Source organism: Cervus canadensis, chromosome 2, assembly GCF_019320065.1.
Source record: "Cervus canadensis isolate Bull #8, Minnesota chromosome 2, ASM1932006v1, whole genome shotgun sequence".
NCBI classification, from domain to species: Eukaryota; Metazoa; Chordata; class Mammalia; order Artiodactyla; family Cervidae; genus Cervus; species Cervus canadensis.
The window spans coordinates 111958223-112011966 of record NC_057387.1 but is presented as its reverse complement, the minus strand read 5'-3'; the positions used below and the strand labels follow the sequence as shown (position 1 = coordinate 112011966).

The following is a 53744-nucleotide window of genomic DNA, read 5'->3' as shown; positions in this document are numbered from 1 at the left end:
GCAGGGGCCTGGCCAGCTGCAGCACAGAGGGAGAATCGGGGCGGGGAGGATGTTCTGGGGACAAGAGGAACACTGGAGTTCGGACTTTGGCCGCCTGGTTCCCAGGCTCTGCAGTGCAGGCAGGGAGGGGATGGGATCGTTTTGCAAAGTTCGTCTCTCCCCCAGGACACAAGACACAACTCTGCAGGATTCCTTAGCATGTCCTGACATCGAGGGAGTCTTTGTAAAGGGACCCTGTAGCTCTGGACACACGCCCCTCAGAGATGAGAAGAGTGTGTCCACAGGGCACCGCACGCGGTGAGCACATGCGAGGTCACAGCTGGTTGGTGGGGCGGGAGGCGTCCTGGGGTCCAGGCCCGCCGTGGAGGGGGCCCCACCTCAGCCTCCTGAAGGACCACACACCCTGCAGGGAGGGCCCTTCTTGGCCCCCAAAGCGCGCAGGGCTCCCATTCCAGACACTGCCCTGGGATAGGCATGTTTGGGGGGCGGAGTGCCAGCTTCAGCACCAACCCCGGCAATGCTGGCTGAGCCCGCCTAGGGACACACACCTGACAGCGTGTGTCAGGGCAAGAGACTCTGTCCCAGGGGCCCCGGTCCAGTCCACGGCCCCGAACACCAGCTGGAGGGCATGCCAACCAAGGAGAGACCCTCTGTCCTGCGAAGAAAGGGGCACCTTGGATATGGGGGGGTCACTGCACACATGGGAGCCTTGTGGGCAAGCTGTCTTTCTAGGGCCTTTCCAGGACAGTTAGGGGTACCAGTGGTCCAGAAACTCTGTGAAGGGGGCTCAAGCTTCCAGACACCAGAAAACCTGACCCATACATCAGCCTTCAGAGTCTCGAGGCAAAAGTCTGACAGGCAAACTCAGCCTCCCCACTGCCAGCTCCCTCCTCCTCACCTAGAGCACAACTTTCATCTCAGTTAAACCCTCGGGTTACCTTTAACGACCTCATGACCAGGAAGCTGGAAGTTTTCATCCTTTTTCACGTGACATGATAGCAAACAGTTTTTTGGCTTCTGTTAAGACCATGCCTTTTATTTGTGAAACGGATAATAAGAGAATTTGATTAGGTACACGTTTAACCATCGGGTTCCTCTAGCAAAAAGAAGAAACTGACAACATGAAAAAGGTGGAGTCTTGGGCACTAAGTTTTTTTTATTCGTTTAGGTTTTTTGTTTTAGGACACAATAATGAAGCAAGCAGGTCTATACGGAGTGCTGTATGGTAGAGACAAAGTTATGGTGGTTTAAATTATCTGCAGATCCGCAAAAATAGATTAATTTGGGGGAGACATTTTAAAATAATAATAATTATCATGGGTTAAATGTCATTGTGTCAATGTATGATTTTAAAACACTCTCAGAGAAAATCCCATGGTAGTCCACGGTTAGGACTCCACTCTTCTACGGCTGGGGGCCGTGGTTCAAGTCCTAGTTGAGGAACCAAGGTCTGTGTAGCATGGCCAACAAGGGAAAAGAAAACTCTCAGCAAACTATTAATATAATAATAGAGAACAATATTTACATTAAAGTAGAATAGTACTAATAGATAATAATTTCAGTCATCTCCAACTCTTTGCAACCCTATAGACTATAGCCCACCAGGCTCCTGTGTCTATGGGACTCTCCAGGCAAGAATACTGGAGTAGGTAGCCATTCCCTTCTCCAGGGGATCTTCACAACCCAGGGATCAAACCCAGGTCTCCTGCATTGCAGGCAGATTCTTTACCGTCTGAGTCACCAGGGAAGCCCAATAATTATATTAATGACAATACAATAGAAGGACAGTTTCTCTATATGACAAAAGACATCTACAGAAAACTAAACAACTGAGGCTCACATCATAATTCATGGAGAAATATTAAGCACTTTTTGTGCAGCTGGGAACTGGGCAAGTATGCCCACCATCACCACCTTTGTTCTACTTTGTACAGAGGGCCTAACCTGTACCATCAGGAGTGTGACACTGAGGATGTCACTTGCAAAGGGACAATGTAGACGAGGAGGCCAGCACTCCAGGCCAGGCAGCGCTGTGCAGACACTTTCAGTCCTTTTCAGAGTCTCTTCTCAGGGTGAGGTGAAGAAAGATGGAGGCTGCATCTGCAGTCTGCGACTTCCTGGGGAGGACTGTGAACACACACATACACACACACGTGTGTCATGCACACACAGCATAAACAAACGTGTCCGCAAAACAAAGGACGACCTTCCTTGCATCTGTATTTAGTTTAAAAACCAAAAGCCCTTCTCAGTAGGTGGCCAGCACAGTATAGACACCTCTCCCCGGCTCCCAGACCACCGTGCAGCCAGAGAGAAGTGCCAGCCCACTGGTCACTGTCCGGTTCGGGAAGCTTCCCAACCATAGGGGCAGGTGGGCCTTGCCTCACTTGTGTCTTCAGACCCTGGACATAGCTGCCCATGAGCTTGGGTTCCACTTTGGAAGCTGGCTAAGGGTCTCCAGGACAGGAGCTGCCGCGGTGCCCAGTGGCCGGCACGGGGGAAGCTGGAGAGGGAGGTTCAGGGTCCGAGTTCCCATCTCCAGGGTCCCTAAACCCAGGAAGGGGCTCTGCGAAGCCAGACAGGCTGACAGGGTCCCCTCCATCTGCTTAGAGAGGACATGAGGGCCCCCTCCCCACGCACAGACCTCATCATTCTCCTCCCAGCTCGTGCCTTAGCTCACCGGCTCCCAAAGCACAGGATCCAGGACCAGAGGAGCGATGGCCAGTGCAGTGCTCGTCACGCGGTAATTGCCCAGTAAACAGCTGGCCGACTGAGTGCAGGAGTGAGTGAGCAAGCCCGCAAGTGTCCTGGCAGGGACACCAAGGCCCAGAGGCCCGGGTGCAGAGGGGCCCTCCAGGCAGGGCCCAGGTTGAGTGGGCAGGGGTGCAGGGCCGAGCAGCTGGGAGGCAGGGAGAGGGCTGAGACGCGAGGCCAGCTCTTTCCACAGACAGCATTCCTCACGCAGCTGGGACCCTGGCCGCCACCCCCAAACCCAGGTTTCCTTCTTGCTAGCTGCCTTCCCCAGGGCCAAGAGTCCTGTGCTAGAGGTGATGGCTAATCCAAGCACATTTCCGGGTCAGGATAGACTGACCAGGAGAGGATATCTTCTCCCCTCCTCCTCCAACCTGAAAGCACTAATGTGTGCACCTGAATGCACACACACGCATTCATGCACACACACACACATGCTCACCCATCACCTTGGCTCTGGAAGTTACCACCCGCAGCTGGCACTGGGGTGGACGCTTCCACCAGACCTATGCTGTTCTCCTGGAACTCACAACCCATCTTATTTGAAATTGTCCCCAGACCTCCTTCATCACCCCTCCTATGTTGCAAACTCCTTATAAGCAGAGGCTCCAATGAGATGCATCTTTGCACACCACCAATACTCAGGTGTCACCAAGAATTAGTAGAGTGAATGAACATTTCCAACAACAAGAATGAAGACAGGAGTCATGAGACACTGAACATAGATTCAGTTCCAAAGAGTTGTCAAGGTTCATAGTGTTTGATAGTGGATTTCACTTTTTACCAGATTTATGGGTGGAAACTAAAATCATGGCATCCAGTCCCATCACTTCATGGCAATAGATGGGGAAACAATGGAAACAGTGACAGACTTTATATTCTTGGGCTCCAAAATCACTGCAGATGGTGACTGACAGGATGAAATTAAAAGACGCTTGCTCCTTGGAAGAAAAGCTATGACCAACCTAGACAGCATATTAAAAAAGCAGAGACGTTACTTTGTCGAAGAAAGTCCGTCTAGTCAAAGCTAATGGTTTTTCCATTAGTCATATATGCATGTGAGAGTTGAACTATAAAGAAAGCTGAGCGCCAAAGAATTGATCCTTTTGAACTGTGGTATTGGAGAAGACTCTTCAGAGTCCCTTGGACTGCAAGGAGATCCAGCCAGTCCATCCTATAGGAAATCCGTCCTAAATATTCATTGGAAGGACTGATGCTGAAGGTGAAACTCCAACACTTTGGCCACCTGAAGTGAAGAACTGATTCATTTTTTAAAAGACCCTGATGCTGGGAAAGATTGAAGGCAGGAGGAGAAGGGGACGACAGAGGATGAGATGGTTGGATGGCATCACCGACTCAATGGACATGAGTTTGAGCAAGCTCTGGGAGTTGGTGAGGGACAAGGAGGCCTGGCGTGCTGCAGTCCATGGGGTCACAGAGAGTCGGACACGGCTGAGTGACTGAACAGACTGATGGGTGAAAATAGAAAAGGCTAAATTTAGATAGGAAATGTGACATTAGGCTGAAGCCTGGATATGGAACAAGACCAAAGAAAAGTTGAGCAGGAGGAGAATCTCTGTGTGATGTGAATGAGCTGTCTGTTTTCTCTCACTTCCAGAACAAAGGAGCTTATCCTTGACGTCAATGTAGGTGAAGAAACAAAAGGCTCTGGGTGTGTGCAAGGTGCAGCTGGGCCTGGATTTGCTTGGCATTTGTGTAGGTTTATTCAGGAGAGGGCAGGGAGTCATAGTGGAGGTGTCAATATCAGACAAACAGAAGGAGGGGCCATTCTCAGCAAGGAGCATGCAGCGCGCAGCTGGCCTGCCAGGACTTATGTGGGAAGGACTGTCCTGATGAACTTGGCGTTGCCCGGCTTTGCATCTGTGTCTGAGGAAGTGGCACACACCCTTTGCCAAGGGCAGGGAAAATCCTCAATGTGCGTTTGGCTTCTGGAACTAGCAGCTTAGTCTGCTTCAGGCCACCAGATCATGACTCTTCCTTCCTTCCCATCCCTGATCTACCAGGAGTGCCCAGGAAGAAGAATATACAAGTGGAGAGAGATTCCACAGGCCCCCTCTGCCCTTCCAAGCCCAACCAACCTTGCTTCCCATGTCGGACCCTGAAATTTCAGAGCAGGGTGCGGCTGAGTTGCCTTGAAGCCTGCCTGTGTTTTGAGTCCCACCAGAAAGCCTTGGCTCTCTACCTTGTCTGAGAGGAAGTTCTACTCTCCTGACACTTAAAAAAAATTTTTTTTTTTGGCTGTGCCATGAAGCATGTGGGATCTTAGTCCCTGACCAGGCATAGAACTTGAGCCCCATGCATTGGAAGCCGGGAGTCCTAATCACCAGACCGCCAGGTAAGTCCCTCTCCTGACACTTTATAGACAGAAGGCTGGAGGCTTCTTCACAAACCCCAAACAGTGCTTATTGAAGAGTAAATGGCTGCAGCCAAGGTGCTAAGAATACAGAGCTCTCTCCCAGAGCCTGCTATGCCGGGCTCATGTCTTTGTGACTTCTGCCGTCGGAAAACCCTCCTTTTCCAAACACCACTCAAGTGCTGCCTCCTCCACGGAACCTCTGCGTGTAACTCTTGTCCCGGTTAATTTCTGATCCACACTGCCCAGTTTAGTATTTGATTAAGTTCCCTTTTCATGAGATGGTCCTTTCTCCCAAATGACGCGATTGGGGGCAGGGACAACATCGTTTATTTCTTTTGTTGTACATCCCCTTAGTAACAAGGACCCTATTTGCTGAACCAAAACTTGCGACGCATAATCTGAAAAGTAAGAAAAGGCCCCCTGGAAGCTACGTGTCCTGACAGATCTGGGCTAGTGTCGACCTCGGTCGCCTGGGTGGGCGTGCACCCGAAGCTCCAGCAGAGCCGCCCAGTCTGCAGCTAGCTATGAATGGATACAGAGTAAATGAATGAAAGGGAGTGAATGAAGAGGTTTGCGGGGGGTGGGGGGACGTCTCTGGCCGTGGCTCAAGGTGACGGTCTCCCGGAGTGGGCTTCAGCGAGGATTCGGCTGCCCGGGGTGGGCCTGGCAGGAGTGCCCCGGAGCCCTTCCCCGACCAGCGCCCAGCCCGCCCCTCGCCCCGCAGTGGTACGCGCCACTCCGGGCTCCCCGGGCCCGCGGATGCCTTTCGTCTTGAATGGAAGGCGCCGAGGCCGGAAGTGGAAGGGACCACTCCAGAGGACGAGGCGGGGGGGGGCACGGGTCCGCTGCGTCTTCATTGAGGAACAGAATCGGGGAACATGGAGTTCCATGTGCGTCTTATGTAAAGAGAGCGACGGACGCCGCGGCCAATGGACGCACGGCGCTCGCAGGCCCCGCCCCCACGGTATGCAGATGAGGCGGCACTGCGACCAATGGCGGGCGCCGGGGGCGGGCGCCGGGGGCGGGCGCGGAGAGCGGTCACGTTTTCCACTATGTGACAGCGGCGAGTCAGCGGCGGCGGCGGCGGCGGAGGGCTGCCCTGCCGGCTACGCGCTCCTTTCGGCGGCGGCGGCGGGGTCGGCGGGCCGCGCGCGGACAGTCCAGTGGACCGGTTAGGACGCGGCTCCGGTGAGTGCGCGCGGCGCGGCGGGCGTGGCGGGCCGGCCTGGGCGCAGACCGGCGTCTGGCCGCCTGGCTCTCTGGTTACGTAACCGCCGGCGGGACGGCCCCGGCCCCTGCCTCGGGGGGCGGGTGGTGGCCTGGGGTCTCGGCGGGCCGGTTCCGGGCGACGGCAGAGGATCCTCTAGTCCACAGAGATGCGATCGGAGGGTCTGTTGGGCCGTTTCACTCATCCTGAAACTGACCTGGGAGTTGGGGGGGGGACCGTTATTCCCATTTTGCAGATCAAGAAACTGAGATCCAGAGAGGTCAGGCCCATGTCTGAGGTCACAGAGCTACTGAGGGGCTGTACAGCAAGCTGTCCTTCTCTAGACGATTTTCTTTTAGGAACCCCTCCTCTTCTCCCTGTCTTGCCCCCATCCCCCAACGGGGGAAGGCTGAGGAAGGCCAAGGCGACCAAGGGGCAGTGCCACAGACTCTGGGAAGATGGAGGGCCCCTTGGGGAGCTGGCTTCCTGCTCTTGAGGACACAGAGCCAAGTCTCCAGCTGGGAAAAGGCCACTGGTGGGCACTGGTCTAGGAGCCCTAGCTGGACAGCCCATGGGTCTGTCTCACCCACCCCCGAGTGGGTGAGCAGAAGGACAAGACAGATGCTGGACCTGAGCACAGATGCTCATCCCCTTTGCCCACGCCAGACTCTGTGTTTATTCCCTCTCCTGGGTCCCGCAGAAGAAGGGGGAGGGTCCTGCTTTGTGATACAGCCATCACATTATCCTTCTGGGCTGGACTTTGGCTGCCAAGTCCTGGACAGGAACCAGTGTGTGGGGGGAGGGCGGCGGGGGGGGGGGTGGCCTGCTTACCCCTTCAGGAAGGCCAGGGTAAGGGATGACAGCTCGGTTGCCAGGGTTTCTGTAACCTACACAGAAGAAACCAGTTGGGAAAGCTGATTCATACTCACAGAGAAACAGAGCCAGAAGGTACCCTGGAAATCATCCAGGGTAACCCCTTAGTTTGACAGATGAGGAAACTGAGGTCCAGCTGTCTGCTGGGCACAAAGCATGACCGGGCCAAGCCCAGGCTCAGGGTGCCTGCAGGGTTTTTCCATCGTCCTGAGGGTCTTCATCTGGGTCAGGATGAACTTCAGAAGTTCTTCGAAGGCCTGGGATTGGGTGTTGCTGAATCTTGAGTGAGCTGGAATTTGGAGGGGGACGGCCCTCAGGTCTCCCAAACATTAAGAACCCCAGCTCCATGGCAGAAGCCCCTCCACAAATACCTCTCATCGCCCACATCCAATACAGCAGGGCCACTGACCTCCTCTCTTGCTGCAAAAGGGAGTTGCCCGGCCCCTACCCTCAGCCAGGGTTTCTGGTCCTAGGCTGGTGTGGCTAAGGAGGGAACAAAGCTCTGAACCTGAAGGCTTTCCTTCAAAACTGAGTTTTAAATTCAAGGCTAATCACTTTTTGTCACAAAGAAAGTGATTTTTTTTCATGACGAAAAGTGATTAGTGGGTCAAGAAGATCCCCTGGAGAAGGAAAAGGCAACCCACTCCAGTATTATTGCCTGGGAAATCCCACGGATAAAGGAGCATGGAAGGCTACAGTCCATCAGATCACAAAAGAGTCCGACACGACTCAGCGACTTAACAACAAACAATCACTTTTTGTAAGGCATCTGAGTAAAATGAGGAAAGGGACTCCTGTTTCTTAAGTAGAAGCAACGTGATATGCCAACAGGGATGGTGCCGTGGGTGTTGGCAGTTACCTGTCGCTGTCGTCTCCCTGTGATTCACCGGCGCAGAACTGACACAACCCGGGCTTTCTCTGGGGGCTGGGAATTGGGGGGGAGCTGGGGACTGTCACCTGCCAGGCCCTGGGCTGCTGCTGGGTGACTCAGCAACCCCCCCACACCCCTGCCTCCAGGGCTCGTCTGTGCAGCAGGGCTCAGGGTGGGTGATCTCATGTTTGTTTCCACCTCTAGCTTTTTTTTTTCCATTCTTATTGGAGTATAGTTGCTTGGCAATGTGTTCATTTCTGCCCTACAGCAGAGTGGATCAGCTGTTGTTGCTGTGTACTCATGGAGTCGTGTCTGACGCTGCGTATACATATATGCCCCCTTTCTCAAATTTCCATCCCCTCTAAGTCACCACAGAACATTTTAGTAGCTTTCCCTGAGCTGTGCAGTAGGTTCTCTGTAGTTATCTAGAGGCAACTCTATGTAGTGGCGTATGTACATCAGTCCCTCATCCCTAGCCTTTTGGGTTCTGTCCCTCTGCAGACGATTTCCACAGGAGACACAGGAGACACAAGTTCCTGACTTCAGGGCACATGGTGTTATCTGTGAGGCTTAGAAGGAAGCAGGGCAGTTCCTCTCATTTGTACTATTTCTCACCCACACTGAACTTTCAGAAAAATAACTGGTGGGCACGCCTCTGTTTTTAAATGATGATGTAATAACCTCACGGGGCCTCAACAAATCACAGGCTCTGGCAGGTCCCTGAGTTGCTGGCGGGGCCACTCAGCGTTCTGTCCAGAGAAAGAGCGCCACTGAGAACTACCTTATTCGGCAAAACTAGGTAGAAGTGCACACCGATGACAGCTCTGCAGACACCCTGCAGAAGGCAGGCCCACCTGCCAACCCACAGACACCCGGAGAGGGGGCCCGGCCCCGACCTCTGAGCTCTCCGTAGGCACCTCTGCAACAAGTTGGTTACTGTATTTGCAAGTCTAGAGCGGATCAGAAGCAGTCAGTGAGCAGGCGAGCAGTGCAGGTCACGGGCAGGGCCAAGGCCCCTGTGTTATCAGAAGCGGGCAGTTCCGAAGATGGAGGTGGCTCTGGGCTGAGTGCTGGACCTTCCCCAGCTCCTGAAGGCCTTGAGAGTCCTCGCCCCCTTCCTGAGAAGAATCGGAACAGCTGGGCAGGTCCTGGGCACCCAGACGCTGAAGCCAGCGTTAAGCAAAAAAAGCAAGAGGCTTTTGCGTCGTTGTTTTAAATCTTGTGCTTCTTAAAGGCAGCAGAGCTAAGAGTACCTGAGGGGTCTCCACGAGGGGGCCACGCCTCTCCGCAGCCACCTTCTCTTCCATATTTGGACGGCTGCAGTCACATTTTCCTCGGTTACCAGCGGTTTCCATGGAGAGTGCCAGTGTTTATTCAGCAGGACAAACATTTTCTCCAGATTACAGCAGCCTGGCCTCGGGGAATTGGCTCCTGCCAGGAAGTAGCAACCGGGTTATAATATTTGGGGTTGTAAAATACGAGGGCTTTCAGAAACGAAGAACAGGCTGTGAGGTCCTTGCTATGTAAAGTTCAGAAACAGGGGGAATGACCAGGCTGTGAGAACTCAGGCCTGAGGGGCCTGGGGTGGACGTGGGGAGCAGGGGTGGGGATGGGGACCACCAGGGGCCCCTGGGGGCTGGCGGCGTCCTGCCTCTGGGGCTGGGGGCTCGGTTTGTGGACACGCAGCAAGGCGTCACCATCTGCAAGTGTCTTATCTCCCCTTTCAGCTCACGACGGTCTTCAGTGAGTGAGCCTGCCCTGATTTCTGGTCTCTACTTTCCGCAGAGAAGGGCACGTCCCACTCAGAGCAGGGGTGGTGAGCGCAGGCAGCGTTTACCGTCCTGGCGGTGCTAGTAGAGGGCGGCACTGGGGCTCAGGCTCTGTTTTCGTTCCCCGTTTCTACTGTTTATTGTGGAAACTGTGAGTGTGTGTGCAAGCAGAGAGGACGGGGAATGAAGGCCCTAGCCAGCGTTGGCGGGTTTCTGCTCTCCTCCGCCTCCCTGCTGGCTTCCTCCCTGTCCCAAGTGCCGCAAAGCCAGCCCAGACGGTGATCTCACCGTGGACGGCACTTTCTAAGCGTTCCTCTGTCCCGGCTGGGCAGCCCCGGCTACTGAAGATGTGGTCAGGGGCCCGGGTCAAGGGTATGAGCTCAGCTCCTTTCCTTCCGTCTGGCTGTTCCCTGGGGCAGCTCCCACGTGTGGACGTCTCAGAAGTGGCCGTGGCAGGTTTCTCACAGAGGGCGCCACCCTGCCTTCCCCTCAGACCCTCTGCAGCCAGACAGTCCCTTCCTCCCCCGGGCCCTTGGGCTCATGAGGGCCACCCCCCCCCCGGCCACCACTGCTGCCCTGGTGGAAACACAGGCTTCCTGGGGCTTCCACGAAGCCCTGGCATGCTGGCGAGGGCGGGCGCTCCGTGGACGTTTGTGGAAAGCAGGAGGCAAAGTCTGCTTTGACAGGCACGTTGGTTTTGCCAACTTGGCAAAATGAGGTCAGTCAGTTAGAGCTGTCAGTGCTGAGCGACGCGTTTTCTGGAATAATGAAGCTGGTCTGTTGTCTCCAGTTTCTGCCATGCTGGCCCTATGCTCTCAGGGGCTGGGACCCGTGAAAACCAGGGCTTCTCCGAGAAGCTGGGCGACAAGCCCCGGGCACATGGAAGCACAGTGTGCCGGGCCTCCTCCACGGGGCGGCCAGAGGCAGCACTCTTGACAATGAACTCTCTCCTTTTTAAAAAGAAAAAAATTGTTAAACAATTTCCTCTAGTTATTGGCTGTGCTGTGCTGTGCGTAGTCGCTCAGTCGTGTTTGACTCTTCGTGACCCCAGGGACCGTAGCCCACTAGGCTCCTCTGTCCATGGGATTCTCCAGGGAAGAACACTGGAGTGGGTTGCCATGCCCTCCTCCAGGGGATCTTCCCGACCCACAGATCAAACCCACGTCTCCCGCACTGCAGGCAGACTCTTTACCGACAGAGCCACCAGGGAAGCCCCTAGCGGTTGGCAGGGACCGTAAAAGCCAGCCCTTGCTGGAGGCTCGCTGCATCCCATACACAGAATCACTGTCCTTGAAGCCTCCAAGCAACCAGTGGGTGTTGGGTGCTGCTGTGGCCCACCTTACAGGTGGGGAAGCAGGACCCCAGGACGTGCGGGAACTTGCCCAGGATCGCAGTCAGGAAGTGGAGGAGCTGCCGAAGGCCCCACTGTCCAGGGTCTGCTCACTTAGACCTCAGCTGCCATCCCTTCTCCTTCAGAATCTGCTCAGCAGAAAGGCCCCGCCCCACTGCTATCTGGGGAGGGCTGTGGGGGAGACGGATAGTGTCCAGGGAGCCCTGGGAAGCAAGCAAAGTGCGAAGGAGCCCTAACAGGTGTCCCAGCCCCCACCTCGCTCTGCCCTGTAACCCTGCTGACACCTGAGTCAGACCTTGTTGCACAGAACCCTCCAGCACTTTCCATCTCACTCAGAAAGCAGCCACGACCTGGCTCTGACCTCATATCAGCCACCTGCCTTCCACCTGGCCCTGTACCCCAGATTCATCCACGCTCAGATACGCCAGCCTCAGGACCTTTGAACTTGCCATCCCCCCAACCCATCCTCTCAGTCTCTTCAGTCTGTCTTAGTTTCAGTTCAGTTCAGTCGCTCAATCGTGTCCAACACTTTGCAAACCCATGGACTGCAGCACGCCAGGCTTCCTTGTCCTTCACCAACTCCTGGAGCTTAGTCAATCTCATGTCCGTTGAGTCGGTGATGCCATCCAACCATCTCGTCCTCTGTCGTCCTCTTCTCCTCCTGCCTCAATCTTCCCCAGCATCAGGGTCTTTTCAGATGAGTCAGTTCTTCACGTCAGGTGGCCAAAGTAGTGGAGCTTCAGCTTCAGCATCAGTCCTTCCAATGAACACCCAGGACTGATCTCCTTTAGGATGGACTGGTTGTATCTCCTTGCAGTCCAAGGGACTCTCAAGAGTCTTTTCCAATACCACAGTTCAAAAGCATCAATTTTTCGGTGCTCAGCTTTCTTTATAGTCCAGCTCTCACATCTATACATGACTACTGTCTCAGTTCGGGTTCTCTTAATGGGAGCATGCGGGCTGAGTCTTAAATGCTGGTCCTTTACTGGGAGGTGTAATCCCAGGGCAGCTGAGGTGAGGGAGTGGGGAGTGCAGAAGAGACGACTGTCACACACACACACGTGCATATACACACAGGATAACACTCTGCTTCACAGACCCCCAGCTGGCCACTCAGCCCCTTAGGGTCTCATTGAAAATACTATCCAAAAAAAGATGAAGGAAGGACGCAGAGAAGAGGACAGTCTGTTTGAGGGAGGGATGGAGAGGCAGCACCGCCTCGGGGGCTGTGGTCCCAGCTCACCCAGGGGTGTACGCCGCCTCAGATCCAGCTGCCTCACCCGGCCCTTCGGCTGCAGCAGTGGGGGAAGCCGGGGCCCACCTCGTGGTGACCTTGGCACTTCATCCAAGGTCACACGTGTCCAGCAGAGACTCCTCGGGTGTGGGCCCCGCAGTGACCAGGGAGAAGCGAGGCCTGCAGACTTGGGGGAGTGCGGCCACGGGGCTCTGAGTGAGCACGACCCCGGGGCTCAAGAGCAAGGTCGCACGTCTCCTGTGTGTGGGCCTTTCCTGGTCCCCTTCCTGACTCGTGCCCAGCCGCTCCCACGCCTGGAGCCCTGCCCTGCTTCTGTCTCAGCTTCCCTCCTCTGCCCTGCACGCCGTTCCCTCACTCACGGCCTGTTTTCCGCACTAGAAAGTGAGTTCCACGGGGCAAGAAAGTTGTCTGTCCCATTCTCTGCGCTCGCCGGCCCCAGCGCTATAGGCAGAGACGGGCCGGGATCAGCCCTGCAGCGCGCCACCTGTCCTTACAGTGGCTCCTGTTGTTCTGTGGCCGTCCGTTTATGCCCCGGGGTCTTCCCACAGCAGCGCGCCTGGCTTCCGTCTTTTTACTGGGGGACACAGTATCCCCACACCGTGTGCCAGGCCCTGGGCTACAGCTGGGAGGGACGCGAAGCTCCCATGCCCTGGCGATCTCAGTGACCTTGGGGGGACAGGCCAGGCAGGGGACGCTGAGCCGAAGGGGCCGGGAGAAGGCGGAGCTACTGGTGCGGGCCATCGGGCCAGCTGCCGGCCGAGTGCTGCAGCAGGCGCCAGGCCCCCGAGGTGGGAGCCCAGCCTGGCCCGGGGTGGAGGAGGGCGGGTGGCTGCAGGGAGGTCCCGGGAGGCAGCCGAGGTCCTGCCGCGCTGGCGACCCCCATGCAGAGCAGGGCCATGCTCCACGCCCCGGGCAGAGAGGAGCTCAGCTGCCCTGCATGGACCGCAGCAGGGCCAGCTGAGGCTGGGCCTGTCAGGTGGGCCGAGTGGACAGGATGCCAGTGGCTTCCTTGCCAGTGGTCCTTTCCGGGTCTTTCTTCCTACATACCCCACACTCACACCTCTGTGTGTGGATGGAGCAGCTTCCCAGGTGTGAGGAGGCGCCAGGCTGTCAGCACAGCTGGACGTGCCCAGAGCCCCCGCTCCAGGAAGATGTTGGTCCTACGCAGGAGCCCCCCATTGGCCAGTCCAGGATGCTGCCGGCCTTGCCGCCCCTTGGGAGCCTCGTCCTTGGCGTGTTTCCTCGCGTCTCACGAGGCTTAGCGTCTTCCCAGGCCAGTAGCTCTTGCCTGGTGCTTCTCTGTGTGGAAACAGCCTGTTCTTAGTCTTCAGTCTCTCCCCAGATGTTAGCACCTTTCGTTCTTTATCACGTTAGCTAGAACTTCCCTGAATGTTGAAGACCGAGCGGTAGACGTGCTTATTTGTTCCTGACTTTCGCAGCAGAGAGCTGGCGATTGAGGTTCTCATGATTCGGGGCCAGTAAACAGCAGCTGTCTAAAACTACAGTGAGACGCTCTAACAGTCTTCCTCTGTGGCCCTGGTGTCTCCTCTCGGCATGTAAACTTTCTCTTCTGAAGATCTGATATTACAGCAGAGAGGTCCAAGACTAGCGTGACTTAGCGTCCTTCGCAGGAAACTGTTTGCTTTTTCCGTGGGTAGAATTTTCTTTTTCCTTGAAAACATCGTTTCATCAAGGCGCAGCTGGGCTCGACTCCTCACGTGATTTTGCTGGGTGCTCAGGGAGCCAGGCACATACAGATCTGTCTTCAGGATGGTTTCCTTCCACGTGTCTCTCTCTGTAGTTTCTGTCTCATCGTTATGGTGTCTTCTGCAGAAACAGCTGTTATCTGCAGGTAAAAAAAGGTGACTTTAACATCAGCCCTTTCCCTGGGCATGTTTAGAACGTTTCTCACTCTCATCCTTCCCGCTGCTGAGTCAAAACTTTATCTTTCTGATTCTCTGTTCTAATGTGACCCATTCACCGCAGGTTGCAGCTTTAGCTCATCTGTTGTTACGTGTTTCATCGAATCCATCATTTCTTGATTTTGTCTGTGATACAGAACCGGCACTGTCCTAAGCTTCCTTGCTTCCTTGTGCCCTGGAGGTTGTATTTCTGTGGTCTTCATTGCACTTCTTTTCCAAAGCCGCACGTTGGCTCCTTTCTGCTGATTGGTTCGGGAACCAGGCAGGGTCTGATCAGACCTGCTGTTTTTGTTTTACAAAGAGTGCTGTGGTTGGATTCTGCGTGGGCCCCATCCTTGGGGAGGAGGGGGCCCTGAATCCAGCGCTGTCTCTTGCTGTGTGTGTGGCCCTGGGCAAGTCACTGCCTGTTTTCCCTGCAACGGGATCCTGGTGCACTGTGGACAGTAACCATGGGGGTTACCCGAGCCAGCGCGTGCTACGCCCCCCACACTGTCTGCAGAGCCACCATCCGCCAGAGTCCTCTCCCTGTGGCCTCTAGTCCAGGCTCCCGAGCACGGGAAAGCTGAGGGGGCACATTCTGCCCTCCAGGGACACCCCCCCCCCCCCGAAGGCACCGCTGCCCGGGCCCTCCAGCTCTCCTGCCACTGCTTGGGGCCAAGGCTGGTCTCTGGGGCCCACGTCTGTGTATCCCCCCACCTTCTGGCTTCCTGACCTCCAAGGTCAGGAGGAGAGTGGAGCCTGGGTTTATGCCCTGACCCCCAGGCTGCAGGCTGCCTGGTGCCCCTGCTTCAGTGGCCCCGCTGGCCCCTCCAGGCCCAGCGGGGAGGACAGCCCCCCCACACACACACACTTGGTCTCCCCAGAGCTGCGCATCGTTTGCAGTTTCCTTAACCCTGACCACATCCTCTCGTGCCGGGCCTCCATCCAGCTCTCTACGGGTCTGCAGGAGGGTCTGTGTCCTGCCGGGACCCTGGGGAGGCACCCTCGGGGTCCTGCTTTCACCCTGTGACCTCTTGGTCCCCCGTCCTTAGGCTTCCCATGCAGCCTTCCTGCCCTGGGTCCTCGCTGTCTGTACTCACCCCAGCCTACAACCGGTCAGTCTCTCTCTCCAGCCCCTCTCCTCCCACCTACCCGCCCAGAGCCCCGAAGCAAAACTTTCTGTCCAAATTAACAAACGCAGTTCCCAGAGTCTGCTGCTTCCGACGCATCCGTGGCTCTGCATGGACCCCGCAAGGTGTGGGCCCCACGCTGGCCTCTTATGGACGCCCCCCGCCACCGTGAGGGCTCCCACCACCACCACCCCCAGCCTCATTTTCCCCTGAAGCCTTCCCGCCCGCAGCCTGGCTCTGGGTCTCCCCTAACGTGTGATGGCTGAGATTTCTGAGCTCCACTGCACCCCCATCCCCGGAGGGCCATCAGCAAGGAGGTGTCCGGGGCTGTGGCCGCCCTCACAGTTCAGGGCAGTTGGGGGCCCAGGGCACAGGAGCCACACCGCTGACCCCGCGTCCTCCAGCGAACCTGGAGGAGGCTTCCGACAGGGTGTCCCTCCTGGCGGGCCGCCTGCCCTCGCGTGCCTGACTACCGTCTCTGCTCTGCCAGCTCTGCTCCGGAGCCAGCATGAACGGATGTGCTGACTACACGCCCAGCCCCAGCAATCCCTCCGAGGAGCCCGCGGAGCCCCGGACCAGCCAAGCCGCCCTCCAGGAGGACATGGACATGGGCAGTGGCTCGAGTGGGAACGAGACCAATGAGAACGGCTCAACGGGGCGGGACTCGCAGGGCAGCGACTGTGACGACAGCGGCCGGGACCTGGGGCTGCTGGTTGGGCCGCGGGCCCATGGGTGGGTGTGGCTTGTTTTCTCAGAGTCTCACTCGGTGGTAATGGGAGTGCTTTTGCAGTCTTTAAGTCATGATGACCAAGTGTCTCAAGACTTTTGAAAATATTATTAACTCAGTTCAGTTTAGTTCAGTTGCTCAGCTGTGTGCAACTCTTTGCGACCCCATGGACTGCAGCACACCAGGCCTCCCTGTCCATCACCAGCTCCTGGGGCTTGCTCAAACCCATGTCCATTGAGTCAGTGATGCCATCCAACCATCTCATCCTGTCTTATTAACGCAGAACAACTAAATTCTCCTGAGGTCTGTCCTTCCTTATAACGGTGACATGGGTGTAGGATTGTGGTAGATGCATAATCTACCCGACAAGATCTCGGGAGGCAGAAGAGTCAGGTAACCCTGCATGATGCTGAGTGGTTTACAGACCATGAACTTGCTACTCTAGCCTAGGGTTTGTACCGCCCAGCACTTCCTTATCTGATATCCAGAGGTTTTCCGTTCGTTTTCTCTTTACCTCATGTTGTTCCTAATTGACTTGGGCGGTGTGGTCCAGCCTGTCATCCCTGGGTGGATGGGGAGGACGGAGATGGACACGCTCCTCTGAGTTTTGCATTTATTTTTGTTCTTTTAGTCCAGAAACCTTTGGCCTGATGATGGCGAAGTCTGAACACCACCTGTCCAGCAGCGGCTGCAGGTAAGGCCAGTTACCACTCCCTCCATTCAGAGCCTTCAGAGAGGTCGAAAGGTTTGTCGTGAGATGAGGTTTTGGGGGTGAAGTGACTGTTTTTGAGCTTCTCTTGGAGCCCGTCAGTCTGAGCAGCGATGCCCTCTGTGAATCCAGCCTCCTCCTTTCAGACGACTGACCCCTCGGTCTACTCCAAGCCCCTGACTGTGCCCCAGGCCTGCAGCTCCTCTGGGTCTGACTTGGCAGGCCTTATCTGCACCTCAGACACGTACCTGGAACATTCCTGACCTCTTTTTTAGGTGTTTGTGACAAACATGTCCTTAATTTCATATTGACAGATGATTTCCCATCACCACTGGGGCAAAATTCAGACCTTAGTCCCAAGCCTGGGGGCGCTATGCCATCACCCCCGAGGCCCAATCCCATCACTCTCTGGATCCTCTGTCTAAACAGCCTGTCTCCCTCTGTCTCTGTATCCTTGGATTTGAAGATCCTCCTTGTAAACTGCGTCTCCTCTCCTCTCCTCTCTTCTCACTGTTCACATCCTGTCCCAGGACGCCACCGTTCTGTACCCTGGGGTCTCCCTCACTCACTCCTTCTCTGTCTGAGACCAGAAGGAGGACAGCTCAGCAGTGGGGTGGGCTGGTCGGGCGGTGGGTGGACCACTAGGCCTTGCTGGTAGAGAAGAGCCAGCAGGAAGGATGCCGTCCAGCGTTCACCTGGTTAGAGCACTGCTGCTCCCAGGACGGCCCCTCTCCCTGCGAGCACACAGGCGTGTCTGCAGACAGTGCTGGTTTCACAGCTGGCAGGGCGCCCGTGCAGCTTGCATGCCCACGAAGAACGCGCAGACCACAGGGTCCTCGCGGCCAGAGGCACGGTGAAGGCAGCACTCAGGGTGCTCACGTCCTTCTTCAACTCCACAGCAGCCAGCAGTCCACCAAAGCCGATGCCCACAAAGAGCTCATCAAAACACTGAAGGAGCTGAAGGTCCACCTCCCCGCGGACAGGAAGGCCAAGGGGAAGGCCAGCACCTTGGCGACCCTCAAGTATGCCCTGAGGAGCGTGAAGCAGGTGAAAGGTAGGTGTTTGTTCCAACCTGTAGCAGTAAGTCTCAGATCTCCCCAGATCAGAGCTTAGACTGGATTGATTTTCTGAAATTCAGTCCTGAAATAGCATAAGGAAATCACAGAAGTCTGATGAAATAGCAGTTCGTTGAAAACCTCGGTTCATCAGAAGTTTTCTATTATACGTGACTTTTAGAGGAAAGAAAAAAAAATCAGGTAGAAAACCAGCCAGTAAAGAAACCTGTTTATTAATGCAACATGGAGCTTTTGTACCCTGGTCTGGGGTCCTGTCACGTTCCGGAGTGTCCAGCGCCTTCCTGGCTCTGGCCAGAGAGTTCTGATGTGCGTGTGGGCTGAGGCTGTGAGCACCTCCCACACCCAACCCAGCCTGCCACTGAGGGCTTACCTTTAAAAAGTCATGTGAGAAGATACAAAGAGGGTATTGCCTCATTTTTCTAAGCGTGTTGAGTTTCTCCTGTGGTGGTCTTCCTGCCAGAAAGGCGGGAGGGCAGGCCCTGTGCCCCTTTCCATCCCAGACAGTAACAGCCTGCGTGATCCACATGCCACTTCCCTCTGTGGGTCTGTTCGGATTTTATCATTAGATGGAAGAACACGGCAGAGCTTTCAGAACCGTCAGCAGAAGCGAAGGGTTTCCCTGGTGGCTCAGCGGTAAACAATCCACTTGCAATGCAGGAGATGCGAGGTCGATTCCTGGGTCATGGGAGGGCATGTCCTGGGAGGGCATGGCACCCCCCTCCAGTATTCTTGCCTGGAGAATCCCATGAACAGAGGAGCCTGGCAGGCTATAATCCTCAGGATCACAAAGAATCTGGACACGACTGAAGTGACTGAGCATGCACACAGCAAAATCGGCTGAGGCCTTTACCTGAGCTGGCACGTGCTGGACTCTCCACAGAGGTGGTGTGGGAATTTACTGCAAACACTGCAGGCTCCAGCATGCTTGTGTCCGCAAGCTCAGATGCCTTACATTTCAGTAAATTCCACATCCCATAAATAGCTCCCAGTGAGCTTAGTCTTCCTTCAGCAGCTCTGTGACCTGGCCTTCCACCGAGCCGGTGCCCCTGCCCTGGGTCTCAGGTAACCACAGGTGCCCCTGTTTCCGGGCAGGTAAGGAAAGCGTGACCTGCAAGAGCCGCCAGCGTTCCTAGTGCACTGTTCCTCCTGAAGCCCACCCCCGGGAGTCCAGGCCCAGGACACCGCGCCTGGGGTCACCTCTAGATGGTTTAGCTGCGGAAGTTGGTCAGCCTGGGCTCCGCTCACCTGGGGCCCCTCTGGCAGAGTGGCTTTGTCAGCCTGTACGGGTCCCAGGATGAGTGGTCAGCATCTTCGGTTCTCTTGTGAATACTTTGTTCCCTGGGTTATTTCCATGCCAGTTGTGTTTCTAAGAGTCGAGTCTGTCCAGATGGGAGCGTCCGGTCGCCGGGGGGGTGGGAACAGGGGGCTGTCACATTGTCCTGCCTGGAAACAGCGGTGTGTGATAGCATCACGAAGACAGGCCTGTGGGGGACACAAGCTCAGGTGGGCTGTGTGGTCATGTTTCTGAGAAGTTCCTGAGAATGATTTAAAAGATTCGGTGATCAAAGGCCTTCTGATTTTTCAGGGGAAAAAAACCTGGATTTCTGTTTGTTCAGCCTTTACTCTTTGTGTTCTCTGCCCAGTTTCTCACGAGAAGGGCAGAGCCCTCAGGCATGAGTTAGGCACTGCGCTCAGCCCTCCCCGTGGTCTCTCCGCAGCCAACGAGGAGTACTACCAGCTGCTGATGTCCAGCGAGAACCACCCTTGCAGCACCCCCGTGCCCTCTTACACCGTGCACGAAATTGAGGGCGTCACCTCCGAGTTCATCGTGAAGAATGTGGTGAGCGCCTGATCCAAGCCCAGAAAGCTCACCTCCTCTGGCCAAGTCTCCCTGGGGGAGCCGGCCGAGCCCTGGCTTCATAGCAGCAGGGCCGCGAGTTTCAGGAAATGGGTTCCTTACTTTAAAAAAAAGAGCATAAGTCAGGGATTCAGAAGCAGCGGCCATGTGCCAGCCGGTGCCACTCTCTGAGGCCGACCCCTCGCAGCCCAGCCGACTCCACCCCACACCTGAGGGTGTGGGAGTGAGCCCCCAAAATAGGGGGGGGCCCCACGTGATGGGGGAAGGGGAAGGACACAAGTAGCCCGTAGGTGGGGCCCACCCTGAGGTCGGGGAAGGGGGGTGAGTCACTCCCAGTTCTCAGTCGGGAGAGCAGACTTAAGGGCAGGTGGGGACCCACAGGTCCCAGAAGCACAGCAGGGCTGGCCTGGAGAAGGAAGGGACTCCTGACTCTCCGAGGTCACTCCCCCAGTGCCCCCGCTGCAGCTTAACCCCGGGGAGCCCCTTATCCCCTGGGGAACCCCAGCCCTGAGCTCAGAGGGCCAGCTGGCCAGGAGAGCCTGAGTTTGGGCCGGGGCGCCACGGCCTCCAGCCCCCCAGGCAGCCTCTGAGCCCGGGAGAGACATGCGCTGCAAAGGGTCGTGGCTGACAGTCGGGGGGAGCGGGGGTGAGGCCCCTGCCACCTCCCGGGTCACCTGGGCGGGCCGCCAGCAGTGCCATGCCCAAAGACAGGGCAGGCGACAGCTGCAGAGGATTCCCACAGGCGGGGTTCTGCTTGGCAGTGGAACCCCACGGGTTTTTCCAAACAGTATCCCATTGGGACTCTGTATATGTGAGAGAAGAAGTCCAGCCACTGTGGTCCAGGCCGGGGAGAGGGGTCCAGAGGCTTCCCCGACCCTTCACTTGTCCTGCTCCCTGCCCATCCCTCGGTCTGATTCTGGAGGGACCCCAACTCCGGGGGGTGACCTGTCCAGTCCTCTCCTGCCTGGCTTCACCAAAGCCACGTTCTCCGCGTCCCAGGATATGTTTGTGGCCGCTGTGTCCCTGGTGACCGGGAAGATCCTGTACATCTCTGATCAAGTGGCCTCCATCTTTCGCTGTAAGAGGGACACCTTCTACGACGCCAAGTTTGTGGAGTTCTTGGCACCCCATGACGTGAGCGTGTTCCACAGCTCCACCACGCCGTACAAGCTGCCGCCCTGGAGCGACCGCCGCCAAGCAGGTGAGGGCCCTTCTCCCTGGGCAGCATGGGAGGAGGACTCGGCCCAGCAGGGTGGGGGCCGGGCAGGGTGACCCCTGATGTGGGGCCGCTGCCCGCCTCCCCTCCACTGGACTCCACTGCAGTCCCCCAGTGTGCCCTCCCAAAGGGACCAGCGTGTCTGTCCCAGGTGAAAGATTAAAGGTTGTCTGCTCAGAATAATTTAGGGAAAAAGTCCTTGTAGATTTCAGAAAGGGAAAACGGCTTCAGAAGACTTTAAGGGATGTCAGGTGTTTTGGAAAGGAAGGTGATGGAAGCTGAAGTCTGGAGGCGAGGCTACAGGGAGGGGGGAAGGACAGAGGCACATCTGGAAGGCTTCCTGCAGGCGGTGTGGTGATGTCAGCGCAGAGGGGAAGCTCAGCACCTCCGCGAGGCTGCTTCGTGAACACAGACCACGCCGTCCTCCCAGCTCAGACCCAGCTGGGTGTTCCGGGCTCCGTGGGCTCCAGTCTGCACCACGGCGGCTGCATGCCCAGGCCCCGGGGCTCCCAGCCCGCCCTACTCTGCTCCTGGCCACAGGCTCTCACGGCCAAGTGTCATGTGTGCTTGTCCTGCAGTGTCTGTCCATCTGCGCCTGGACGGTCATTAGCCCCTCTTTGGGCTCTGAGTTCTCGAAGCTGACATGGACCTGAAGAGGAGAAGCCCCAGGGAGTCAGGAGAGACAAGCAGGAAATGGACGGGACCAGGAGTGCTCCAGACAAGCTGAACCTCAGTCATGATCTCGACCAAGAGCCAGCCCTGGCTGCGTCCCCCAAAACTGACTCCTGTCCTTGACTCCTGGATGAGGTCTCTGCTCTCATCAAGATGCTCCTCCACCCACGTCCACCTCCGCCTGGGCCTCGGGTCCCTCCATGCCGTGGTGCTCCCCTCCCCTGCTTCCGGGCAGCAAGGCCGTCACCATCGCTGTCAGAACCCCAGTTCAGCAGCTGTTCCTACATGAGCCCAGACAACCTGGGCCAGAGCACAGTTTGCTCCCAGGTTGACTCATAACGAGGGGACGCTCGCATCACATTTCAGGGGTCGAGCCGTCTGCTTTCTCCTGAAGCCCCAGCCCAGGAGCTGTGCAGCCAGCTCACTCAAGACTGTGGCCAGTGTTAGGAGGACTGCTCAGCTCGGGGTCGCTGCAAGGAGGGAGGGAGCTCTGCGTGCGGGCTCACAGCGTGAACGGGCTGGCACCGTCCCCCTGGGGTGCCTGGGGCTGAGTCTTTATATGAATAGAAAATAAGGCCTTTCCAGGCCAGTAATTTTATATCATTTTCCCTAACCAGTAATTGTCTACTTTTCCTTGCGTTTTGTTGTTGTTGTCGTTGGTTTCTTTGTTTTGAGTAGAGGAAGCTTTATGAGAACGACCAAATTAAGATTTCTTTTCTTAAATTGTGTTTATTATGAAAACACTGTTCTTTCATCTCTAATGAGATCATCGGGTTGAACTCATATTTTTGCTAGACATTTAAATTTTAAAGTAAGGATTGATGTAAGCTGTAAAATGCCCTGAGTTGCTTCTATTACAAAACAATAGAATGGGAAAGACTAGAGACCTCTTCAAGAAAATGAGAGATACCAAGGGAACATTTCATGCAAAGATGAGCACAATAAAGGACAGAAATGGTATGGACCTAACAGAACCAAAGAATATTAAGAAGAGGCGGCAGGAATACACAGAACTGTACAAAAACGGTCTCAATGACGCGGATAACCATGATGGTGTGATCATTCACCTAGAGCCGGACATTCTGGAGTGTGAAGTCAAGTGGGCCTTAGAAAACATCACTATGAACAAAGTTAATGGAGGTGATGGAATTGCAGCAGAGCTTTTTCAAATCCTACAAGATGATGCTGTGAAAGTGCTGCACTCAATATGCCAGCAAATTTAGAAAACACAGCAGTGGCCACAGGACTGGAAAAGGTCAGTTTTCATTCCAATCCCCGAGAAAGGCAGTGCCAAAGAATGCTCAGACTACCGCACAGTTGCACTCATTTCACATACTAGCAAGGTAATGTTCAAAATCCTTCAAGCGAGGCTTCAAAAGTATGTGAACCAGTAACTTCTAGATATTCAAGCTGGATTTAGAAAAGGCAGAGGAACCAGAGATCAAATTGCCAGCATCTTTTGGATCACAGAAAAAGCACGAGAGTTCCAGAACTCTCTGGAACATCTGCTTTATTGACTACACTAAAGCCTTGACTATGTGGATCACGACAAACTGTGGAAAATTCTTCAAGAGATGGGAATTGCAGACCACCTTACCTGCCTCGTGAGAAACGTGTATGCAGGTCAAGAAGTGACAGAACTAGACATGGAATAATGGAGTGGTTCCAAATTGGGAAAGGAGTACATCAAGGCTGTATGTTGTCAACCTGCTTATTAACTTCTATGGAGAGTACATCATGTGAAATGCTGGGCTGGATGAAGCTCAAGCTGGAATCAAGATTGTTGGGAGAAATATCAATAACCTCAGATATGTAGATGCCACCACCCTTATGGCAGAAAGTGAAGAGGGACTAAAGAGCCTCTTGATGAAGATGAAAGAGGAGAGTGAAAAGCCTGGCTTAAAACTCAACATTCAGAAAACTAAGATCATGGCATCTGGTCCCATCCCTTCATGATAAATAGATGGGGAAACAATGGAAACAAGGACAGACTTATTTTCCTGAGCTCCAGTATCACTGCAGATGGTGACAGCAGTCATGAAATCAAAAGACACTTGCTCCTTGGAGGAAAAGCTGTGACAAACCTAGACAGTGTAATAAAAAGCAGAGTTGTCACTTCGCCAACACAGGTCCCTATAGTCAAAGCTATGGTTTTCCAGTAATCAGGCACAGATATGAGAGTTGGACCCATAAGGAAAGCTGAGCGCCGAAGAACTGATGTTTTCGTAATGCCTGAGAAGACGCTTGTGAGTCCCTTGGACTGCGTGGAGATTAAACCAGTCAATCCTAAAGGAAATCAGTCCTGAATATTCATTGGAAGGACTGATGCTAAAGCTGAAGCTCCAGTACCTTGGCTACCTGATGCGAAGAGCCGACTCATTAGAAAAGACCCTGATGCTGGGAAAGATTGAAGGTGGGAGGAGAAGGAGATGACAGAGGATGAGATGGTTAGATGGCATCACTGACTCAATGGATGTGAGTTTGAGCAAGCTCCCGGAAATGGTGATGGACAGGGAGGCCTGGCGTGCTGCAGTCCGTGGGGTCGCAAAGAGTCAGATAGGACTTAGCAACTGAAGAATAGCAATCCCCCCAGAAATGTTTGGGTTGAGATACTTGGGTGTTTACATGCAAACACTCTGCCCACCAGTGAGTACACGTCCCAAGGTTAAATCTGTCACTAGCTGGTGTGTTTGGGGCAGTGCTGTTAGCACGGCGTGGTTTGGTGAGTGCTCGCTCGTGAACTAGACCTCACCTCGGTCAGGACTGAAGTCAGAGGTCTGTACCCCGAGGGCTCCTCTCCGTGGCAGGTAAACCGGCTTCACACCCTGACTCTCGATTCTCCTGCTCCTGCCTCGTCTGTGGGCAATAAAAGCACCTTCCGGGGTCAGCCGTGTGACGGGCGGAGTGACTGGGACTTTCTCTTTCAGACTCTTTTACTCAAGAATGCATGGAGGAGAAGTCTTTCTTCTGCCGTATCAGGTGAGCCCAGCTCCTGAAGGTGGGGAAGAAGTGGGAGTGCCCTCGCCCCGCCGCCCGCCCAGGCCCCGTTCTCTGGGGCGGAGGCTCAGCAGGGGCACCTCTGCCGCACGGCACGCCTGGTCCTGAAAAGTCCGCCTGAAGACACGCTTGCATAGGCCAAGCCGCTCTGTCTTGTTTCACTTGTTGGCCATGCTGCTCAGCTTGTGCGGCCTTAGTTCCCCGCCCAGGGATCGGACCGGGGCTCTGGCAGTGCAAGCAGTAAGTCCTCACCACTGGCCTGCCAGGGAAGTCCCGAGCCTCTTGTTAAATGTGCTCGGAGAGTTAGGAGAGATGGGTCAACAGTGCGGTGACTGAGCTGCTCCTCATGAAGAACGTCAGCCTGGGCAGCCCAGACTTACAGTCCGTCACCTGGGAAACTGGCCAGCTTCCCCCCGCCCTGGAAAGGCATGAACCCCAGGTTCTGTGAGGACCCCAGAAGCTCGTGTAGCCTTTGGTCTGAGTGTGTTTTCTCAGGGAGAGCCCACAGCTTTCCCCTCAGGTTCTGTGAGGACCCCAGAAGCTCATGAAACCCTTAGTCTAAGTGTATTTTCTCAGGGAGAGCCCATAGGTCTGTGGCCCCAAATCAAGGGACCCGTTGAACATCCGTCTGTAGTGTCAGGAGTGGCCCCAGCAGAGTCGCGTACCCTCAGGAGTTGGGGCCAGGACCCCCGCACTGGAGCAGCAGCCCTTCCCCCAATTAAAATGCAAACTGCCCCAGAGAAGGGCCCCTGAAGCACTCCCATTGCTCAGGCCAGTGACTGTCTGATGGTCCCCTCGCTGTCCCCAGGCGTCTGAGGGCAAGGACAGAGGAGCAGGGTGGTGGGTCGCAGACCCTCTTGCAGGCTGGAGGCACAGATCAGAGACCGAGGGAGCGTGCCCGACTCGGCCTGGGTGAGGGGCCCAGTGAGCGGCCCGGCTCGGCTCCGTGGACATCTGTGCAATAAGTAGAGGATGCTGAGACACGGCAGCGCTGCTGGGGGAGAGGTAACCAGCAACAGAGGACGGGTCCTTCTGCCCTAATCCCCGGCCTCTCCTCCCACCCTCCTCTGCAGTGTCGGCAAAAACCACGAGAGCGAGGTCCACTACCACCCGTTCCGCGTGACGCCCTACCTGGCCCAGGTGCGCGAGCGGCAGGGCGCGGAGAGCCAGCTGAGCTGCGTGCTGCTGGCGGAGAGAGTGCACTCGGGCTACGAAGGTAACGCGGGCCAGCCTGCGCCCCGGCTTCCGTCCGCGGCTCAGAGCCGCGTCTGTAAGGCGGGCTCCCGGCCCCCCCGCCTCTCCCCGCCCCAGGCAGTCTCCTCTCCCTCCAGATCGGTCGGCACCCACCTGTGTCACTGTAGCCCGTCCACACCCCCTCCCCTGTCGGCCAGAGGCACTAGGCCCCGCATCTCTCGCTGGGTCCAGGCGTGGCTGGACCGTGGGTGCCCTCCCCTTCCCCACCACAAATTATGTTCTAATATAACTACATTCAAGTCAAAAGTCTGTGCAAAATTCTTTTCTTTCAGCCCCTAGAATCCCTCCTGAAAAGAGAATTTTTACGACCACACATTCGCCAAACTGTCTATTCCAGGATGTGGACCAAAGGTAAGCCAGGCAGCAACCCCCCCATGCTCACCTCCCCCTCCCGCTGGTCTTGGAGTCAGTGCTGTACCCTTCACAGCAGCAGCTTCCCCGCCCCAGACAGTTCGTGTCTCATCACTGTCTTGGTAGTTACTTAATAACCAAATAAAGCTGAATGAACTTTCATGATTTTGATGTTGAAGCTATTTAGTTAAAGCTTAGGCTGCATGTTATACGTAATAATCAATGAAAACACTCAGCTATACGTAGACAATGAAATAATTATGGAATCACACTAAAACCTCCTAAGGTATGGACGCTACGTAGATGAGACATGCTGGGGAGCTGGTCATCATTCTAGTTGAGCTTGTCTACATACCCTTGTTTAAACCTTGTTCAAAAGTCGGGCGCACACGTCAAGGCTGGTGTGGCCAGGGACCACACGCCTGGACGGTGCTAGGACTGAAGCTGAAGGCACCCTGGCAGGGCCCCAGCAGAGGTGCGTCCCCAGCCTGCCTGCCACAGGCCGCTGCGGGGAGCGGCCACCACCGTACCTCTGCCCAGAGCCCTCCCGCGCTCCCCGCCCAGGTCCTCGGTGCAGGGTGCTGTAGTCGGTGCCCGTGGCCCTGCTGGGCTCAGGAGCACTGACCGTTCTGAGGGCTCTGGGTTCACTGGCCTGGCTCAGGGTCCCCGTGTGACTTCCTCAGCTCCTAGGCACATGCACGAAGACATACAGGATGCTGCTGCTGCCGCCAGCAGGGCTGGGGAGAAGTCTCCTGGGGAGACCCACAGGGAGCTTGCTGGGCTTTCTGCAGGGTGTCTGTGCAGGGTTAGGCCCCCCACCGCCTGCACCAGGCCCAGGGACACCGGGTGCCCCCCGCCCCTGGCTGCAGGTGGCCTGCTGGGAAGTTCTGCTCTCTGGCAGCCACGCCCGTCAGCCTCCCCCGCCCCAGGCTGCTCAGCTGTGCACAACCAGCCACCTGCAGCTTCCAGGAGCAGGTTCCAGGCCCCGCCTCCCTGGGGACAGGATCCTGGAGGCTGGGGCCTGGGAGCTGCATTTGTGAAGCAATCGCAGGATAGTTTCTATTCCTCCAAAAGCCTAAGCATTCCTGTCTGCAGCCGCCCCAGGTGTTTACTCATTTGTGTGCAGGAGGCCTGGTGAGCTGGTCACTGTGGGCCAAGAGGCTGCAGAGCCTGGCTCAGCAAAGCCCAGCGGACAGTCCAGCCCATGGAGCCCAGGCTGGCCAGGGCTCCTTCCCCCTCCTCCTCCCCTTCCCCTCCTCCTCCCCACTGGACAGGCCTCAACCAGGATGTGCTGTACATCCTGTCCAAAGGAGAATACCAGGCCCAGAACGTGCCCCAGGCAAGGAGGAGGAAATTAAAGAACTCCCACGAGGAAGTTCTCCCCACACAGAACAGGGAGGCTTTGCTCTAAGGGAAGAACAAGCTGCTCCATGTGAGCAGAAGTCAGCTTGAGAAGCAGCTGCTGGGATGAAAGGGGACCGGCCTGAGAAGGGAGACTGAGATGCCGCTCGCAACAGGACCTGAGCCACCAGAGGGTGCTGGACTCACAGAGGGGACAGGACGCACAGAGGCAGGAGGGGGACTGCAGAAGTTCAGTGTAAAACATTGCCCAGAAAGCAAGACAGCTGCACCCAGGGAAGACCTGATGGGCACAGGGCAGGGGCCCAGCCGGCGACAGCAGCTCCTGGGGACCAGACGCAGTGGCCACAGGTAGGGCAGGAGGATGCCTGGAGCTGGGGAGATGCCCATGGGCAAGGCTGCCCTGGTCCAGGCAAACTTGCTTTAGAAAGTCCGTGTCAAGCCACGTCTGGCCAAACTTGCTATTGCTAAGTCACTTCAGTCGTGTCTGACTCTGTGCGACCCCATAGACAGCAGCCCACCAGGCTCCGCCATCCCTGGGATTCTCCAGGCAAGAACACTGGAGTGGGTTGCCATTTCCTTCTGGCCAAACTTAGGACACACTAAAAGGAAAAGATCTTAGAAGAAGAAAACAAAAACGTCATCATGATGGACTCTTTCAGGAAATCAGGTCTCAGCACTGAGCCTGTGACGGGCAGGGCCCTGTAGGACCCAGCTTCTGGTCGCAGACCCTCAGGATGCAGCATGCTTGGTTTGCTAGTTAATGAAAGCCTGACTGTTGCCTCGTCAGCACCGGTACCCAGATTTGGTCTTTAGGGGACTCAGAGCCGGCCTCGTCCTGGAGATGACGGGCCGGCTGCCGCTCCTGGAGGCCGTGCTCTGGCCGGCGTGCTGAGCGCGGCCGTGACCCCGTGCTGCTTGCCTTGCAGGGCCGTCCCTCTCCTGGGCCACCTGCCCCAGGACCTGATCGAGACCCCCCTCCTCGTGCAGCTGCACCCCAGCGACAGGCCGCTGATGCTCGCCATCCACAAGAAGAGTAGGTCCCCTCCTCGAAGTCCTTCCTGGGGGCGCGGACAAAGCTGGTGCAGTCTGGGGGTGTCTTCCCGAGGTCAGCACCCGCCAGGACTGGTCCCGGGGACTGCGGGCGAGGGCTGCCCCACCGCCTGCCTGAGTCCTGGCACTGTCGGTCGGTCGAGAGTAGCCCACGGCCTGAGTCCTCGGTGTCCTGTTTTGACTGTTGGCTGCGCCAGCAGGCAGGAAGAAAGGAGACAGGGTCAGCTGGTGGGGCGTGGGGGAGTAGGGCGGTTGGCCCAGGCCAGAGGAGTGGATGACCCCGGTCCTACAAGCCCACAGACAGGCAACACTGAGATCCCACTGGGAGAAGACCAGTGAGGCTCGCAGGGGCGTGTGTCCTAAAATCCGCTAGGACACTGCTGCAAGCAGCCCCGCGTGCAGCCTAAGGCAAAACAGAAGGTTCACAGAGGTGGCTTTGAAGAGGTATTGGTGTCTCCTGAGTTTTCACATGATTCCAAAATTAAGTGCATCTCCATGTGTCTTCTACTGCAAGCACCAGCTGCATTTGTTCACATCCTGAACTCTGTTCTCCCTCCCCTAGTCGTGCAGTCCGGGGGGCAGCCTTTCGACTACTCCCCGCTCCGTTTCCGTGCCCGAAACGGGGAGTACATCACGCTGGACACCAGCTGGTCCAGCTTCATCAACCCCTGGAGCAGGAAGATCTCCTTCATCATTGGGAGACACAGAGTGAGGGTGTGAGTGCTCCCAGGGCCTGGGGCGGTGAGGGAGCTGGTGGGGGGCCAGACCCAGGTCACCTCCCACCATGGATCTGCCCCCCGCCCCCGGTGGGCGGGGCCTCGTTCAGGGGGACAGCGAGTGGGAGGAGGGAGTGAGGAGCGGGCAGGTGGCAGCCTGGGAGGTCTGCAGGGAGGAGAGGCAGGGGCCCGACTCATGGAGACAAATGGAAACCGCGCAGGGGGCCTCTGAACGAGGACGTGTTCTCTGCTCCGCTGGGCCTGGAGGAAAAGGCCCCTCAGCCCGGCGTCCAGGAGCTCACGGAGCAGATCCACCGGCTGCTGCTGCAGGTGGGTGTGCTGCCCCCCGCCCCCCAGACAGCCCGGGGCTGCCCCCAGGCCAGGGCCCACCCTCCTTCCCAGGCCCATCTCCTGCCCCCTGGTGCTGGTGTCCACAACCCGCCCCCCCTGGGCAAGTGGCTGGAGGGTGTGGTCCTCATGGGTGGAGGTGGGTGGGAGTGTCCCTCCAACTTGGGAAGCCAAGCTGGCCCCAGGGGTGGAGAAACCCCCTCCCATCCTTAGGGACACAGCCCTCAGGAAGAATCCCTGTGAGCACGTGGGCCCCGGGGGAGCGACTTCCTGCTTCTCGGTTCCCAGGGGCTGGGGGTGCTGTCAGGCACCTTGTTTTGTCTCTGAACCCCGTGGCCATGGATTCCCTGGGGACTGGGATCCAGGCCCGGCCCCATGGCTGGAGGCGGGGAGCCCACTGCTGCCCAACCCTGGGTCCGAGCCCGGCCCCACCTGGTGCCCCCCGAGGGCCGCCCCCCGTCCCCTGCCAGCAGGTTACGGCCTCTCTGAGATTCGGTGGGGGGGCCACACCCCACCTGTCCAGACTCCTCCTGCCACTGTCTCCGCAGCCCGTGCCCCACAGCGGCTCCAGCGGCTACGGGAGCCTGGGCAGCAACGGGTCCCATGAGCATCTCATGAGCCAGACATCCTCCAGCGACAGCGCCGTCCAGGAGGACCCCCGCCGGAGGAGAGCTGTACGTGCCCCGAGGTCCCCCTCTGCCCATCACCTGTGATGCGGGTGACCATGTGCTCTGAGACCAGTCCTCGCTGGGGCCAAGCCTGTCCGACCTCAGCTGCTTCTGGCTTCTCTAAACTCGGCTCACCTGGGACTCACTCTCTAGCCTTGAAAGGGTGGGAGCACTGCAAGCTGTGGCTACAGGTTTGGGTGAGAACTATTTAAAGCAGGCAATCAGACAAAAGTGAAGATCAAACTGAAGGATTAGGGTTAGAAAGAAGAAAGTATAACCTAACGTTCAGATAAAACTGAAGATCAAACTGAAGGATTAGGATTAAAAAGAAGAAAGAGTAGCCTAACATTCACTTTATTTCTTATTATTCTTCAGAATCGTAAAATCTGCTTTGTTTGGGTCTCAGATCTCATTTCAAACTTGCTTCTCTGTTCCTGGGGTTAGTTGGGCTTTTCTTTCTCAGCCTGTAGGGCACAGGTTGCAGGGTCTCCTGGGGTGAATAATGTGTTCATTTGTTTTTGTTTTTCTTCAAGGAAATTTGTAAAAATGGTAACAAGGCCAAAAGCAAAATTCATTACCCTGATGAATCTGGAGAACAAAAGAGCAAGCCTGCTTCAGGTACCAAGTGATCCAGCATTTCCTTAGTGAGGCTTCAGCGTGGCAAGACGGGGAGGCGGGTGTGACTCAAGCTCTGGATGCAGGGAATTTCCCCTTTGAGTTGGGCCATTCGCTTCTGTGCTGACACAGGGCTCAGCCTGGGATCCACACCACAGCCCCTGTCCCGGGGGCCCGGCCCCCGGAGGCCCACGAGGTGTAGCCAGGTGTGCGCCTCTGCCCCACGACCCCCTCGTCCCACTCTGCAGAGTGGACCTGAGCCACGTGAGCAGATGCTTGCCCGGGGGCTGCCCAGCTGTCCCGCAGACAGTCCAGGCCCAGCTGCCTGAGGTGGGGGTGCCGGCTCTGCTCCTGGGTGCCCCACCCTGCACCCCAGGCCTGATCCCACTCACCACGTGGCGAGTCACGTTGGAAGAGACCAAACCTTCCGAGGCCAGGAATATCGATGGACCACAAAGCTCCTGTGATCTTCAGGGGTTCAAGTAGGAATTGGCCTTTCCCACTGCTGAGTCCCTGAACCTGGGGACAACCCTGACCAAGTGGGGATGAGAGAGCTCCCTCCGCTGACCCGGCGGGGTGACCTGAATCCCAGGCTGGCCTGGCAGGGTGGCATGAATCCCAGGCTGGCCCGGGGTCTCTGTGTCTTTGAGGCATTTGCTGAGCCCCGGTCTTCTCTTTCAGTAGAATTGAAATGCTTTGTAACCTTAGAGTGGGCACTGGGGGAAACAGGTATTAATGGAAAGAATGATGTTGTTGCTCCAGAAATGCAGAGCGGTTCCCCGACTCTGATGAAAGCTGCTGCGGCTGTGGAGAAGGACAGCTCCAGGGCCAGCCCGCCCGAGGTCAGCCCTCCCAAGGAGCTGGCCTGCAGGGACCCGCCGGCCGGCTCCTACCAGCAGATCAGCTGCCTGGACAGCGTCATCAGGTGCGGCCCTTCTGGCCTCCCTCCCCACCAGCGGCGCCCGCGGTCGGACTCTCGGTTACATGAAGCCCTTTCCAACCCCCCGCAGGTACCTGGAGAGCTGCAGCGAGGCGGCCACCCTGAAGAGGAAGTGCGAGTTCCCTGCGCGCCTCGCCACGCCCCAGGCCAGTGACAAGCGCCAGGCCCTCGCTGCGGGCCCCGGGCTGCACGCTGCAGGTACCGTGTCTGCTTGAGCTGTACCCAGCACTTACCCCTCTCTCGGGATCAGGCCTTATCTGAGCACCCGGGGCCCCTTCTCCCTTCCCCTGTGGGTTCTGAGCGGCCTCAGGGACACGTGTCGGGGTGTCAGCTGTTGATTTAAATGACCAAAATGGCTCAGAACTTTCTTACCAGCTGGAGGTAGAGGGGACTGGACTTAGAGGACAGGATCCCCCGGGCTGCTGGAAGCCAGGGTGTCGTTCTCGGGCGGGCCTGTTTCCATGGCGTCTCAGAGGAGGACTGGCCTCTGAGTGTCAGCGGCCCCAGGAGTCAGAGATCGGATGTGCGGCTATCGCTGGTGGTCCTCAGCAGGACCACAAGCAGGGTCTCCACGGTTGATGGAAGCCTGGGCGACTGGTGAGGCCTGTCCCAGCCTGCAGGGGAAGCCCAGCTGCTCTCCTGCCCTTGGCAGAGGGGCCCTGGCCGCAAGGCGGAGCTCCCCACAGGCCCCGGCAGAGGCCCTGAGCCCAGGCGCCTGCCTCCTCCCAGAGGACTCAGGGTGTCAGCGTGCCGTCGTCCCCATTTCTGAGTCTCTGCTTCTGTGCCATTCCCTGGAGGACACGGCGTCCCCTGGCAGGTCGAGTGCAGACTTGAGCCCCGGGGTCCTGGAGCGCCCCCTCGGCTGGCCTCCGTGCTTCTTGTCCTAGCAGCTCACCCTTACCGCGGTTTGTGTCTGCTTCTGTTTTCTCCTGCAGAGGCAGCATCGCCCTCCCCGATGAAGGGCTGCACGGACGTGAGTGCGCGCCTGACGTCGCTGACGCTGCCTGGCAAGGCGGAGAGCGTGGCGTCCCTCGGCAGTCAGTGCAGCTACAGCAGCACCATCGTCCACGTGGGGGACAAGAAGCCGCCGCCCGAGCTGGGTACGCGCGCCGCGTCCTGGCGACCGCGGGAGCAGTCTGACGCTGACCGTGGAGAGCAGGGGCTTGACGCCCGCCCCCAGATCCTAAGTGTATCTGAGTGCAGGCGCACCCACGTGGCCCAGTAAGCGGGTGTCCAGGAAGTCCAGGCACGTGCCATGCAGGGTGGGGGTGGCAACACCCGCCCCCGCCACAGCCCGGCTCCCCCTGTGACAGGCTCAGGTGTCAACATGGAGGGGCTTCCTGGGACCGAGCAGTGATGCCAGGATTCCCCTTTGGTTGGGGCCGAGAGAATCCCAGGGACGAGGCCCCCCGACCTCCCGACTGCCATGGGTGGGGTGGCGAGCCTGGCCCTCCCGTTGAAGGACAGGAGCCAAGACAGGACAGCTAAGGGCGATACGCTGAGCTGTCCTTCAGACACCTAGAGGAGAACCAGCTTGAACCTGTTCTTTGCTTGGAAGAAGGGCATGATGAGGGAGAGAGTCCACATCAGAGGGCCAGTGGCCAGCCCCCCTCAGGATGGCCTGTAGTCCCACGGGCCCCATCCTGCCTGCCCCCACGGTTCTGCTGACCACACCGTCAGGCCTGTGGTCCTACGCCAGGACAGGGCCGGGTACCTCCTGTGCTCCGAAAGCCCAAGACAGCCTGGAGTGTCTTCACTGTCAGAGGCTGAAACTCCAGGTGCCCCCAGGTTAGAGGACAGCTCAGTTTAGGGGCTCAGATTCCAGAGCCCCCACATGATGTGTCTTCATGTCCCCACTTGTTGGCTTTGGTTGGTAGCTTTCTCAGAAAGCTGAGCAGACGCATCTTGAGCGTCAGCCCCATGCTGTGGGCATTGTGCGGGAGTCTTCTGTGGGAGACTCTGTCCTTTGTGGGAGCGGTGCACGTTTTCTCAGCCCTTCTCGGGCAGAAGGGCCCTTGCGGATGAGAGCTCCGCGTCCGCTATTCCAGAGCCGCTGGGAGATCCTGCTGCGAGCGGGCCCGAGTCTCTGGAGTGCCCAGTGGGCCCTGCGCTGCCCTGTGGCCTCAGCCAGGACCAGGAGGCCTTCCGGAAGCTGGGCCTCACCAAGGAGGTGCTGGCCGCCCACACCCAGAAGGAGGAGCAGAGCTTCCTGCTGCGGTTCCGGGAAATCAGGAAACTCCATGTTTTCCAGTCTCGCTGCCATCATTATCTGCAAGAAAGGTCCAAGGGGCACTTGAGCGACAGAAGTAAGTGACGACATCTGAACTAAAAGTGGGTTTTAACTTTGTTCTTAACGCTGCTGTGTCCCATGCTGCTTTCAGACGGTGAGCGCCCCTCCTTAGGACACGGGCGTTTGTAAGATGCCGTTGGAGCTTGAGCACTGACACTCGCGGGGATGTCACCTGTGTTCCCACGGGAACTGTGCTATAAACAGTGGTGACAGGCCCAGCCCACCCCCTGTGAAACTCAGGGCCGGGCGACTGCCCTCCTGCCTTGCCAGGCATTCTCTGCCTGGGTGACCCCACCCCCCCCCCTTCCCTCCCTCAGAGAACCAGGTGGGCGAATTCACTGCCCAGGGAAGGAGCATTTGACGTCAGGCTCCTGAGGAAGGAGGGATCCCGGATGACACTGCAGGAGGAAAGGGTGCCCTTCTCCTCAGAACGCACACCCTCCTGGCGGGTTGGCCTCGCTGCTGCCATGCAGACTCCAGAGCCAGACAGAGCCCGGGGGGTGTGAAGAGCCAGCACGGGGCTGTGGTGGAGCAGGCTGGCTTCCTCGCCCCTCATCTGGTGCAGGAGCCGGGCTCCCAACCCACAGCCGCCTTCCTGGGCCCTGCGGTCAGGGCCAAGCTGATCGGAGATGCCAGCTCTCCCCTGGGCTCCAGGCCCCAACCCAAGGATCAGAGCTACGAGCCCAGGGGGCCCACACCGTGAGGGCCCAGCTCCCCTGGCCTCTGGGCAGATGTGCTGAGACGGGTGTCCCAGGAGTGAGAGGCTGACCCTGTACTGGAAGATTATACCATTCCCGCTCTCCTTTCCTCCTTCCTGCCTGGACCCAGGGTTACTGAAGGTGCACAGGGAACCTCTGTGGAAACCAGGAACCAGGCCCCCACCCCCGCAGCCCGGAAGCCCGGCTTGGTGCAGAATCCCAGCACCTCCTGCCCCCTCGGTCCGGCAGTTTCTGCAGTGCCCAGGCCGCACAGCTGTCCCCAGCAGCCCTGCCCAGACCCCGGGTTGGTACCCCGGAGCCCAGCACTGCAAGTCCTAGTCACAGCGGGAGATAGACTCTTGTAGGAAGAACACCAGACAGACAGAGTGACGGCAGAACCTCCACCCACTTGGCCGTTCGCCTTGGCCTGAACCGTCTGCTCTGGCACGTGGCACAGCCGGCAGGGGACGTCCCCACACGCCCACGGCCAGGGCCCCCAGTTACCCTCTGTGACGTGAGAGGGAAAGCGGAGGTCCTGGGCCCGTCCCACTGCCCGTGCCCCACCTACCAGGCTCGGGGTGCCCCCCTGGCCCACAGCACCCCCAGTCCTAGCCGGGGCCCAGGGGAGGTGGGGGACATGCCCCATGTCCCCCACACCACAGGTGGAGTCCCTGCAGCCTCCTGAAGATGGCCCCTCTCAGCAGGTCTTGGATCAGAGGAAGACCTGTGTTCCTTCGGCCCTTTGACTTCACGGGCATGGACATAGGCTCCTTTGGCAGATGAACCAGGAAACATCTCTTTTTAAGAGAGATCTCTTAAAAACATCTCTTTTTAAAAGTTTGTAAAGTTGAGATATGAGGTTACATAAAATCAGTGGTTCTGCCTTTCAGTTCAGTTCAGTTGCTCAGTCATATCCTCTTTGCAACCCCATGAACCGCAGCATGCCAGGCCTCCCTGTCCATCACCAACTCCCAGAGCTTACTCAAACTCATGTCCATTGAGTTTGGTTGATGCCATCCAACCATCTCATCCTCTGTCGTTCCCTTCTCCTCCCACCTTCTGTCTTTCCCAGCATCAGGGTCTTTTCCAATGAGTCAGCTCTTCGCATCGGGTGACCAAAGTATTGGAGTTTCAGCTTCAACATCAGTCCTTCCAATGAACATTCAGGACTGTTTTCCTTTAGGATGGACCAGTTGGATCTCCTTGCAGTCCAACAGACTCTCAAGAGTCTTCTCCTACACCACAGTTCAAAAGCATCAATTCTTCGGTGCTCAGCTTTCTTTATAGTCCAACTCTCACATCCATACATGACTACTGGAAAAACCATAGCCTTGACTAGACGGACTTTGTTGGCAAAGTAATGTCTCTGCTTTTTAATATGCTGTCTAGGTTGGTTATGGCTTTTCTCCCAAGGAGTAAGCATCTTTTAATTTCATTGTGTCAGTCACCATCTGTAGTGATTTTGGAGCCCCCCAAAATAAAGTCTGCCACTGTTTCCATTGTTTCCCCATCTATTTACCATGAAGTGATGGACCAGATGCCATGATCTTAGTTTTCTGAATATTGAGTTTTAAGCTGTTTCACTCTTCTCTTTCACTTTCATCAAGAGACTCTTTAGTTCTTTGTTTTCTGCCATAAGTGTGGTGTCATCTGCATGTCTGAGGTTATTGATATTTTTCCCAGCAATCTTGATTCCATCTTATGCTTCATCCAGCCCAGTGTTTCTCATGATGTACTCTGCATATAAGTTAAATAAGCAGGGTGACAATATACAGCCTTGACGTACTCCTTTCCCGATTTGGAACCAGTCCATTGTTCCATGTCCAGTTCTAACTGTTGCTTCTTGACCTGCATACAGGTTTCTCAGGAGGCAGGTAAGGCGGTTTGGTATTTCCAACTCTAAGAATTTTCCACAGTTTGTTGTGATCCACACAGTCAAAGGCTTTAGTATAGTTAATGAAGCGGATGTTTTTCGGGAATTTCCTTGCCTTCTCTATGATCCAGCGAATGTTGGCAATTTGATCTCTGGTTCCTCTGCCTTTTCTAAACCCAGCTTTTATATTTGGAAATTCTTGGTTCACGTACTGCTGAAGCTTAGCTTTAAGGATTTTAACTCTCATTGTGTTCCTATTATTTTAGCTGCTCCTGGACTAAGAAATACCTCTGGAGTAGACTCCTCTTGGAAAAAAACCGGGAAGAACCGAAAACTGAAATCCAAACGTGTCAAGCCCCGCGAGTCCTCGGGCAGCACCGGGTCTGGGGGGCCGGCGCCCCAGCGCCTCCCACTGGTGGGCCTGAACACCACGGCCTGGTCCCTATCGGACACGTCACAGTCCAGCTGCCCAGCGATGCCCTTCCCTGTCCCAGTGCCAGCCTACTCCCTGCCCTTGTTTCCAGCCCCGGGAATAGTGACCGCACCAGGGACCGTGACCACAAGGTCCAGGGCTGCCCACACCGACCTTGCGGTGCCCGTGGATGCCCAGCAGGCGCTCAGGGTCCATCCCCCACCATTCGCCAGCCCCTTGGCCCCGGTCGTGGCGTTGGTCCTGCCCGGCTACTCCTTCTCCCCGGTGACCCCAGCCTTGCCCCCAGCCTTCTTCCCCAGCCAGCCGAACTTTGCATCTGAGATCCCTCCTGCCTCACAGCCCGAGTTCTTCCCCGATCGGACCTCAGCCCCCAAACAGCCGTGCCCGTGTGCCCCAGCAGAGCAAGGGCCGCCCATGTCGCGCGTGGCCACCCCAGGCACCCCGGCCCCCTCCGCTGGGCCCCCAGACAGGACCTCCCCGCCACTCTTCCAGTCCCGCGGAAGCTCACCGCTGCAGCTCAACCTCATGCAGCTGGAGGAGGCCCCTGAGGGCCCCGCAGCAGCCACGGGGGCCACGGGGACCGTGGGTGCAGGCGCCGACTGCAAACCTGGCTCATCCTGGGACTGGCAGCCCAAGTCGCCCCAGACTGTAAGCACCTCCTGATGCCCTTTGTCTAAAGCAGGTGGCGAATTCAGGTACTGGGGCGGGCCATGCACACCCTCATGCCCGACGTGGGTGGCCCCCACCCCGCAGTTCTGCCAAACCGCTTTAGTCTGGATGCAGATCCGTGTGCTAGACACGAGCATGTTCCCAAGGCCCCGTCACAGTAGACCTGTGACCTTAACCGTCCTGGGACCTGAAGAGAGAGAGATGGCCAGCAGATGCAGTGTCCAGACGGCCACAGGGACTTCATCACCCATCGTCAGGGGCCTCAGGGTGTTAGGTGGACACTTGGAGGATGGAGCCGTCAGGTTAAACACCAGAGCAGAGGCTCCTCGGAGTGGGGCTGGAAGCAGAGGGGCCCTGGTGAGGCCTGGAGCTGCGGGGTGCTGGAAACTGCTGCTCTCAATCCCCGCCCTCCCAGGGTGAGGACACGGGCATGTTTGCTTACTTGGTTCATGATACGGCTGTGTGTGATTTCCAGCTAACACGTCTGTGTTCTGAGAGCCAAGGCAGTGCTGTCCATGAGCTATCCCCCCACACCTGGCCTGTGTCCAAGGCAGGGCAGTCTGTGAGCCCGCCAAAGCAGGGCTGCGTGGACCCATCCCCCCGCCTGTGTCCAAGACGGGGCCACCTGGGTTCCCACTCCCCACCTGTGTCCAAGGCAGGGCCACCTGGGTTCCCGCTTCCCGCCTGTGTCCAAGGCAGGGCCACCTGGGTTCCCACTTCCCACCTGTGTCCACGGCGGGGCCACGTGCCCCCCCACCTGTGCTCCGGGAGAGGAGGTGGGGACAGGGACCCCCAGCACCTCTGCTGCCCGCCTGGCCTGCATTCTGGGCGCTCCCAGGCCAGGCCCCTGGTGCCCAAGGCTGCCCCTGCTTAGGGTGTAGAGCCCTGCCACTCTGAGGGCACCTCTGGGTGCTGTTGAGGCATGGTCCTGCTTCCGTGTGCACTCGGTGGAGAAATAAGCATAAAGCTTGGATCCCTGCCAGGGCTCTAGGAGCCACCGTCCCTCGAGGGACTCTCCCCAAATGGAATCTAATCAAACGTCTCCTTTCTGCCTCCGAGAAGCGGGCTGGGTCCCAGGAACCCCAGGGTCTGTGCACACGGCCCACAGAGAAAGGGCCAGCACCCAAGGAGCCTCCGTCCCCTCGCCCAGCCCCGCTCTGTGTGGAGACCTGACTGGGTGTCCCCCCTGTCCCCCCAAGCGCGAGGAGCCAGCGGACGCCCTGAACAGCGACGCGCTCTCCTCGTCCAGCGGCTTGCTGCGCCTCCTGCTGCATGGGGACCTCTGCTCGGCCACGGGCTCCGCGCTGTCTGGGAGCCAGGCCTCCGCCACCTCCTGCTCCCTGGCCTCCGGCTCCCTGGGCTGCGATGCATCCAGAAGTGGGCCAGGTACATGGAGGGCACCGGGAGCCCTGAGTGGAGTGGGGGGCGCAGTTGACGTATGTTTAGAAGATCCCCACGTGAGGCACCTGGGTATCCTTGGCTCTCTGCGTCCGAGGGCACCAGTCGCCCCCAGAGCCTCAGGCTGCTGCTTGCAGGGCCCAGCATCGGGGTCCTGACCGCGCGTCTTCCGGCTGCACCCCGAGCGGCTCCTCGGAGCCTCACAGGGGCCACGGGGCTCCTCCTCCTGCCCCATGGCCAGGCCTGGTTCCCACTATCACCTGTCACTCCCCGTGTTGGTGGGCAGGGCAGAGTCCGCACCCCCGTCCCTGGCTGGACCGTCCCTGGGGCTCCCCGCGTCTGCTGGGAGGGCAGGTGGTGGAGCGCCGTCCCGAGTGACTCCCCTGGTGGGCACTGGCGTGTGGCCTCGGGCGGGACCGGCCAGTGGTGCAGTGTGGCTCGGAGCTGCCCTGCGGGAGCAGCACACACATCCCCAGGCTGTAAGCGCCCCACTTCCCTCACCTGGGCGGACCCTCCACCCTGGGAGGCCAGGGAGGGGAGAGCACGGCCTCCTGGGTGGGGCCCCGCCTGGACTCCACAGCTGCGCCAGCAGAGTCACCTCTGTGGTTCCAGCTGATGCCTGGTCTTTAAGTGATTTTTAAATTATCATCCAGACAATGGGACCATTGGAAAAAGAGAAGGGACAATCCCCCGACACATGCAGTAGCTGCCCTCCCCTTACGGGGCCGACTTAGGTTCGAGGCCGTGACCTGCAGCACTCTGTTTTAAAGGCAGCAGCGACACGAGTCACACCAGCAGGTATTTTGGAAGCATCGACTCTTCAGAGAATAACCACGGAGCAGCAGTGAAGGCAGAGGCGGACGGGACTGAGCACCTCCTCAAGTATGTCCTCCAGGACCCCGTCTGGCTGCTGATGGCCGACACGGACGACAGTGTCAGGATGACCTACCAGATGCCTGCACGGTAACCGCTCGCCCCTGCTGGGACGGTGCAGAGCTGGGCTCGGGATCCCCCCGACAGCGAGGCCAGAGGACTTCCGCAACGCCTTGTCTCAGATGGAGCGGAGGGCACCGCTACAAGGGGCCCCTCTGGGGGGATGGCTGGCCGCACGCAGCCCTGCGGAGGCCCTGCTCCCGGCCTGGGGACCCTCCAGGCTGTCACTTGCCGCCCACGAAGCGTTTGTGCCAGTGTCGTCTCTTCTGCTCTGTTGCAAGTAACCCTGTGTGGTCAGTGGTGTGTGTGTCTGTCTGTCTGTCTCAGAGATGGCAGAAACCAAGAGTAGCTGAGGTGGGTGACCGTCCCAGGCCACCAGCTGCTCTTTAGGGAGCCTGGTCTGTGCCTCAGCTCTGACCACTGACAGGTTCCAGGTGCGGTGCCCCCTCGGTGGGGGTGATTAACCCCAAGGCTCAGAACAGCCAGGGCTCTGGGCCAGGTCAGCCTGGGGCTCCGTCTCCAGGGCCGCTGCGAGGCAGGCCAGGGAGGCAGGTGGCAGGAGGGCTTGTCTACTCTCCACCTCGCTGGTGATCACCACCTTGCTGGTGAGAAGCTCCCAGGTGCAGAAACAAGTGTCTGCAGGTACCCGGCTCCCATGGCTGATCTAAACTGAAATTAAAGCCAGAACTTGGTGTATCACTTTCATAGAAAAGCTACAGCTTATTTACTAGATTTTTACCTGAAATAGGGTAATTTATTTTAAGTGGAAAGGAAAGTTAAAATCATCTAAAATTCCCTGGGGTCCAGTGGTGAAGACTAAGACTCCTTCCACTGCAGGGGCCACAGGATCTGTCCCTGGTCAGGGAAGATCCTCTATGCTGAGGAGTGTGGCAAAAAAAAAAATTACATTAAAATAAAATTATGTGAATAATACTGGAAGTGTTGGTAGAAAATGAGCATATACTTTAAAAAAAGATAACCCTTGAGGCATTCTAAAGCTTCCCTGTTTCTCGATATTTCATGAAGAAACTTAGAGACGGTCCTACAGGAGGACAGGGAGAAGCTGAAGGCGCTGCAGAGGTTCCAGCCCAGGTTCACAGATGGGCAGAAGCAGGAACTGCAGGACATCCACCCGTGGATGCGGTCAGGTGGCCTGCCCACGGCCATCGACGTGGAGGTAAGCTCTGGGACGCAGCGCTTCCTGACATGGTGTTAAAAGGCGCTGTGATGAGAATGCCTGGCACTATCTCTGCATCTGTTCTGTACATTTAAAACTTTGAAGATTAAATAAGAGCATTAAAAGAAAAAAGAAACCACAACACTGTTAGATGTCCTTCAAAGAACTTCCTTCCAGTGGCTTTTCAACACTGTTTCCAAAAAGGTCTCTGAAATGTCTAATCTCAGTCACATGCTGAAATTTGAAAATTTTTCAGTTGTTGTCACAATTAAAACACAGACCTACTTCTTCTGTCCTAAACCCTCCACATGCGTGTAGACCATAAGAAGCAGGGGACAGCAAGCCTTCCTTGCACTCTAAGCGGCTGCCCCCCGCACTCTGTTCCTTCTTGAGGGTGTCTCTGTACCTCAGCTCCCCTCCCCGGCTCACTTCCCCAGCGTGGACACAGCCAGGTTCCAGGGTGCCCCGGCCTTCTCTGTGCACACCGCCCTGGCACGGTCAGCTCCCGCCTCCGCGTGGGAAGCGGCATCTACACGTGAGCCCCGCCAGCGTCCACCTCTGGGGAACTTCCCGGGTTTCCCCGGAGACGACCTGCCCAGCCACTCTCTTCCTGCCCACTCCAGGGCAACTCTGCGCCACCCCACTTGCTCAGACCACGGGCCCGGACTACCCCCCTCTCTTACCCCCATCCAGTCCACCGGCAGGTCACGCTGGCCTGACCTTCCAGGGGGATGGAAAGCAGCCGCTTCCCATCGCCTCCAGCGTCACCACCCTAACACAGCCATTAAGCTGTGTCGCCCCCTCCCCGCAGCGCCCGGCCCCCACGTTCCCTCCTCCCTGGCGGTTCTCTGAAGACCAGCACGCGGCTCCTACCCCGGGGCCTTTGTGCCTGCCCTGCCCTCTCCTGGGCGTCCCCTCTCCTCACACAGACACATGGCTCACTCTGGCTCCTGGTCTTCCCCACACACAGTTGTGCTATTGACCTGCCATCGCTGTGTGTGTATGTCGCTCAGTCATGTCTGACTCTTCTGTGACCCCAGGGACTGTAGCCCACCAGGGCGCTGGTCCGTGGAATTCTCCAGGCAAGAGTACTGGAGTGGGGAGCCATGCCCTTCTCCAGGGGATCCTCCCAACCCCAGAACTGAACCTGGGTCTCCTGCATTGCAGGCAGTTTCTTTACCAGCTGAGGGACCAGGAAAGCCCCAGTTGATCTACTGCTGCACGGCAAATAACCCCCAAGCTTAGTAGCTTAGAATAAGAACCGTTTATTCTCCCCACTGTTTCTCTGGGTTGGAATTTAAGAGCAGCTCAGCTGGGTAGTTCTGGCTTGGGGCCTCTCCTGAGGGTGAAGGCAAGGTAACGGCTAGGCCTCCGCCTCCGGAGGCAGGACCAGAGCTGGGGATCTGCTTCCGAGGGGGGTCCCTCCCGCAGTGCTCGTGGGGGCTGGTTGTTGGCAGGAGGGCTTTGCTCCTTGCCATGTGGATCTGACCATGGCGCTGCTTATGTGTCCTCAGGACAAGATCCCGGCCTCCCCCGAGGGCATGGGGCTGGGACGCTGGGGGCCTGTGACAACCTCCATCACCTGCGCTTTGTTAGAGGCACATCACTGAGTCCAGGCCTCCACTTTGGAGGAAGGAATGTCAAAAACTTCGTGGGCATATTTTAAAGCCACTACAGTTGCTCTTGGTGGCCTTTTCTGAACGTCCACTGTAAAATGACAGAGTCCTCACGTGCCTCGTTCCACGTCAGCCCAGCACCTCCAGTCTTATAACACCTCAGAGCACCTCTCCTCTGGCTACTAGGAGATCTCCAACAGGACACGGGTTTTCCTCTCTGTTCACTGCCGAATCCCGGTTCTTAGAACGAGCCTGGAACACAACAGATGCTTAACAGATAGGTGTTCAACAGGGGGAGGAACAAATAAGCTGGTAGCTTCTTGGTGTCCCATTTTACAGATTAGAAAACTGAGGTCAGAGAAGGTAGGTGGCACTCCAGGTCATGCAGGCAGGAGGAGGAGGGGCTGGGACCAGGGCCTCTGATCGATGCCCCCCACCTCACTGTGCAAAGCCCCCTCTCAGATGAGGTTCCCAGGGGACTGGGAGGGGCCCCTCGGGAAGAAGCAAGCAGGGGTCCCACAGCCTAGTGGCACCTCCTCGCCTGCCAGCAGCCTCAGGCCGACACCTGGTCACCTGGGCTTCGTTTAGACGGAACTGTTTGTACCAAAGATCTCATTTTCGTTCCTGATTTACATTTTTCTTTTAAGGGATGTGTTTACTGTGAAAACGAGGGAGAAGACAGCCTTTGTGTGGCATATGAGGAAGACACCCCTACGCCGGGGCTCAGTGAAATGACAGACACCAAAGGAGAGGAGAGTGGGCCCCCCCGAGTCCCAGAAACGAAAGGCAGATGCAGCCCCCCTCCCCAGGGCGACAGTGCCGCCAGTGATGTCCGCTAGGCGGTGCTCTGAGGAGGGGAAGGGTCTCGCGTGTGTCTCCAGTGACACGGATGGATATACTTTCGTGGCTTTTTTTGTTTTAGAAAAAAACCCATAGTTTTGTGAAGGGGTGATTTAAAACCATGGAAGGTAGGAGACGTTTGGGAAGAAATGCTATTTTATATTTATGAATAAAATACAGATATAGGGTGTTAGGGGGCAGGGGAACGAGACCTTCACAAAAAAAAAAACTCGAGAAAGACTGCCTGCCTCTTTGTGTCAGGAAGCGGCTGAACGCCCGCAGGAGTCCCCGGACAGGCCGGCCTGGGCCTACTGGCTCCGTGGGCTATCCCGAGGCATGGCCCAGGCTGCGACCACCAGCCCGAGGGTCGCGGGGCTCCGCGCCGAGGAGCAGCGGTCCAGGGCTTGCCCAGCATTTGTGTTTGTGTTTGGATCAGATCAAATTCTGTCCTCTCCGGGGGCGGCTTTCTCTCTCAATTATTTAGTCAGACTAGATGTTTTTGAAACCTACCAAGTGGAGATCACAGCCTGTGCTTATTTCATTTCAAAAACCTCCTTTTCAAAACGTTTCACATTGAATGATGTGTAGTTTGGCCAGCCTGCCGCTTCAGCTTCCAGTGCAGTTGCAGCAAGCGTTTCATCTGACAAGAGTGTACGTCCAGGGCGAATAAAGTTGAACTGCTCGCTCCAGATGAAAGAACCCGACAGGTTCCTGTGACCACGTCCATCACGGAAATTACACGTCCTCAGAAACACGACACAGACCCCTCTGGGTGTGCTGCATCATCCGTGCATCCTTTTCAGACCAGGATGGCCAGCGTGTCAGTGAAAACGTGCTGCTGGTCATTCCCTTCTTGGGACTTGGCCCTCCTAGCCCGGCCGTGACCACCACGTTTGGGACTCAGCGCGTGTTGGTCCTTTGTTGGCACTCCCCGGGCGTCAGCTCTGGGCCAGAGGAGCCAGCACCTCCTCCTGGCTGAGCCGGGCCCCGAGTCTGTGTTCCAGGGTGGCCCTGCACACTTTTTGTGAGCCCTGACTCACTGATGCCGCTTCCAGTCTCTGGCGTGATGTCCACTAGTGTCGCTGGCACTTTCCAGTGAATAGGACGCCTGGGGAAGAGTGAGACCAGACTGCTCACCTTTTTGCAAAACCTCATATCGCATCGTATATCCCAAAGATAGCTTAGAAAAAAATGTTACACTGGTCCCTGGAGTGAATGAGAAGCTGCCAGTGATGAAACAGTTGACTTACAGTTGTACTGAGTCTGTAGCAACTTCAGAGAAAGCAGTTTCCCCTGCCCCCCATCCTTTGATGGAGAAGCAGCTACTAGAATAGGTGAAGCTTCCTTGTAATCCAGTTGGTTTTCATAGTAAAATTATTTTATGCCTGAATATCAATCTTACTTTTCATAAACGCAAAAAGTTTATTTTTTTAAATGTAAAAGCAACATCATCTTCAGATCCCCAAGGCAAGGTGTAGTCTGTGAGTTTGTGTGGAGGTCAGATGCTACAAACGGCTTCTTGCCTCCGAGTTAGATCATCAAGGGCCAGTCAAGGTTGCATTGACTTTAGCTGAACTGCCAAAAGATTCTCTCCTGTTATGAATGTTTACCATCGTGTTATCTTACTGTTTATGTCTGTCCGCTGGTTGTTAAGTGCCGCGTAGCTTCGCTGTGTGCTGAGAAGTGGGCAGTAGGAGCATCTTGTGAAATTGTTTACGTGGTGCCAACACGCATCCGGTCTTGTTTCCTTTAGTGTGCGTGCTTACATGGGTGTTATCAAGACTTCTCAATTTTAAACTGAGCCTTCTTTTTAATATATTCCTGAAAAGATATGTAAATAAGCTCTCAGAGTCTGTTAACAACACGTCAAGCCTTGCCGGACAAGTGGTTTGTTTATGCGCAAGCCAGAATTTCTTCACCCAGTGCAATATGTTTGTTGGACTGCTTGTGTCTTTTTATGACTTTTTTGCCTTTTAGAAAATTGGTAAATAAAGCAAGTATATTTTTATTTTGTATATTTTTAATATAGCACAGAGAAATAGGAGCCTGAGTTCTGTTCGTTTATTTATTTTCTGCACGGTGTGTGAGATCTTACTTAGTTCCTGGCCCAGGGATCAAATCTGTGCCTCCTGCAATGGAAGCACAGATTCTCAACCACTGGATCACCAGGGAAGTCCCTATTTTTGTTTCTATATTTTTAATATAGCACAGAGGAATAGGAACCTGAATGGAGACAAAGATTATCAAGTGATTTTTCTAAGACAAACTCTAGAAATTCTGCTTTAGGAACTATTCTGTCTCCAAGGCACCCCTCACCTCTTCCCACGCACAATGTGCCTCTTGCTGACCCCTTCCTGTCGTGTGTGTGTGACATGCAGCCCCCATCACAGTGAACTCTCTGTAGTGTAGTGTTAGTCACTTAGTTGTGTCTGACTCTTTGCAACCCCATGGACTGTAGCCCACCAGGCTTCTCTGTCCATGGGATTCTCCAGGCAAGAATCCTGGAGTGGGTTGCCATGCCCTCCTCCAGGGGATCTTCCTGACTCAGGGCTCAAACCTGGGTCTCCTGTGTTGCAGGAGGATTCTTTACCGCCTGAGCTATTGGGGACTCCCTGCTGTAGATCTAATCCTGGAGTCCAGCCCCTCCGTGGTTTCTCACTCAGATGGGGAGTAGGGCCACTCAGCTCAGCCCCTGGTGTTCGCATCCGCTCTGCAGTGAGCCTGGGCACCTGCTCCTCTCTCTCCCCGCCCGCTGTGGGTCGTCTCTCCCACCGGGGCTGGCTGCCTGTGCACTGGCCCAGGGCTGAAGGCAGTGAGATCAGAAGGATCTGAGGCCAGAAAGGCCTCGTGTCTCCACCACAGGCAGCATGGAACTCTCCTCCTACCCCACCCCACCCCGGTGCTTCCTCCCACTGCAGCGAGACCTTGCAGGGCCTGATCAAAACAGCGGGGGCTGCTTCTCCCTTCCAAACACTTCTTCATACCAGACCGTGTCGTGGGTCCCAGACCTGGTGCCCGGCCTTCCCGGAGCTCCCTCAGCAGGAGGAGGAAGGCTTGACTCTCGCCTCCCGTCCTGGCCACCTGGATCCAGGTGGTGACTGGGGGTGGGGAGGCTAAGTCCTCCCAGTGGACCTAGAGGCCTCTGCAGACCTCCTCAGTGGCCAGATGTGGAGATCTGTCTACTTCACTGAAATTCTGAGAGACTTCAGGGTGTTTAGCTGTGTTTTTATCTACCCTTTAACCCCAAGGGCACCCCTCCCCTTTATTTCCAAACCAAAAGGAGTTTCTCCAAGCCGCTGGGCTGATTGCCCGCCAGGGGCCTGGACGTCCATAGGCTGGCCACCGCCTTTGTTCCCTGGGGATTTTATGGCTTGCCACCCCTACCGCTAACTGGTCCCCCTGTGGCCACTGCCGCCCTGCCCAGTCTCTGCTGGGCTCTGTCTTTGGATATGGGGATCAAAGAGCCCAAATGCTCAGGAAGCCTGTGCTCAGGCAACCTTTGAAGGTGGGACCAGTCCAAGCGACAAATGGCAGGAAGTGGATCTGCTAGTGGAGGCCACGTAGGGAAAGAGAAAGGGCGAGGTGGTCCTGAGACAGAGCAGCTGGGTTTCTGGGAGGAAGAGGCCAGGCCTGCCAGCCAGTGGGCCCATTAAAGGAAACTGAGGCTGGCTTCAAAGATGAGGCCTTGGGCAACTTCCGGTCTAACCAAGGAGGATTTTGCTGACTCACACACCCTACTCTATGATTTAGTCACTCAGCCGTGGCCAGCTCTTTGTGACCCCATGGACTATAGCCCGTCACTCTCCTCTGTTCAGGGGGATTCTCCAGGCAAGAATACTGGAGTGGGTTGCCATTTCCTTCTCCAACCCTACTCTATCCTTGTGCTTTTTGTCCCAAGGCTACTTAGACTGAGGCATGTCCCAGCACTGAGTTCTCCTTCCTTCACTTCTAGACAGCATTCCTCAAAGCCCCCCTAACCCCATGTAAGATCAGGCTTTGGAGATCCTTAGCCCTTGTTCAGCCATCTTCTCCTGACAACTGTCACCTGTCCTTTTGTTTTTACAAAGTTAGCTCTATACCCTACAACCACCATTAAGCCTTTCTTATAGATTGACTCTAGAGTCGGATATGACTTAGTAAATTTCACTCACTCATAGATTGACTCTAAATCTTGAAATGCTATGAGCTGTATTATCTTGTTGTGACTGTGAAAGAATTGGCTACTGGGCCAAGTAAGTACTAAGGTTACATTTCTCTCCTTGGGCAGCTTTTTGTTTTTCCCGGATTTCCGAGTTGCCTTTGATTTCTCGTTTGCACCGTTGGCCTTTATCACTCTTCCTGCACTTCCAGTTCCCCATCGAATCTGGCAAAGACTAGTAGTCTTTTTCCAGAGGCCCTCCCTAGAGCCCCGATCATCCTGTTCCAATATAAAGTGCCTATCCTGGAGAGCACTCTAAAATACTCGTTTGATCTTATTCAAACAATACAATCAATAATGGATGAGGTAAGAGTCAAGAGTAAGAGATATCACCGAGTTGGTTTTTCCATATCTGAGTTCCTTGAAGTAGGACAAACTTAACTGTGATTCCTTGGTGTGGGGGTGGGATCTTGCTCCCTGGGGTGGTGTCTAAATGGTGAAAAAAAGTGAAGTTCCAGGCCAGCTATGGGCTCTCTCAAAGGGTTCCACTACTCAAGCCCCTGCCACACTCTGTCCAACCCTCCACTAGGAGGGGGAAGGGCAGTCAAGCTTCTGATCAGGCAGGGGAGGATGGAAGAACAAGAGCTAAGCTTTCTCCCCCATGGCTTATGAGGGAGACCGGGAAACACACAGGGTGTCTGAAGGAAAGGAGTAGGTTTCCACCCAGGTGAGCAATGCAGGGCTGGGGATGGGTCTGCACCCTGCTCACAGAAAAGCAGACTGTGAGAGACAGCCAAGTGAGGATCAGCAGAAGGGGTTCCCAGGGAGTCCCCGAGTCCCAGAGTCCCTACCCACCCAGGGCTCACAGAGGTGCGCTGGTCTTGCTTGTGCTTAGTCACTCAGGCGTGTCCAGCTCCTTGTAATCCCACGGACTGGAGCCCACCAGGCTCCTCTGTCCATGGAGCCTCCTCTTCTCCAGGCAAGAGTACAGAAGTGGGTTGCCATTCCCTTCCCCAGGGGATCTTCCCAACCCAGGGATAGAACCCGAGTGTCCTGTGTCTCCTGCATTGGCAGGAGGGTTCTTTACCTGCCGAGCCACCTGTGAGAACCATCAGAACTCTCAAAAGCTTGTCCTATTGTGGAGATCCCTCTGGCAGAGAACCTGAAGTGAAGTAGACACCGGAAGGGCTGCCAGAGCCATCTTCGGATCATGGGGGGCCCTGGTGGGCGTCTTCAGCCCAGTCCTGCCACCCAGCCCCCCTGCCGTCCCTGGATGTTTCTTTCCCTTGCTCCCTCCAGCTGGGCTCGGGACACTCATCTTCCCTCCCCACCCAGGGCTTCTGCTTCGCCAGTCTCTGTGCTAGGGGTTGTGACGGGGTCCTGGTCAGAGTCCCCCTGGCCAAGGATGCTTATAACCCAGAGGGGCACAGAACCAGACCCTGACGGTCCCAGTCCTGGGAGGGAAGCAGCAGATCCTACGAGGGCGCAGGTCCTCCCACCGGGAGGATGGAAACGGAGCTGCGGCCTGAACAGTGGGGAAGGGACCCTTTAAGGGAGATCCCAGGCGCTCCAGGTTTAAGGCTCTCTGTGTGCCAGGTATAAGCCCTGGCTGCCTGAAGGCAAATTGGCATCCCGGCTTTGCCAGGAGAGGGCGTGGACCTGGGCCTTTCAGCGCTGGGGCCAGGCTGGGGGTCCCCAGGGTGTCGCCCCACCGCCCACGCACCCCACGCTCAAAGAGGCCGGGCTGGCAGATGGGCGGCCGGACCTGGGGGTGGCGGTCGTCTGGCGACACAGGCGCACCCACCCCCGCGCCCGCCTGGTGACAAAGCAGCCCGAGACAAAGGCGCGGCCAACACCTGTCGCTCTTGGCTGGGCTGCCGCTTTTCTCTGCCGAAGCCGCTGCAGCTGCCAACTGTCACGGGCATCAAGTTACGGGGACCAGACGGCGGGCTCCGCCAGCCCGGCGAGGGGCGGGGGAGGGAGGGGAGGACTGGGGGGAAAGGGAGCCCAGGGGCTGGGGAGGGGGCCGGGGCGAATGGAAAAGGGTTGTGGGACCAGGGAAGGGCGGTTGGGCAGGGAGGGCAGGATGGGGCAGGGAGAGTTTGGGTTGGGGACGGGGGGTGGGCGGGTGAGAACCAGATAAGGGGGGAGCAGGGGAGGGAAGGTCGGGGGTCGGTGGGTATATTGAGGGAGGAGAGGGTGGGAGAAAGGAAGGTGAAAGGGGGTCAGGGAGCGAAAGGGACGAGGAGATGGGAAGGCGATGAGGACCAGGAAAGGACCGATGACCAGAGGAGGTCAGAGAGATGGAGCTGTTGAGGACGGGCCTGCGGACCCCGCCCCACTAGGATCCCTGAGCCGGCTGCAGGCAGGACTCACAAGTCCGCTAGAAACGCGAGGGAGCAGGAGCTCGCTCCCACCCCTGCTGCCCGTAGGGCCCTCACCTCCCTGGGACTCTGCAGCCTCCCCAGACCAGACCTGTGGCTCCCTCCAGCTTCGGAGACCGCGGTCTTTGCTGTGGCTCTAGCCCCCAGGACCCCAGCAGGCGCGCTGAAGGGTCCCCCTCCTGTGGCATCTTAGGTGAAGGAAGTCAGGCGCGAATGGATGGATGAACGGATGGGCGCGCTCCTGCTCGCGCGCGCAGCAGACCTGGGCGACCGGTTCAGGGTCGGAAGGGGAACAAGCGCCCCCTCGGGTGCCCACTCCCCCCAGCCAACGCGGGGGTCGCTCGGAGGCCCAGCTGGGCTTGCCCCCCGCCCTCCGCCCTCCAGCTCCCGGCCGCAGGCCACGCCCCGCCAGCTGCTAGCCGACCCCGGCGGCTGGGCCGGACAAAGCGGGCCTCTGCCATTGGCCCGCACAAGCAATTGGCGTATTGAGATGCAAATAAGGCGCTATAAAAGGGGCGGGATCGGCGGCGGGCGCGAGGACGCCGCGGAAGACGCGAGGGGGTGAGGGGTGCGCTCGCTTGTTGCGCTCGCCGGGCTCCCGGCTGTGCGCGTCATGGCTCCGCTCCTGGCACCGGGCCGGGACCGGGCTGGCCGGGAGGATGAGGACGGCTGCGAGGCGCGTGGGGACCGCAAGGTGCTGGCTGTATCCACGGATGGGCGAGGGAGCGGGCGGGCTCCGGGGCCCACGCAGGGCCGGGACTCAGTTGCTCGCTTCCCGCAGGCCCGGAAGCCCCTGGTAGAGAAGAAGCGGCGCGCGCGGATCAACGAGAGCCTGCAGGAGCTGCGGCTGCTGCTGGCGGGCGCCGAGGTGAGGCCAGCGGGGTCGGGGGTGGGGGGCGCCCAGGGTTTGCGGGCCCCCGGGCCGGCCTCGCCTCACCTCCCCTCCCCGGCGGCGCAGGTGCAGGCCAAGCTGGAAAATGCCGAGGTGCTGGAGCTCACGGTGCGGCGCGTGCAGGGCGCGCTGCGGGGCCAGGCGCGCGGTGAGTGGCGGCCGGGCGCGCGGCGGGCGGGGGCGGGGGCGGGGGGGCGCGGGGCCCGTTCGCCCGGTCTGCCGCGCCGCGGCTCCACCGAGGACTTCCCCGGCCCGGGACAGGGGGCGCCCCCCGCGTCTCCTGGGTGAGCCTCGTCCCCGCGGGCCGGGAGGGCCGGGCCACAGCGGTCGCCGCTCACTGGACCCGGCGCGGCTCTCTCCCCTCCCATCTCCGAGCGCAGAGCGCGAGCAGCTGCAAGCGGAAGCCAGCGAGCGCTTCGCCGCCGGCTACATCCAGTGCATGCACGAAGTGCACACGTTCGTGTCCACGTGCCAGGCCATCGACGCTACCGTCGCCGCCGAACTCCTGAACCACCTGCTCGAGTCCATGCCGCTGCGCGAGGGCAGCAGCTTCCGCGATCTGCTGGGGGACGCCCTGTCTGCGCCGCCCGCAGCCCCGGGGCGGAGCAACTGGCTCGTAGGAGGCGCCCTGGAGTCCCCGCTGCCCAGCCCCCGGGGCTCTGGGGACGACCAGTCCTCAGACCTGGAGGAGGTCCCCGAGGCTGAACTGAGCCGGGCCCCGCCTGCCGAGGGACCAGACTCGGTGCCCGCAGCCCTGGGCAGCCTGACCGCTACCCGCTTGGCCCAGAGTGTCTGGAGGCCTTGGTGACCAACGCCAACCTGGGGCCTGCGGGGTGGGCTCTGCCTTCCCAGGTTCCGTTCCCTCCTCCCGGGGGTTCAGACGTGGCGGGCAGGAGTCTGGATATTTCCCGGTTCTGCTGCGCAGACCCGCATAACCAGTCCAGCCAGGCCCCCTGTATCTTGCTGGAGGAATGTTTATGCATTCCCCCGCCCCAGCCCGCTGGTGGGTGGAGGGAGGGAGCTACAGGCGGGAGGAGGAATCCTATAGGGCTCCCAGGGTTGTCCGCGCTTCGCCTGTCCCGGACTTAAGAGGCGCCCTGTGGGCCTGGGGGCACAGGTGAGGGAACGGAGCTGAGCCTCTCCTGGGTGCTGAGCACTAGTGTCCTGGCAGAAGACCTCAAGCCCTGGCCCTCCAGCCAGGACAGGCAGGAGGCGTTCTGCAGGACTGCCCAGAGCTGCCACAGAGAAGCACAGTTCTCTGTATGTCTTGCATTTAGCACACTTCAGTTTGTGTATTAGGTTGCCATCGATGGTTCCAATTGTGTTAAATAAAGGATTCTGGAGAGGTAGTTAACCTTCTGAAGTATTGCTGGATGCTGTGGTGTCATTAAGGTGTCAGTCAAATGCATAAATACAAAGCCAAGCACATTTTCCCCATATCTAATGCTGTGAGTGGTTTTAAAACTTCTGTCAACAAACAAGCAAGTGTAGAGGCAGTGGTGATGAACGCCCCCATGGTGCATCTCATGATGGACAGTGCTTCCACCTCGCTATGGTCAGGCCATTGCAGGTGGGTTTCCCCTGCAGGTCCGTGGACCTGGCCTGCTCTCCCCGGGAACTGTGTGTGTTCTGGTGATGGAAACTCTGGCATGGAGTTTGTCTCCAGAGTCACGAAGGAGAAGGGAAACTACTGGTTCCCAGATCATTCTCTTGTTTGTGAACTTCCAGGAATAAAACTGATGCCTGACTGCTAGCCACGTGGTGTGGAAATTTCTTTCAGAAGCCTGTTGTAGGGTCTATGAGTGTGGTGCAGACATCTGTCCACTTAGGTGATTACTTTTCTCAACTGAAGAGCGAGCTTCCCCATTGCCAGTGACCTCAGGGGCACAGAGACCCACCCAGTTCATGGCCCAGGCAGTTTGGACTTCAGGCCAAATTGAGCCCAGGAGATCAGCAACCCTGGAAGGAGGGATACAGGCAGCTGGGGTGTAGGGATCCCACCCTCTTGGGCTGGGTCAGGGCCTGCAGGTCATGCGGTCAGCTGATTGCAGTCCCTGCCACAAGGAGCCCAGCCCCCACATCTCCTGCTTCAGAACCCCAAGCTTATTGTTCTCTCTTAGGGTTGGCAGTGCCCAGGCCTAGTCAAGGGGTGACAGTTTAGGATTCACACCGAGGTCTCCTCTCCAGTGTGTACCTTTGCTTTAAAAGTCTCTCCCTGGAACTTCCCTGGTGGTCCAGTGGTTAAGACTCTGTGCTTGCAACGCTGGGGGCACGGGTTCAATCCTTGGTTGGGGAACTAATCCTACATGATGTGTGTGGTCAAAAATAATAATAAAAATCAGTCGCTCAGTCATGTCCA

At 57.3% G+C, this 53744-nt stretch overlaps 2 protein-coding genes across 3 annotated transcripts; both read left to right on the top strand.

Moving 5' to 3' along the window:
• Positions 1–6163: 6163 nt before the first annotated feature.
• On the top strand, positions 6164–45999 carry PER2 (period circadian regulator 2). The gene is made up of 23 exons (XM_043462151.1): positions 6164–6316; positions 15976–16217; positions 16844–16906; positions 17821–17975; positions 19716–19837; positions 20855–21056; positions 24671–24722; positions 25814–25956; positions 26267–26345; positions 28634–28740; positions 29320–29473; positions 29695–29803; positions 30370–30495; positions 31023–31107; positions 31867–32029; positions 32115–32242; positions 32980–33144; positions 34093–34350; positions 37172–37986; positions 39207–39393; positions 40176–40368; positions 41365–41515; positions 43779–45999. The coding sequence occupies exons 2-23, from the start codon at positions 15994–15996 to the stop codon at positions 43968–43970; spliced, it is 3873 nt and encodes a 1290-aa protein (XP_043318086.1). The 5' UTR covers positions 6164–6316; positions 15976–15993; the 3' UTR covers positions 43971–45999.
• A 5032-nt stretch (positions 46000–51031) lies between these two features.
• On the top strand, positions 51032–53138 carry HES6 (hes family bHLH transcription factor 6). Of its 2 annotated transcripts, none has more exons than XM_043462149.1 (4): positions 51032–51187; positions 51275–51361; positions 51452–51533; positions 51766–53138. In XM_043462149.1, the coding sequence occupies exons 1-4, from the start codon at positions 51107–51109 to the stop codon at positions 52191–52193; spliced, it is 678 nt and encodes a 225-aa protein (XP_043318084.1). In that variant the 5' UTR covers positions 51032–51106; the 3' UTR covers positions 52194–53138. The 2 variants fall into 2 exon arrangements, with proteins under 2 accessions (XP_043318084.1, XP_043318085.1); XM_043462150.1 differs by having other exon boundaries at positions 51452–51493; positions 51766–51894.
• The last annotated feature ends 606 nt before the right edge of the window (positions 53139–53744 follow it).

What these genes read in the sequence shown, in the direction of transcription:
- PER2 (XM_043462151.1), top strand. Translation starts at nt 15,994, where the DNA reads ATGAACGGATGTGCTGACTACACGCCCAGCCCCAGCAATCCCTCCGAG. An exon ending in AGTGCACTCGGGCTACGAAG is followed by an intron (nt 25,957 to 26,266) that starts GTAACGCGGGCC and finishes CTTTTCTTTCAG; the next exon opens with CCCCTAGAATCCCTCCTGAA. An exon ending in TGCATCCAGAAGTGGGCCAG is followed by an intron (nt 39,394 to 40,175) that starts GTACATGGAGGG and finishes TCTGTTTTAAAG; the next exon opens with GCAGCAGCGACACGAGTCAC.
- HES6 (XM_043462149.1), top strand. Translation starts at nt 51,107, where the DNA reads ATGGCTCCGCTCCTGGCACCGGGCCGGGACCGGGCTGGCCGGGAGGAT. An exon ending in AGGCGCGTGGGGACCGCAAG is followed by an intron (nt 51,188 to 51,274) that starts GTGCTGGCTGTA and finishes CGCTTCCCGCAG; the next exon opens with GCCCGGAAGCCCCTGGTAGA. An exon ending in TGCTGCTGGCGGGCGCCGAG is followed by an intron (nt 51,362 to 51,451) that starts GTGAGGCCAGCG and finishes CCGGCGGCGCAG; the next exon opens with GTGCAGGCCAAGCTGGAAAA.